Genomic DNA, 72,089 nt, shown 5'->3' on the forward strand with positions numbered 1-72,089 from the left:
GCGGCCAAAAGGGAGAGATGCATTTTGTACTATCGCAGTGAGGCCTGGTTACCAAGATGGAGTCGAAAGGGGGTACAAAAAATTGATGCCCTGTGTCCTGCTCGGTGGTCCCATCTACGCGAATGTAACCACTAGAGGCACTTGGTCCAAGTTTTGTACTGAGAAGTGATGGTAGAGAGGGGCCCATTGGCCCCGTGCGCCCACACAGGAGCCACAAGACAAGATCGGGGAAGAGAGGGAGGGACATGCGAACCAGAAAAGTAGAACAGCAAAAACAAAAACGGTTATATTGGCCTTGTGACAATCCTACCGTGCAAGTACATGATAAGGTGATAAGTTCAGTCGGAGGTGGTAGAGGGAGAAGTGCAGGAGTGGGGAACCCCCAAGGATGGGGGATGGTAAGTGCTGGGCAGGCCAAGGTAACAAGTGCTAGGGGAAGCGGGGGGATTGGGGATGAGTGTGGTGGACAGGGAGGACCAAGTTGGGCTGGTCAGGGGAAGGGAGTCTGATGACAGTTGCTGGCAAAGGATGCTCGGGGACTGGTAGAGTGTGGTCTGGTCCCTGTATGACGCTGAAAGGACCAGGCCCCAGTCGCAGCGGCAGATGGAGAGTTAGCAAGGGAGGCGGAGAGAGAAGAGGAGAAACGGGCCGTCTCGAGGAGTTTCCGGAACTTAAGAAGATCCGGCTCAAGTCTGAGGAGAGGGGGAGGCCGTTCCAGAGGGAGGACCCAACTGAGGAAAGGGATCTACCTCCCACTCTCTGCTCTTTGCTTTTGTGCAAATCGTTAGGCTTGGGGCCAATGAAGAGATAGGGTGTAGCATGACCTGGTCTGAGACCACGCCTGTTGGCCACACCTCTTGCACTGCTTTCCCTCCCCATAAGGAGGAAGGGGTTCCCACAGTAAATGTGTTCTATTTCCAGCACTGGGCACAACTGAAGTTAGGGGAGGTGTTGCAATACAAACCTAATCAAACCCCTACCACACACCTGACAAAGGATTCAAACATACTGAACACCCCTTACTGAAGCTCCCTCATCAGACACCCCTATACCAAGAATCTCTTTGTGTCCCATCTACATTCGCAAAGCCCCCAGATGATTTGGCTATTTTCTGAACGATTCCTTCGTGAAGCGTGTAATCTCCACCCATTTAGCCTGTAGACAGATATAAAATGTAATACAATAAATGGGGTTTGACTGACCTCTAGGTCTACACAGTTGTTCCTTAAATGCAGATCAACTGGGAGCTACTGAGAAGATAAATAGCACCTGGTGAAAGCATAAATAATAATAGGCTATTTATAATGCATTAAATACCCAGAGATTTCTAAGCGTGGGCCCAGGGATCGAACCTCTGTGGCTCCGCATCATCTTGCGTTCAAGACGAGCGCATTGCCCCTGAACTATCCTCCCATCCCATAAAATGCACCAAGTCTAGGCCACGAGCTTACGTCACTGAACGGGTGCTGGACGAAAGAGGCGTGTTACCAGGGTGGCCTTAAGAAGGAAAACAATTGCTCAGCCTGGGCATTGTGCCAGCAGTAATACACCAAATCACAAAGGCCTTTCTTTAAGCCCCACCTTCAAGCGGGGCTCATGCGTGCAGGCATTTCGTCCGGCCCACTGATAGAAGACGGTCAGCGCCCACCCACCCTCATGATGTTGGCTGGACATTCTGTAGTGGAGAAGGCGGTGTGCAAGTGTGAAAGGAGTCTAAAAACGGCCTATTCACTCAGAATTCCGGGCGCGCACGATGGTCCCAGCATGTCAGGACCCCGGCCGCCAGCCCCATGGAAACCAGCCAGAGGATCTAATGAATTGAGATTGTAAACGTCCCGAGCGTTTCCTTTCTCGAAAGCTGCAAAATGAGAAGCATCAAAACAATGGCGTTTGATAATCCCCTTCACTGCATAAGGTTTATATTCCACCAGCGAGGCCTGCGCTGGGCTGGCTCCTTTGTGTATCAATGCGTTTCCTACAAAGGCACCCCAGGCCAGGAAGACAGACAGGATATTCGCTTTGAAAGTTTCCTAGTCCAATCAAAAGTTTTATAGCTGAAGGCACGGGAGCTAGTTAAGTTTGAGAGCAATTTATAAGACGGCCTTACATAATTCGCTGTCTTTTCTCTCACCCTGACTAAAGGCTTTTGTATACTTCATCTGAAGCGATAAAGCATCTCTGAAAGAAAGAAAACCCGGCATTGGTTAACCCTGCAGTGACACCCTGGAGAATAACAAATAATAATGACGATAGAGAAGCCCTACTGAGGTTTTGGCCAATGCATTGCAATGGAAAAATACGGCATTTATCCTCATTTAAAAAGTCTGCATTAAAAACACTACATGTTGCAATATTGGCAGGCCCAAGTCAATGAGCTACAGGACGCGTCGTCGATTTTCATTTAATCAGCAGACATAGATACGATCAAATTGAATTGTCCAGTGACCGGGCGCCGACCCTTGGCTACTTCAGGTCACAGGGCATTCAACCTATTTGACCCCACGACTGCATATTCGAACTTAAGGCTCGTGCCCACTGCTCCTAGGTAGGCCGGCCACACATGACTAAAGTTAATGTTAATGTTAAAGGACATTTGTGCCGCGCACTATCACCACCGGAGTGGTCCCCTGGTGCTCTGGCGGCTCTGAAAGAGGAAGGGAGGGGGGTTAGTGGGAGGAAGCTCAAAAAGTGCAAGAGAGCAGTGATGTGCTGTTGGCGGCCTCCGCCGGTGGGTCCGTTGGCTGGGCCTGGGGTGTTTGCGGCCGCTAGTCGTCGTGTACTGTTGTGCGAGTCTATGTGTGTTTTTGTTTTGTTGTTGAAATGTAGTGAAGTTTGTGCAGTTTGTTGTCCGGTAGTTTTGTGGTTGTGTTTGGTTTGTAGTTTTAGAGATTTATGCGGAGAAGGAAATTGTTAGTGCAAATTGCTTAGTTGGCATCTCTATCCTGACTTGAGGTGGTGGGCTCCGGCTTCTGTAATCTCCCCAGGTGGGTTTCGGGAGCACCCCTGCGCCTCTGTCCTAATCGGGGTCTATCCGGCCTTCAAGGTCCCTTTCACATCTGGCCCCCTCCTCCCCCCGCCTCCCTCGCAGCCCTACCTGTCTTCCCTTCCCACTAGCGAGAATTGAAGACATGACCAAACTTTTCCGAACAGTCTTCCGAGTAGCCTGTTTGGCTGATGTGTTTAGAGTTGAGGCAAAGATGACATGTTAAGCATATTACAAGGATCTTAAATCAACAAATGCTTGAAAAGTAATAAGCAAACATCAAAATTAGGATTGGACATGTTCTTCCTTCTCATTTCAGATTCTGCAGATCAGGGGAATTTAAAAGTCATTGCCGCAGGCCTTCAAGGGACAAGCAGCTGGATCTGCATCTCCCATGGAGGCACCTGTGTCATTCACAGAGATGGTAACGACAAGGCCTGAATTAGCCTAATACAGCTGCCCCCTCTCACGACCGATGAAAGAATAAGCCTCCAAATGCATGTGCAGGCTCTCTCTGCAGCCAGGAGGCAGCATGGGGGCAAGACACGAATACTCTTGGAAGAAATATGCCATAAGTCACTAAGATCAGACACTTTTGCTTACATAAAATAAGATACAAAAACGAAGCTCTTATTATAGAGTAACAAAAATGATTGTGACTCATGTTTTCCAGCTTTCTTATTAATCAAGTGACACGGTTCTTTGATACATTATGGTTTTTTGATTATCTGCAAAGGGGGAATGTTCGAGTTCCGTAAAAAGAAATCGGGGCCCTGTTACGTTTCTGTTTCAATGTAGACAGGTCCCTGCTACCTTATTTTGGTCATTTGCACTGCAGAGTTCAACAGGGCAGGGCAAAAAGGCTGCCTGCATGCTTGTATGCCGCCATTTTGCACTCCACTGTGCAAATGAAGTAAACACGGCCTGCCATGTACGCATGGCAGGCATGGATTTCAATGGATTCCTAGGGAGTCCACCAGCTTTCTGGACTGGAGTTTGGACGACTCCATAGGAATCCCCAGTATTTGTGCTGGCAGGAAAGTCAACGCCTGCACAAATGATGGGGTATTGGTACGGCTGATACAATGGAGCGTGGGAAACTTAAGTTACGCCCCCCCCCACATCTCTACGCCATATAAATCTATGAAAATGGGCTATCTACTGTATAAAAGCCTTATGCAAGTCTTGAAACACTTGTGTATAGGCGCGTTATAAATGCATATCATATCATATCATATGCTGTAAATTCCCAACACAGCCCATTTAAATTGGACTCAAAATGAGCTCCCGTGTGTTTTATATTTTGAAATGTGTTTGTCTTTTCTGTTATTTTACAGCAATAAAGTCTTATTGATTGATTTATTGATTACATTAAGAAACTGTTTCTGGAAAGCAATGAGGCTGCGGGTGATGTTGGAGAGATTCAGAAAGATGGCGATAGAGCAGCCGAGGACAGTGTGAAAGGGCTTCCATCGCTTGAGACCAAACACCAACAGCATTCAATTAAGGAGAGCATAAAAAGGACCTACTGCCGTAGGTGTCTTTCAAATTGAATTTGCAGCGCCCTGGCCCGCATCCATGATAATCCTGCAGGCATGCTAGAAGCATCTTGTGTTTCGCATATCTCACTTGGACACTCTCAGCACTTCGAAAATTAATAGCCAGTGTTTCGTTTCCCAGCTTAGTGGAAGTCATACTCTCTATCAAAGCTCAGTTCAAAACCTTGGCTTGCTATTTACACACAGGTCTCTGAAGCAGGTGCATTTACCCATTATATTGATTTATCAGTTAATAAAAAATTGCTGAGTGCTGAATAAAGCGAGATACAGGATTACAACAATGGGCAAGTAGAGACAGGGGCTTATTTATTTGATTACTCTTTTTTTAAAGCTAGACATGTTGCCACAATCTATGATTGACAGCACCTGAAACAGATGGAGGAAACAATAATGGCGGCCGCAATGAAAAGGGGGTGGAATAGCTAATTTCTACTTGCTTTACATGACAGAGAACATCTACAGTTGAGCATAATGTGAATAATGTGGGCCAATTCAAGCATTTTCTTTTCTTAATTCTATTTAATTTTGATTATGTAAAGTTCCCTACTTCAGATCAGTTAATTTTGTACCTCCAGTTGATTTAAGTGTTTAATCAGTAAGGAATCATGCATAGCCAGTTTTGAAATTCAAATGAATATTATCTTTTACATCAACAGGCCAATTCATTTCATGTATTTCTGTTTTAGTTATTAAGACAAACCTGACATTAAACACACGATCGGCTATGGGGGTTGAGAAGAAAAATGTGAATACCATTTAACATGAATCGTGTAGCCAACCCTTCCAAACATACTCCACCATCATCAGTCAGAATTTGACCATTCTTTATTTTTTTCGCACTTTGGATCAGTGGAGGTCCTTTGGATCACAATGTCCACTCAGTGCCCATGGGGATACACAAGACTAGTTTCATCTCAGGCACACTCAGCACAAATGATTGAGATCTACTGGCACTGGTATTTCCCAAACTTCTCTGTGGGCAATCCAGTCCAACGAACAACTGGCCCAGATTTCAGGGGACAGTCGACATGTGGGGAGCCATATCTCTCGCACAGACCGATAGGTGTTGACTGAACTTCCTGCTTCCTTGATATTGCAGCAGCAAGTAGTGAATTTCCACATTCATATCCATGGTCACAGCAGTTTCTGGAGCTCCAGAATCTTTTGTCAGAGCCTCTGGCCAGGATTGGTGGCACATGTCATTGCATAAAGATGTCTGCTGGTTGTTCAGGTAGTCTTGCACTCAGGGCCGGTCTTACACCAGATTGCACCCCAGGGGGGAAGCATCGTTGGTGCCCCCCCACCCGACCCCTAAAAATGACAACCAGAAAAATATGTTACAAATGTTGTAAATAGGGCACTTCATTAAGACCACTTAGCAAGAGACTGCCACCAAACACCCTGCAACTCATATCAGTGGAAGAGAGTGGGGTGACATGCCCAGGTACCCTCCTCTTTACAAGGGCTGGGCACTCAATGATTTGTGAGGAAGTGCCCTCAAGTGGCCACTAGGTTCGATAATTGCACTGCCATCACTGCTTTGGGAGTCACAGCAAGATTCATTGGCTGATGACATTGATTTTAATACCGAATTTACGTGTTCATTGAATGTATTAAACACCCCGTTGTTATTTATGCTCCCTAGGTCAGCCCCCCAAATATATATTGTTGTATGACTAGTTAACTGCCCCCAGACCCTTACCTTTACATCCTGCTTAAACAGCGTGTATTTGGAATGGCCAATGGCAAAGTCAGCAGGCTCTGGCTCACTGGGTTTGGCTGCGGCTGGGCCTTCTGATTCTGATTCGTTCACGATTCCACTCAATTTCCGACCGACAAAAACTAGTCTTGGGACAGCAGGTCAAGGAAAGGCAGGCTGCACATGCCCAGCATCTCTCCTCCAGGCTGAGTGAATAAATCCTACTCAGCAGGGGTCCTAAAAATTAAAGTGAGGGGACTCACCAACAAATGCAATGGGTGTGATGTTGCCAGAAATTAGCATACCAAGGTGAAATAACACTACACCAGCTGCACACATATCCGGTGCACCCACGCACCGTACAACACTCTCTCTCTCTACTGACTTGAACTACGGTTCCAGAGGGCATTCAACCTACCAGCGCTTTGAGATCATACCAATGATACATAAGGTGCTATATAAATGCCAGGTAACATAACATAGCATAATATTTCATTAAATTGGCTTTGCATAACCACCCAAATTGCACAGGGCGAATGGCATTTGCCTTTTCATAAAATCAACACACACAAAACCAAGAGAGGATATTTTCTTCTAATAGTGCTTTTGAAAACATTAAAAGGTGTGCCTGTTTTAAACTCTAAGAACCAATACAAATGTTTTCCTGGGAACATGCAGTACCGAAATGGGACATTTCACCTTTAGCTGTGTTTAGTGTCCATGCGATGTGTGCGTGTTGAGGAAAGGACACGCGTCACAACATAAACATGTATCGATTTGTATATGAAGACATGAGCTCTACAAATGGTGCACACAAATACACATCTATAAACACAGTTGCAAAAATAGTTAAACACATGCCTTTGCACAAGACAAAAAAACGATGGTGAAAACACTTCGAGGGCACTATAAGGCACAAGCTGTTGGGGGTAAAGTAGAAGTCACATTCAGCACCCCATTAAAGGGAAGGGGTTGTGCAGGCCCAGTGGACAACCAACTGTCTCAACCGAAATGACATTTTCTCTAGTACAATCTACACCATCAGTGGTCATGAAAAGGCCTTGGGGCCCCAAATGCACTCTGGGACACTTCAAGCTGGAGCTGAGAAGGAGCAGGACTGAGCCTGGATGGGCAAGGTGGCAGGGACAATGCACGAGGGAGCCAGCTAACCACGATAACGGGGCCAGGCCACGGCGACGGGGCATACCGTACTGCCCACTGCCAGGCGGCGTTGCCAACCCCCCTCCCCCAATCTCAGGGACACCTCAGTCACTGCTACACCCATTATTTCCTTCTACATCATAAAAACAGCCCCCCATCCCCCAGCCACCCCCCCTCCCGCTTTACCCCCCTCCCTTTCAAGATATCTGTGCTTTTTCTCTGGTTCCAATGCGGTCATCAATGGCTGGGCTGCTTGCAGTACATGGGAGAAAGCAATATGCCAGGGGTAGAGGGGATGATGGAGAGGGCAGGGTACAGGAGGTTTGCAGAAACGACCCCTCACCCACCTGGAACCTTTTTAAGGAACGGCGCTTTCGATTTCTGGCTCTTTGCCTGCCGACGCCCTGAATAACAGGGGGAAGGAATCGTGCACCGGCACATTTTAAATTCAATTGTTCAATGCATGCAATAATGCTTTAATGAGGGAGAAAGAGGGAGAGCGTGTGGGTGAGAGGGGACACAGCTAGAACAAGAGAGATAGAAGGGGAGCGAGATACAGAGGGACACAGTGAGAAGGAGAGAGCGAAGGAAAAGGAAAATGGAGACGAGGTCCGCACAGCTTGACCCCCGACACGAGCAGGCAGCACACAAGCATACGCACGCACGACGTGAAGGCAAGAAACAAACACAGGAGCCACCGCTCATATAAGAGGAGCATGCGACTAGGATGCAGGACGACACCTGTGCTTGGAACCAATCGCACGTGCAGGGTGATCACTTTGGACCCATACTGCTAACATGAACAGTTCCTGTGATTAAGGACACCTGAATGCAGGGGTTTCGTACCTGTCTAAAAGCAGGCATTAATTACTTACCCCAGTAATTCCATTAAAGGATAACAGCTCGTGCACCTTTGCTGTGTGCCCACTTCATCGCAGGCACGATTTGACACTTCCCAGGTTAAACCCAAAGAAAAAACAACTCTCATAGATCGTTTTGATAAATTTTCAAGGTGGCGTCTGAATCAGCACGCACCTGCTTTATTTTTACAGTGTGCACCTAGAGTACCTGGGATTACCTTATGACCACTGCAGCCTTTGGCCCTTTGGAGATGTCTGTGACATGTGGGGCTGGGTGCCTGGCAGTGGCAGATCCCAGCCAGCCACACCTTCCTATTTGTGTTTCGCCAGTGACACGCCGCCCAGCGTTAACTACACACCACTTGTGGCTTCCTGCAAATCGCCCCAGGTGCACCTCCTCCCACTCGCCTACCCTTAAACGCATCCATCTCGACCCTTTTGTCACATGAGTGGACAAACTGAAATATGCTGGGGGTTGCCGCTGTGTGACCCTCTTGACATCGCAGGTGCAGATGTAAACAGGGGGTGGGGCGCAAACTTAACCAAGCGGCTGCTCCGTTGGGCCTTATCATGGCCCCAGACAATAGATGTAATCGGCAGCACCCCATGGAGGGACCATGCGGATTTCTTACGAGCTCACCCATCAGAGACCCACGGTGCACCGTGCACATGCTGTCATTGATACACATTCTGGGTGCATCGCTTCTCAGCCACACCAGGAGGGGCCCAAAGGGACCAGCTAATGATAGCAGGTTCACAATGCCACTGCACGATCAATGGGTGGAAGGGTGCCTGGCTGGCAGTCTGCGCGGCCCGGGGTCAGCGCCCAAGGAGCAGGCACTGGAGAGAGACATAGGGGGTGAGAGACGGGCATATTAGACCACTCTGACAGTCAGAACAGACAGCGAGAGAGCACCTGGCATTGGGAACCAGCTAATCTTCACGATAACGGGCCCAGGCCACGGCAACAGGCGTACTGGCCACTGCCAGGCCCAAGGGTGTTATCCAAAACGCTGGAGAGCTCGGCTTCGATGTAGCCAGATGCAATCACGCATATACATGATGATGAAACTGTCAACTTCAAGTGTGTGTGTCCACACCACCAACCACACGCCGGAACGAATGTGTATTTGCATATTTTGTCATGTTACGTATCTTGGTGGCCCACCAACAAGATACGTAACATGGACAAGATGCGTTTCATGTATGTGCGTGATTGCGTCTCAGGCATGTTGTTGCATGCATCGATCTATGTTGCATAGTCGCACGGCCCCTGGCCCCAAACTCTTACCTGATGGCTTGCATTCACTCCACGTGCGCGCCCCTCATGGGCCTGGCTGGCGCCAGTGCCACCGGGGTCCGGGGGGAAAGTGGAACAAATGTTTCTAATTGCTAATTTGTCAATTGCTGCTGCCCTGCCCTGCCTGAGGGCAAAGGCTGCAGCCTGAAGCAGTGCTCCGACATAATACATGGTCACAGATGTCAATATCAAGGCCTGGCTGGTGCCTGTGGCCTGGCCTGGCTTGGCACCGCCGCGCAGCACCCCCTAAAGGCTGATTGACATCAGGCAGTCGCCTGAGCTGCCTGACGCAAAGACCGGCCCTGCTTGCACTTCTTCAAATGAAGCATCCCAATTTGTGATGTTAGAAATAAGACTGATCAATACATTTTGCATTATATTGCTGAACTCTTTGATGACCTTCATCTCACTTAATCCTGTATCTACATCTGTGAGCAGTGATACAGTAATTAACCATAGTATGACAGTTAGAGCCCATAATTGTTCTTCATTCTTGGTCCCCTCCATACTGCCCATGATGAGGCTATAGTATTGGCTGGATCCCAAATCAATACAGGTCAATAAACCTCTATGATGCCATTTGTTCAACAAATTATTAATTGTTGCTCGTAGATTTTGGAGAGGTTAGTGGGTAATGCCTTATAGCAACCAGGGGTATTCAAGTGGTCAAGTCCCATTGTGATATAGTCTCCCTTGTTCATAATCACCACGTTTCCCCCTTGTCTGCCTCCTTAATTATTAGTTCCTGATTGGATGCCAAGCCTCTGTTCCAATTTATTCAAGTTGAGACAGTAATGGCAATTTGTTTTCTTAGTACTATCTGCACATTTATGGATGTCCTTGGTCACTGCTCGATACAAAGTGTCTATAATGTTGTCATTAGGAAACACAGGCAATAACTTAGATTTTTTAGTTAGTTCTTTGATTTTCAAATTTTGCTGTTGAATGTTCAAATCTTTAAGCAGATCCTTTATACTGATTCCCTGATCTTGTTCACAATCTTGTAGGGACATTATTACATGAGTGTTAAGCATGTTAAGCATGAGTTACTGCATTCATGCAGCATAGGTCTAATGGGGTCTATCTTCACACATTTGATGTGGATAATAATGGTATTAACCAATTTAGCTAAAAGAGCGCACATTTCTTTTACTTTTGTGTGCACGGGAATCATGGAATTGATGTTTACATGTGTGGATACGCATTTGGATGGATATTATTTACAAACACTGCACGAATGCAGTAATTTCCATTATCTATTGAATGGAATCACGCAACAGCGGTTTATATAGGTATGTGTAATTTAAATTGATCAATATGAGTTTGGTTGCATTTTTAAACAAATCCAAGGGTGTCTCATCTAATTAGTATCATTTGTTATTTTTTTAAATGACAGTTTGCACAATAAGTACGCCCACGGTCATTCGACAATTGGTAAGTGGCAAATTCTACATTTAGCCACTCTTTAGTTAGAGTTGTGCATAACCAGTGATGGCTTCAGGTTATTGACCGGTTAATTTTATTCTTCTGTGACATAGATTGACACCAAGACTACTCAAGGTATACTCCTTTTATTTTCATCACATGCATTGTGGCTCCTGCGAAGCTTGGATACAGCGCATACACTGAACCATGTATAATTTGTAAACAAACATTAATTTTAATTTTCTGTGTTTGTTTTTCCCTTCCCCATCTCTTTCATCTCTCCAACTTTATGTGCATATCTGCCGCTTGATATCCTTTTTGTATTATATCAAATATTCACATGGCTGGGTAAAATGTTATTTTCTTGTAAATGCATAATCCTGAACTCCTTATTGCCTTTTATTTGTGCCAACCGAAAAGAATAGTCATGCGGCCTATGGTTCTCTGCCCTGCTAAACTGTCCTTTGGTTTGTGTTACCTCAATGGATACATTATTTTGATGTGGTTTTAAAACCGTATTTGTATATGATGTGTTCCGCCTCGGACGAAGAGCACATAGCTCGAAACATGTGTCAGGCTGACCTACAATCAATTAAATGCATGCAACTTACGCATGGACTTTTGTGATTTGTGCCCAGTGTGAATGCAACCTCTGTTCTGTAATTAACAAATTGTGGCAAGCTTGGAAGGCGACCCACACCTTGAATTTATCCGCAGCCGAATCCACTTCTAACATAATAGTATGAGCGCTCAGGTTTTCAAACTTCTCCCTCTGCCAAACCATCTCAGTCCGGTTAAAGGTACTATCCAACACTTTCCTTGTATATTCTAGGACTGGAGTTTGATTATATAAATGCACCAGTCCTAAAATATGATGGGAGGGTGTTTAGAGCCTTCAAAAAAAATATCGAATTACTTTCAAAGGTGATTCAGTGTTTTGATTTTCATTATCACATGGATCCAGAGATCATGTGCATCTGAGAAGAGAGATCGGCAGGCACCCCTTTACCCGAACGCCCTGCCTGGCCCCCGTAGGCCGCCCCGCTGGGTGTGAAGGAGAGCAGGTAGCTAGGGAAGACTCAATGCCGAAGACCCTCAGAGGATCCGTGGATGTGAGCATGAATGGGGCATGTTAAAACAAGGGAGTTGAGGGTTTTGTGTGTTTTTGATTTATGAGAAGTAAAAATAGTAAAGGATTGAATACCTTCAACAAGGGTTGAAGAAGACCACATGGAAAGCCTCTTTAAGGGGCAGAGATAAAGAGAGGAATCCCCGGATTATTTGGGAAGACAATGAATTTTTATTTGTGTTAATGTTTGCCGGTGGGTGCTGGCCTTGTGTTGTGGGGTAACATAGAATTGTAGAGGTGTTCTTCGTTGTATTGGTAGTAGAAGTGAATTGGTGGTGTGGACCAGGAAAAGAGATCCAGAGCGTGAGCAGTGGTTCTGGTGCTGCTCAAAAAAAGGATTGCGTGTTATTGGCGATTCAGTCTCACGGAGAGATGTGGGAGTGGTAACATTGGGGGAACTATTTTGGGGAAAGGGTTGAAGAGGAGTGAACAAAGGTGAGCGAGGGTTGAAGCAGTGGTCATTGATCATTGATAAATTGCATTTTATATTGTTAGCATGGCGGATACTCCTATCGGTCATTTGTGCAAAACACTCCCAAGGTACAAAACCAAAATCCTTAAGTACCACTGTCGGTGTGTCAAGTAAATGGCTGGTAAAATGTGTATGCCCTGGCCTCAAGACGGTATTCATTCGAAAACGATGCTGCAACACATGTGCACATATTTACACGGCACACATAAGGGAAAACACCTACAGAATAGATTGAGTAGACTGAAGCTATGGAAAATGTTTGAAGAAGAAGAGGAAGAGCAAAGTAAAAAAGAATGGATGCTTAACCAGCACGATGGAAAGGGCACAGAGCCCACATCTCCTCTTCCCCCAAACTAGTTTTATTTTTTATTTGTTCATTGCATTTGTTGGTATCGCCCAGACCCAGAGGTATCACAGCGCCAAACAGGGACGTCATTTCACCAAAATGCCAGGGGTAGCAGAAGTGACATCACATGACCCTTGACCTCTGATGACATCGCAGTAAGTGATGTAATTTGACCCCACCCCAAAGTGATATAGCGGAAAGCGATGCAATGCAACCTTTCACCCTTTGACAAAACAGAAAGTGGCATCACATAGCATTGTTCCTAACTACACTACGAAAAATATGGTTATTTCACTATAATGCGGTATACATTTCATATAGAATGGATCGCCAAATGTATTGTTAGGATCAGTGTGTATAGGCCATATTACCAAATTGCTGTGAATGCAAGCAGATGTCCATGGCCAAATGATGTGTTATTATATAGCACTTACGCTTTATATAGAAAAATATACATACAATACCACCCACCCTGTGTTGCTACTCATTTATCGACCTCAGAAGGATGAAAGGCTGAGTTGAGGTGTTTCAGAACAGACTAATTCAGTGACTCACACCCTGAAGTGTACCTGAAATAAACCTTGAATGAGTCTAGCAATTATTGTATAGAATTTCACAAAGACACATTATTTGGAATTCCTATTCTGTCTTATTTTCGGTCACTGCTGAAAGTTTTAGACTTGTGGAACCCCTGTTCATTTTATTTTAAGAGGCCTGAACAGGAAAGCCAGCCACTCCAGAGGCAAAGAGCCACATGGTGCTGGCCACAGCCCAGAAGTTTGAATTAAAAAAAATAATAATAAAAATACTTTTTTTGAAACTTTTTTTTAGGGATAGCAAGGGACACCAAAGGGGTAGCAAGGGAGACCTCAGGGGTAGCAGTGCAACCCCTGGCAACCCCTAAATGACATCCCTGGTGCCAAAGTACATGGTTAGGAGAACATTGCTGTTACAGGTATCATAGCATTATAGTGGTTACATTGGGCCTCATTAGGAGTTTGGAGGTAGCCATGCCATTCTTTAGCGGCATAGCTACCCCCAAACCGGGTATCGGGTTCGGGTCCCAAAAATAGGGAATTACCATGCCATGCCAATTTTAGTGGGCCCGGTAATTCCCATTCTCGGTACCCGGACCCGCTACATCCCCATTCCCATTTGAGCCCCCATAGGGCTCAATGGGAATGGGGAGGATGCTAACAACGGGCCCGTCAATGACGGGCCCGTCGTTAGCATCCTGGTCTGCTAGCGGGTCCCGCTCTGCACGTCTGGTCTGGCCAGGCGTCCAGAGCGGGACCCGTTGCAGACCTCATAATGTGGCGACCCGGAATGAACGGTGCTGGTACCAGCACCGTTCATTCCGCGGCTGTCTTCCTCGTAATGAGGCCCATTGTGTCAAAGGTCAAGAGGGAGGTACATATCGGGTAGGGCAGTACATTACAGATATTTGTTGAAAAGTAAGGTTTTTTGCTTTCTCACGGACGAGAACGTATGCAGGTTCATCTTGGATGTGTCGAGGGAGAGCGTTCCAGAGTGTGGGAGCGATGGTAGTGAAACAGGAGCCCCCGGCTCTTTGTCTGGTGAATCTGGAAATGCTCAAGGTAGAAGTGGTGGAGGAGCGGAGATTGTGCATGTTGTGTTTCTTAGTGATACGATTTGTGAGATGGGGGGCAGTATTGTGTAAGCAGCGATGGGTAATGGTTAATAGTTTGAACTCAATGCAGGCTTTGATGGGAAGCCAGTGAGAATCCGTCTGATGTGGGCGATATGGTCGGAGTGCTTCAAGCCTCAGACTGCTCTGAGGTTGTTGTTTTGCAGCAATTGGAGTTTGTTGGGATTTCTGGTGGCAGCCCCTGCTAAAATGGCATTGCAATAGTTTAATTTGCTGCCTATGATGGCTCTGGCCAGGGAGAGACAGTTATTGGGGGTGAGGAATTTCCTGGAAAGGTTTATGAGTTTGGTAGAATAGGCTGTAGAAGAGGCAATAGCTTTGATGTGTTTTTGCATGTTTAATTCTGCATCCAGGTAAATGCCTAGCATTTTTACATGGTTGGAGATGGGATGGTTTTTCCATCTATGCAAAAAGAGGGGAAGGCACGGCTGAGAAGCTTGAGGCTATGTGGGGATCCTACGATAAGGAGTTCCGTTTTTCCATCATTTAGGCAAAGATGATGGGTGGCCATCCAGGCTTGTATGATGCTTAAGACATGGTTGATGAGTGTAGAGTCAGTGTTGTGATTTCCATAGAGTTTGGGGAGGACCTGTGTGTCATCGGCAAAGTTTGTATAAGGACTGTTGAGAATGTCGAGATGGTCAAAGAGAGGTTTGGTGGACATGTTGATGAGGGTGGGGAAGAGGCATGAGCCCTGTGGGACACTGTATGACACAGGTATGGGGTCAGCTGACTCGGGACCCACAAAGACCCTGGTAGTTCAGCCGGAAAGATAGGATTTGATCCAGAGGGTGGCTTCTGGGGTGAGATGGAAAGTGGTGGTGCAGTGTTTACAGAGGATCTAATGATCGACTGGGTCGAAGGCTGCAGAGAGGTCTAACAGTAGAAGGATAGCAAGCTCACTGTTGTCCCATATGTAATCAAGCTGGATCTTGAGGTCAAGGAGGGCAGTTCAGTGTTGTGTCTTGATCTAAAGCCAGATTGGTGGGTGCCTAGTAAATTGTGGCTTTCGAGATGTAATTGCAATTGCAAATATGTAGTGCAGTCCAGGATTTTGAGGAGGTACGAGACAGTGGTGATTGGCCAATAGTTAGTGGGGATGGTAGGGTCTAGAATGGGTTTTTCAACAGGGGAGTGACCCATGCTTCTTTGATGGTGGGAGGAATTGAATTGGCCTTGAAAGATGAGTTGATGAAGGTAGCTCTGAAGGGGCCCAGGGGATCAGCACACCTTTTGACAATGTGGGCTGGGCAGGTGTTGCCAGCACAGGTCGAGGCTTTCAGGTGCTGGATGGTAGTGCAGACTTCGGAAGGGGAGATGATGGCAGAGAAGTGGAATTGAGGGGTTGGAGTGGCAGTATTGAGGGTGCTGGCCAAGGGGTAGGGTGGTGGCGGTGGTAAGAGAGATTTCTTATGGATAGTTTTGTCCCTCAATGTCAATGTTTTTGTGTCAAAGGAGGATTGGATGAATGTGCACCATGCTTTGTTTTTGGGTAAGTTGTCAGAAGAGGGTGATGGGAATTTGAGCTCTCTAAGAATTCTGAAGAGTTCTTTGGCATTGGAGCTAGCATTGGAGATTCTGGTGTTAAAGATGATAGTTTTGGTATGAATGATAGCTGATTTGTATGAGTCGGCAGAGCATTGGAAGGCTGCTTTGTTTGTGGTGGAGGTGTTTTTCCTCCAGAGGTGTTCAATGGCTCGTTTCTTTTTCCAGAGGGAGGGTAGGTCATCGGAGAACCAATTTGGGGTATTTATTTTTTGCAGGAGGTGGTTTTAAAGGGAGCATGTTCATCCAGTGCTTTGAGCAGTGCATAGTTGTAGGTTGCAAGAATGGCTTCTGGAGCGGAGTTGTCAAGGAGTGGTTTGAGGGAAGCTAGGATGGAGGGGGCTAATAGCTCAACTGTGAGGTTGCGGGTGTGTCTGGCAGTGATGCAAAGGGGTTCGCTGAAAGTAGGGGTGTTTTTGGTGATGGTGGTGAAGGTGGAGGGGATCAGTGTGTGATCTGACCAGGGAAGGGGTAGAGGGGAGGATATTCAGAGTGGAATGTTACATGGGAGTATCCACTCCATTTTCATTGGTAGGAGAGAGGACTCGTTGGGAGAGGTTCATCTCTTCAAAGGAAGCTGTGATGGTGGATGCCTTATGGTCAGATGGGTCATTGAAGCCTAAGTTGAAGTCTCCTAGGCGAATCAGTTTGGTGTTGGGCTTATAGAGGGGAGTGATGAGGAGAGAGATGTCGAATTCATGGGTGACAGTGTAGGAGGGTTGGCAGGAGAGGAGAAGTAGGTTGATGGTGGTTTTGGGGGAGGATTCAAATTTGGCCAGAAGGGTTTTATAGCTGGTGGTTGCTGTAAAGGTGCGGCTCTGAAGGGGAGGGTGGATTTGTGTATGATGGCAACACCACCTCCTAGGCTATCTTGACGATCAACTCAAAGAATGGAGTAACCAGTAGGTACTGCAAGGGAGAGGAGGGGGCCGGCAGCATCGTGTAGCCAGGTTTCACTGACAGCTAATAGGTCACGGTTTTGTTCAATTAGGAGATCGTGGATGTCGGGGCATGGGCGCAGATGGAGCGTGCATTTATGAGGGCGCAGGTGAGGGTATTGGGAGGGGAGGGGGACTGTGGCGAGGGTATAATGGGAGGAGGACCAATTGGGGTGTGAGGGAGTGATGTGAGGGAGGCTTTTGGGGGCCGTAGTCCAATTAGGTAAATGTTTTATGATGGATGGGAGGTGGGTTCTGGAGCAGAGTCGGTAAGTATGGGAAGGGCCAATACATGATGTGGAGGCAGGAGGTGGGGTGGGGCTGGCTGAGAGTATGTCCTCAGAGTGGGAGGGAGTATCAGGCTTGTGGCTGGTGTTACTTGCAGGTTTGTGTGTGCAATCGGCAGGCATGATGAGTTTACAGGGATAGTTACGCTATCTCAGTCTTGTGTTTCTGACCTGGAGACTGGTGGGGGAGCTATGAAGTAGCCCGTCCCTGGCTGTACAGGGATTATATCCAATTAAAGGCTTCTGCAGGGTATTCCAACCCCAAATATGTGCCCCAGCATATAGTGGTGAAGACATTATGAGAGGCAAAAAGGTGAGCAGGCAAAGATCAGCGCGATTACAGGGAGAATCTGACACAAGGCGCAGGGTGCAAGCGAAGTTTGAAAAGCGGATGAGGAGTGTCATAGTATAAAAGGCATGCAGGGCGAGAAAGATGAGACTGCAATTGTATCTGACAAATGGAAAGGAGGGCACATATTATTAAAACTTGATGGAAAGAGTAACGATGAAGGTTAAGAGAAGGCGAGGTAATGATAGATAGGGAGCAGAAAAGGAGAAGAGGTTGGAGGAAGAGAGAAAATAGGAAAGATGAAGAAAGGAGAAGGTAAGAGAACAGATGTGAGGAAGATAGGAAAAGAAAAAAGAATTTAGAAGAGAGAGAAAGAGCAAGGAAAAGAGAAGAAGGAAAGGAAAGAGAAAAAATACAAAATGAAGAAAGGGAAAATGAGAGAAATTTAGAGAGATGCCGCAAGGAAGTTGATGACATCATGAGTAGACACACAGGGTTAGACACAAGACAGGAAAGCATGATGAGAAGAAACAGTGACAGTTTATAAAGCAAAAGAAGGGATAGCACCAGTATAAGAGGAAGTTGGGGAATGTATTGGAAGAGGTGATGAGTGGGACATATAGAATAGAGCCCCTCAGAAGACTAGCGTTTGAAGACAGAGAGAATGAAGAAGAAGAAACAACATCAGAAGAGGGAGATGATGAAGAGAGTCAGGTAGAGGAAGTTACGCAAGCCCCATCTACGAGCACATGTGTAGCGAGAGAGGTAGCTTGGTCCGATTAAGAGGTGCAATCGATAAGGCCGGAGCACATTACATATCTGTGGCTCCCAGAGATGAGCCCGAGGGGGGCTGAAAGGAACACTCCATATGTGATAGACTAAGGAATTTACCGGGTCAAAAGAAAGCAAGCATGATGGAAGTGCCGAAGAGGACAAAGGGTGCGACTGCACCCTCACGCAAAACTGGACAAACAAAATTTCCTCTATTACTGAAAGGTAGAGGATTAGCCCCGTATAAACCCTGGCTGCAGACAGATAAAAATAATTTAATTTACAAATGAACGTTGCTTACACCATGAGCAGGAAAGTGAATTTATGAGTTGGAACAAGAAACGGCTGGTATGACATTAGCTGTGGGAGACATGAAAAGCTTGTTGCTGCTATATTTGATGAACAATCAGATGACATTTGGAAAGGAGCAAGGTATCCTGGGGTGAGATCCCAAAACACAAGTCATGATGGGATACCTTTTAATAACTGTCGAGCAGACCTTTGGAAGGTGCTTAGAATGACATTTCCAGACACAACACACAGGAGTACGATATTGACACAAAAGATGTGGCCAGATAAGGACCCCACTGTCTATATACAAGACATTCAGGAGAAATGGCATCTAGAAATGAGAGATGCATGGGGCAAATACATAACCATTTTTATCACATTTTATGCCAGGGTCTTCCCAAAGGTGTACAGAGACCATTAAAGAAGATTGTGGGGATTGAGGCAAAACCATGGCCTGAGATACAATGGACTATTGTCCATCATTGTAGACTACAACAAGAGAAGGACAGAAAGAGGGTTGGGGAAAGAAAGATAGAAGAAGCAAAGTTGGTCCAAAAGAAACTGTCAAATCTGCCCAAAGAAGGAGCCATATTAATAAATAGTGGGAAGAACCACAACATGCATGAAACACAGCTGGTGCAGCCAGGGTTTAATGGACATTTTGCAGCAAGAGGGGAATATAATTATTACCCCCAGGGGAGAAGGTTTACACCCAGAGGCATAGGGTTTGGATTCTAAGCACCACAGACAGGAGGTTTTAATGGAGGGCAACCATGGTTTGGAGGACCTCCAGCACACTGGACATGTGGGAAACTGGGACACATTTCCCAGGTTTGCAAACATAGTGGAGGCATGCAACAAAACTGGCAACAATTTTCCCCAAGATTGGGGTCAGCGTATCCACCACAGTATAGTACTGCACCACCAGAATATAACGTCCACGTTTACATGCAGTATCGCCAAACACTGGCACCGCAAATGTAACAAGCACAGCAGGCAGGCAGTATTAGATGCAGCAAGCATACATACAGCCACAAGCACTGCAGAATACAATAGCACAATGGGATGCAAATGTATTGCCACAAGCATCAGCAACACGCACAGCAGGGGATATGACAGTAGTGGGAGGAAATCCCTTTATGGGAACAGGACTGAACATGTATTCACAATAGTACAGCCCGCAGGACAATTTGATTTGTCCGATTCTATCAATTACACCAGACCCCCAAGAGGAACCGAGGGATGGGGTGAATACAGGTGACAAGACCTTCTCCTTCTTGGTTGATACAGGCGACGCGATCCTGTGTTAGAGAGGGAAAGTGTCCAATGTCACGAAATATCTATGGACACAAAAGGATTCTCTGGGGCTTTGACAATGGTTAGTTTTACAGAGAAATTACCCCTAACCATAAGAAAGCATGAGATGGCCCTGCCATTGTTATACCCTCGAAAGATACCAGTAAACATATTGGAAGAGACCTGATTAGTAAATTAAACATGACAATTTATTTTACTGAGGAAGGGAACATTTGTTCTAGACCATGTGTTCATTATGTAAATCTTTGTGAGAGCATTTTATGATCAGAAAGCACAAAGAGGGGTGCCACTTAATAAAGGGGTATTCATTTACGGGTACATATATTATTTGCTTAGCTCCATGAATACAGGACAAATTGTTGAATTTACCCTCAGAGTTTTTGTTCAGATCAGAGATACCCACAGATCCTGTTCTGCTACATTTTGAATTTAGCTGTGCCAAGTGACTGCATTGTGTTTAATCCTGTTCTGCTTAATTTAAAACTTAGATGTGCCAAGTCACTGCATTGTGTTTAATCCTGTTCTGCTTAATTTAAAACTTAGATGTGCCAAGTCACTGCATTGTGTTTCATCCTGTTCTGCTAAATTTCGAATTTGCCTGTGCCCAGTGGCTACATTGTGTTTCATCCTGTTCTGCTAAATTTTAATCTTAGCTGTGCTAATTGACTGCATTGTGTTTCATCCTGTTCTGCTAAATTTCGAATTTAGCTGTGCCAAGTGACTGCATTGTGTCTCATTCTGTCCTGCTGTTCCTGTCTTGTTCCGTCTCTTCTGCTTGCACCCCCTTGTGTTCTTCCCCAGTGTCTGCACCCTTCTTCTGCTCCTCTCTCATTGCCCACCCACCTTCACTCTCCTCCTCCCCCTCCTACACATCACCCATGGTTCTCTCTGTTTCTCCGATCTTTGCCAACTGTTTCACCATCAACTGTCCTATCCTTCTCACTACGTCTGGTAGGAAGATGTTCAAAAAGGATATCCTGGGCTCTGGCCCAGGCCTCTCTATCGCTGATACCTACACCAGCCCTTCCTCCAGATAGACCCTCACTGACATCCTCTTTGTCGTTCCTTCGCCAGACCTATGGACTCTGTGCTCCCTCCTTTCTCCTCTTCTCCCATTAATGGTGGCACCCTTTGGGAGGCCCTCCTGGCTTCCTTCCACTCCTCTAAGGTCATCATCAATGTTTACCTTAATTGCACCGTCTTGGTCCAAGGCCCTCAGGCCAACCTCCCCTTCTTTAGCAGATGTTTCCTGCGACTTATCAATTTCCTTTCCTCTCCTGCTGGGCCCTCTCTTCCTTCTTTGGCTTCCTTGTCTCTACCCTCTGCCACCTCTCTGGCACCCTCTTCCTCCTCCTCGGCTACCTTGCCCTCTCCTCCTACTTCCTCCACCATCCCTCGGGCTTATTCTTTGCCTCTGCAGGGAGTACCTCTAATTTGTACCCCTCCCCCGGAAGTCTTTCAAGGATGGCAACCATCCCCACCTCGCCACTCTTAACTCTCGCTCAGCTGTCAAACACTCCTCTGACATCTGCCATCTCCTGGAAGAACTGGACCTTGATGTCCTTGGTCTCATGAAACATGGTTCATGGTGTCATGGGTACTAGGTTAGGTCAAACAGGCCAGTCGATTTCATATCTAGCTCATGGTAACACAAGGAGAAATCAGGCGGGAGCAGTATGGGTAAGAGCTTGGAGGGCAAGGTCAGGTTAATATCCATGATTCCTTCCATTTAGAAACCGCTTACCCCCATAGAATAGTGAGGGACTTCCTGTTCATTTTACATGACTTCCTTTGTGCCAACCTGGACTGGATGCAACGCTCTAGTCTTTGGGCGAGGCTTCCTATAAAAGGCCACGCCCAAAGAGCAGGACTTGCTTCGTGTGTTTTCTCTGTAGCAGTGAGCACGCGCTTACCTGGTCCAGTCTCCGGAGCTATTCTACGGCTTCCTATAGTCCCGATCCTAGGCCAGACAACATCCTCGCGTCCTCGAGCTCCGCACCTGCAAGAAAGAAAACAACAGAAAGCATTAGTAAGCTTTGTTTTTCTACTCACCTGTTCTTCGGCGGGTCCGATCGTCCTCCCAGTTCGATCTTCATCATGCGGACCATCTGGCTTCAGCAGTTCATCCAGATTTCCTTTCTGCAGAGGTACTTCTTGACAAACCTGTTGGGAAAAGACAAACGAAAGGCGGATTAGTCACTATAGACAATTCTGGTAAACGAACCCCAAAGGACATACCTCTTTTCACCTTACCTACGCCTAGTGAAGTAACTGGGCCTCATCCTTACCTGCGCCTAGTGAAGTAACTGGGTCTCATCTTTACCTGCGCCTAGTGAAGTAACTAGGCCTCGGTGGACACTTGGACATTGGACTCTCACATCAGCCATTTAAGGGACAGTGAATAAACTGCCCTTGGATTTATTCCCGGATCCCCGGAAAAACCAAAGACTCAAAGAGGCGGTCTTCCGCGCAACACTCACAAACGGGGACAGCATCCCATACAGCACAACAGCCATCCGGCCCCGCACCATAGTGCCCCTGCTGAGCCAGGACAGAGAGCCCGCCTTACCACATTAGGAGGTGAGCCCCAAAACACTGCACTCACTCAGGGAGCTGGGAGGAGGTTGTTATCAGGGCCTGGTATAGTATTTAACGCGTTCTTTAACTACCTTACAGAAAGAACCCCAGGCAAGAGAGATAGAACAGAATTCAGACAGGAGAGCAGAGGCTGAGAGAATCCATCACTCCTGCAGAGTTTTCAGGTGAGCGTGACACACGGCCAGTTCTGTCACAAGCTTTGACAGTCTCCATCCTGATGGCTACAAGATCCTCTCCGTACCCAGATCCATCCGTCCCAGTGGGGGTGTAGCCATGATCTTTCTGGAGTGGATCATTGCCTCTAACATTCCTATGCAATCCTACTCCTCCTTTGGATGCCTGGTCTGTAGGCTTTCTCTCTCTCCTGACCACTCTCTCAAAATTGGTACTATCTACCGCTCACCTGGTCAGATGACCTCCTTCCTCTCTGAGTGGGTGGACCTCTCTTCCTCCCACCTGGCCTCAACCACTCAACTCCTCCTCCTTGTAGACTTCAACATCCATCTTGATGTCTCCTGTCCCGCCATGGCACTCTTTTTCGCGACCTTTGCGACTCTCGCTCTCTATTCTTCCTACTGGGCCGACTCACTCTGCAGGGTACACTCTTGATGTTCTGATCTCCTCAGACTGCCCCCTATCTAACCCTTTCAGCACTCCTCTCTCCTGGAGTGACCACTTTCTCCTATCCTCTCATCTCTCTCTCACTACCCCCAGACCAATCCTACCCCCAAACTGCCACCCACCTTCTCAGTCATTCGACCTATGAAGCGTGTGTCAGTTGAGGCTTTCACTGCATCTTTCTCTCCCTCTCCTGCACCTCTGGCTGACTCACACCCTGACATAGCCCTGTCCATGCACCACTCTGCTATCTCTGATACTCTTTATGTACTTGCCCCTGTCATGAGGATCCGCATGAAGCCTAAAATCCAGTGCAACTCCAGGTACGACTCTGACCTTGTCACCCTTAAACGCAAGTGTAGGGTGGCAGAGAGGAAATGATGGGCATCTTGTACATTCTCTGACAAACTGGCCTACCACCAGCTCCAAAGGCAATACCGACTCTCTGTCCTTACCAAGAAGAGAGCTCACATCCAAGTCGGCATTTCGGCAGAATCTAACAACTCGGCCAAATTCTTTAAAATCTGCAAGGAAATGGCCAATCCTTCACAGTCTCTACCTCCTCTGTTCCTTCCCAGGCCCTCTGTACGGCCCTGGCTTCTCACTTCATCTCTAAAACCTAGGACATCCTATCCACCCTCTTTGCTTCTCCTGCTTCTCCCTCAACTCTCTCCTTCTCCTCTGGCCCCGTTGGGGCCGCACACCCCTTCCCTTCTCTGCCTTTCCTCTCTTCTGCCCTGATGAGGTTTCTAGGCAAGTCTGATCTATGAAACCCTTATCTAAGCAGGTTCTCCCCTGTTCCTCCAAAACCATCAGGGACAACAGTGACACCCTCGCTCCAGCCTTGGCTGACTTCTGCAACCACTGGTCTCTGGAACCTTCCCCTCCCCCTTAAGCACTCTCTTGTGTACCCTCTCCTCAAGAAACCCTCAGCCGACCCCTCCCTTCCGGCTATTTATCACCCAATCTCTATCACTCCTTTCCTGGGCAAACTCCTAGAAAGGCTGGCCATTTCCTAGCTTGATCTTCACACTGAATCTGTTGGCCCTCCCCATGATCATCGGTATGGCTTCAGAGCCGCCAGAAGCACGGAAACTGCTCACCTGAACATCCGTGAAGACCTGTTCTCCAACCTTGATTCTAACCTCCCCTCTATCCTCATCCTACTGGATCTCTCTTCTGCCTTTGACATGGTCAGCCATGCCATCCTGCTCAACCGGCTCTGTGATAATCTGGATATCACTGATCAGGCTCTGGCCTGGCTGACTTCTTTCCTCTCTGACTGACTCTCCCAGGTACAACTTGGGTCCTTCCTCTCCTCTACCTCTCTCTCCACCTGTGGTGTTCCCCATGGGTCTAATCTTTCTCCTGGTTGTTCAACCAATACTTGGCACCTCTCGCTTTCTGCTCCAATTTCCAGTGCTATGCGGATGACACCCAGCTCGCCTTCAGGCTCCCCTCCACCACCTCTTCTCCTTCTCACTTCCCTGACGGTCTGCATTCCAGGAGTGGTGTGCCGCCAATGATCTCTGCCTGAATGCCAGTAAGACAGAGATCCTCCTCATCAGCACACATGCACCCCCATTTCCTGCCACTCTCTGGCTGGCCTCCCTTGGCCCTCTTCCCACTTCCACCTGTGAGGCTAAGAACCTCTGGGTTATCTTCGACTCCACACTCTTCTTCTCCCCTCACATTTCTGACATCTCTAAGAAGTCAAACTACCAACTGCACCTCCTCAGAGGTATTCTTCTTTCCTCTCCTTCTCCTGAAGCTCACGGTCTCCAGAGCTCTGGTTCTCTCTAGGCTTGACTACTGTAACAGCCTATTTTTAAATCTACCCTTCTCTACTCTCTGTCCCCTGCAACTTATCCAGAACAGGACTGCAAGACTTGTCCTTGTCCTCAAGCCCAGGGATCTTATCTCTCCAGCACTGAAATCTCTCCATTGGCTCCCAGTGGCTGCAAGGATCAAATTCAAGACCCTTTGCATTGTCCACAAGGCCTTCTGGGGCCTGGGACCAAAATACCTCCTGCTTTTTCTTCAGACGTATCTTCCTTCTCAAGCTTTTCACTCTTCCACCTCCAACTCCTTGAGGGTGAGTCGCTTTTCTAAGCAACTATTTGGGGGCAGATCTCTCTCTTCGCCCAACACCTCCCTCTATAACAGCCTCCCTGCCTCTCTTTTTTCTATGCCTTGATTCTATGTCTTGCACTTCTCCTCCTCCCCCTCCCCTCGTACTTTTCCCCCTTCCCTCTCCCCAGCACATGCACAATCACAATGTCACTTGGCGTAGTAAGATCATTGTCTTGTCCTCCCCTTGCCTTGTCGCACCTTGAAACACTTGTGTATAGGCGCGCCATAAATAAAAAATCTCATTATCTGGAAGAAGGACAAATAATTACAATTGAATTGGAAGCAGCAATAGTTAGCGAGGACAGAGTGTTATTACATGGAGTTGATGGTGATGGAGTAACTTGGCACACTGTGGTAGGGCTTGACTCAACACATAGACTAACTGACTTGATTGATGAAAATCTTTTTGAAGATGATGATTCAGATGACAAGGTGACTTTAAATATTTGTTTTACATATCACCTGCAAAAAGAATACAGGGTGGTTCCCTAAGTAATATTATTGGTGAGGGAAGTACCATTCTTTATGCAGGAAGATTTGGCAAAGGTACCATGTCATTGTGGACCGACAGTCCATATGAGGTTGGTCTATTAAAAGGAGTAGGAGCAGTAAAAATAAAACTGAAGAAAAATGCCATTTTGCCACGAGTAAAAGAGTATCCGATGCCCAAGGAACCTGATGAAGTTATTTATGAAACCATTGCTGCCTTGATGCAGCAGGGTATATTAGTGCCTTCAGAATCACCACCCAACACGGTGTACCCCATAAAAAAGACACAAGGGTGTCTTGGAGATTTATACAGGATTTACGCCCTCTGAACAACATTGTTGAAGGTGGATTTCCATTGGTACCAAATCCAGCCACCATATTGTGTAATATACCCTCTACAGCCCAATGCTTTACAGTGATTGCTTTGTAGTATGCTTTTTTTATCCATTCTCTTGCATGAAGATACACAGTATCTGACTGTGTTTACTTATCATAGAATCAGATTATAACACAGTCGCCTCCCATAGGGGTACTGTGAGTCACACAGTGTTTTTAATCAAGTGCTGAAAATGGACTTGGGGAATGTCCAAACTAACAGCACGGTCATACTATATGTGGATGGCTTAATAGTTTGCAGTAAAACACAGGAAGAGTGCAGGAACGACTCAGTGAAACTATTCACAGTTTGGGCTGAAAAAGGATACAAGGTGGACAAGCAGAAAGGGCAATATTGTCAGGAGGAGGTATTGTATATAGACCATAAGGCCAGATAATATCAAAAGAAGGAAGGAAATTGACAACTGAAAGAGCCAAGGTGATAGGCAGAATAGCCACTCCGAATATTGTAAAGGAGCTGGAGCAGTTTTTGGGACTCTGCAATTACTGCAGTGTGTGGGTCTTTCACTACAGCACATATGTGAGGCCGCTTTTAGAAGAACTGAAAGAAGCACAGAAAGGCAGGAGGGGTTTGGCATGTACAAGTGAGATGGTAAATGCATTTAATGAGTTGAAAAGAGCAATCAGCACAGCTCCCATATTAAGGATCCTATATTATTATGCAGAATTGTTCATGTTCTCCCATTGAAATGGAGTTGTGATGACTGATGTCCTCACACAGAAAATGTCACCAGAACACAAACCACTGGCATATTCCAGTGGGATCTTAGATCCAGGAACGAGAGGTAATTATCCATTTGAACAAGCACTGGCTGCAGCGGCCTTTGCAATTGAGAAATCAGCGACTATTACGATGGGCTGTTCTGTTATATTATGTGTGCAACATGCTCTTTTTGTCATACTAGAGAAACCCAAAAGCACATTGACAACCCAGAGAGCATCAGGTTACGAGGTCATGATCTTGAAGCCATCACGTACTCAGATTCCTATGACGATGTGCCTTATGTTAAGGCAATAGACAATGGAAAGTTTGAAGTTGAGAAGAATTCAAGATTTCCAGCACATTTTTTTGCACAAGCAGCAGAGTTAGTAGCTATGATTTCAGCGCTTGAGGAGCATGAAGATGTGGCGCTGACAGTGTACTCTGACTCTGCCTATGTGAGGACAACAGTACATTTAGTGTTGTCATGTTGGAAAAGGAGAGGCTTCCAGCGTGCAGACGGCACACTAGTACGGCATGCGCCATTGTTAGAGAGACTATTTGTGTGCCATTGTTAGAGAGACTAATTGTACGCCGTTGGCACAAACCTAGATTTGAGATGGTAGTAGAGCAGGAACCTCTTCTGCTGTAAAAGTAGAAGGAAAGAAAGCCTAGCTCTACTTAAGTGATGTCAAGAAGTATTTTTGTGATGCCCCCACTCCAACCACCTCTCCAAAGATCCGGAGGTCAAAGATAAAGAAGAAGTCTGAAGACCCCAGACAAGGGTGATGACCAGAGCCAATCATCAGCAGGATCAGCGGCAGCAAGAATAAAAATTATACATAATAATACAAGAACATGTTTCCAACATTACTCGAAGATGCTTTCCTAACACAGAGAGTGGCTTTTCCCAGTTCAAGATAAACATCAAATGTTCCCAATAGCCATGCGGTTTTTCATGGTCTTCTCATTTTTTCTGAACTCTAAACTCTTTTTACGAGCTTGGAACATGTGTCTGCTCTATTTTTTAATTTAAAACATATATTTTCCTAGAAAGAAATGTTCTCTACTTTGAATGATGTTCTTCCTTTTAATGCTTATCCCTTTAAGAACGACTGTATTAAATGATATCAGATATTCTCTTTTAGCACCTAGAAGAGTGTATACACATCGATATCTGGAAGACACACAAGCTATTCTGATCATAGCAACCTTTGTCTCATTTTGCTGTCTTTATTTTATTATTTGCATTTCAATAAAGGAGCTTATTACTAACATTATGACCCGGGCAGCATCCAGTGAGAATCACACAGGTATAACCCCTGAAAAATGAAAGGTATAATGTTGCATGAAGCATTCCTTGAAGCAAGCCCACTAATTAAAATATTTAAAAGTGTGTCACATGACACCAGCAATTTGAGCTGGTATTTTGATCATTCCCTCCACGTTACCAATAACATGTGATACAAACATATGAGCAAAGAGGGGACGCAGACATCTGAAGAGAGCTGCTTTGTCTGCTCACTCATCCTATATACTATGAGTGCCTTTAGAGTATTCATAGCAACAGAAGTACCTACAAACACAGAACATTGACTGACACATTGTGTACTATGCATGAAATTAGGACATTTACAGGGTCAAACTGCCTACATAGAGTGGGTAGCACAGGCAGACTCTCCACGTACAGATCATTATATAAAACAAATGCCCCTGATCAGTGCAAAAACACAACACAAGATAAGGAGATACATAATACATACTGTCAGGTCCAAATAGGAGAGAGATTAGAATAGAAGATCACAAACTGTTGCAGGGTAATGATGCACCAGGAAAGGAAATAGCTGGATGCTGGAATAGAGACCAATTACAAAACAAAAGATGTGTATTTACCACCGAAGGGTGGATCGATGAACTGATAGGATGCAAAGCACTGGCAGTGCTAGAGCAGACAGAGGAGATTGTGAAAATGCAAATAAAGAGTGCCTTAAAGAATGGCCTAAATATACAAAACTGCTCACCTGGGTAGAAGATAGAGGGAAACCAGTATCTATAATACCAGTGAAAAATGCTACCCTGTACTTCAGAAATAATGGCACAGTGAAAGTTGGAATGAACACAGGTTGTGGACGTGTCAGGCATGAAGGTAGGAACAGCTGTATAATGGACCACTGTTGGGCTTGTGGTTCAAGTGCCTACATGCAGCTTCCCCCAAATAGGGGATGTTGCTGCTCCATAATAATAATATAATAATAAGTGCACCAGCACGGAAGGTGCCTCAAAGTGAGATGCAGATTGGAGATTTCCCTGATGAGTAAAAATATCCAAAAAAAAGATGGTCTCTTACCCTAAAATGCACCAAACGGGAAAATTACTTCTCTGTGCAATCAGTAGAAGCATATGATGACATACGAGATGAACACTCATTGTTTGGTAAAACAGCAATGTTCTTTACATCCTACCTCGCTCCCAGTTTGCAACCAATGATGAATGCAAAATGGTTACAGATAACCAGATGGGAGTTGTTGCAAACAATAAATGCAACTATAAAAGGGTTTAATGCGATCAAGGAAGAGTTGAGGGCATTGAGACTAATGAGGCTTCAAAATAGGTATGTCCTTGGTCTGATGACGGCCATGGAGGGAGGTGTTTGCACTACTATAGGGCCATCTTGCTGTACGTACGCACCAGCAAACGATGAGGAGAATGGGACCCTTACTGCAGCTATAATAGCTCTGCAGGAACTGCACACCAAGATGGTGTCAGAGGTGGAAGACATTGAAGATGATAACTGGTTTGAATGCCTGTTCTCATGCGTACCCACCTGGTTGGCAAAGAAAATATTATTGGCCATACTGGTACTGGTCTTGATGGCTATTTGTATCCTAAAAATGGCACTGAACCAATGTAAACAGGTGGTCAAAAAGACACTGGAGAGGACCATAATAATAAATATAGATACCCAAATGCATTAATATACACAAACAGATTAACTGCCCAGGTTGTACTCCCTAGACTGTCTTATTGGCCTCCTGGGACATTATCTGAATGACCCGGTGACCCCCACAATTGCACTGAACACTAGGTGGATTGTGAAGCTGTTTGGGGATTGCTGCCAGCACAAGGAGGCAGCTTGAGGTGTTTGAGCAAAATATAGATACCCAAAGATGAGTATGACAGAATGGTAGAAATATAGACGTGGTCGAAAATTTGACCAGAGGGGGGAATGTGATGATGCAGATGAATATAACACTAATCCTTTTACCCCAGCCCCACCATATCACTGCATGGGTAGAAACTTTCTAAGTTGAGACAGCCTTACCACCCCGTGGCCCTAGGTGGATTGACAATGTGAGTTAAACTAAGATCAATGAAACAATATGTTTATCAAAAGTGAATATATATATGATATATATATATATATGATATATATATATATATATATATATATAGATATGTATATGTATATATATAATCTGACATAAAGGATTAATTAGGTGGCGCAATACAAGTAAGGGCTAAAAGTAGTTTGTAGGGTGCAAAATAGTGTGCGGTATGAATAGTACAACACAAACAACACAATATGAAAGGACGAGATGCTCCTATGTACCAAGAAAGGGACTCACTACACCGATAAGGCAGATGAATTATAGGAAGATAAGATGCTGAAACACGAGCAGGGATATTATCATATGGCAGACATACAAGATGGATAGATGTGGCTATAGGTTGCTAATATGGAGAAAGGAAAACAGAAGTACAGCAATTTTCCTAATGCAGCATGCCTAAAAGCCAGCAGGGCCTCAGGCCAGATGCTGAATCTATAAAAATGTGTTGATTTAGAATCTCTGAGCTGCTCAGAGAGTAATTTGCAGCATGCGCCAAGGTCAGAAACGAAAAGAGAGTAATGGATGAACGGGATGCAGGCACCAGATAACAGTTTTCAAGACGAGAAGCGGTAGACTCATCAGTTAATCAATTTTAATAAGAGCACAAACAACCATTGATGTCCACGTGCATGAAATCAGCAAGCCAAAATATTTTGTAGAAAATAACTGACCAGCACCATGAGTGGCCACATAGAACACAACATGCACGTTAGAATTAACAAAACCCTTAATAAATAGAAGAAAAAGCACTCTCAGACACTATACCCTTACACGTGATCTACGTACAAGAGACACTGGCTGTTCAGTTCAATATGAGCCAAACACAGGTAGGACACCTGCAGAACTCTCTCAGTAGGCACACATACACCAGACAGCACACAAGGCCAAGTGCAAAAGACAGGGAAGGCCTCATCGCCTCAGGATGATTAGGAGTATTCTTTAATTGAAAGTGTGTCAGACCATGGAAGTCTCTTGCCCCACTTATGTGTCGCTCATATCTTGAAGCATTGTCAGAGTGCCGAAGGTTGGTAAGCTAGATGCCAACCAATGAAAAGTACGCTTGCCACACCGCCTATGATGAATAGTGCCAACCAATCAATTGTCCCTATAATGATGTAGTAGAAGTATTATCAATAGTAGAATGGGTCCAGGAGAAGACATCAGATAAGTATTTACCAATAGAGTACTTGACCCATATACATCCTATATGTAGCTCAAGACATTATACAAACTCACTTACCCGTAGGTTTTGTAAACTGATAGTGTATTGTGACATGATTTGTGATATCATTTTGTAACAAAACTAGCTTACAATCATTTGAAATGTGAGAGCTATGAGATGAAATGCGTGTATGCTGTCCCGGCTTGGATTTTCTGTTCGCCTTAAGCCGGGTTTTGACATGTACCGGAGTCCTTCATCATTAAGTATTATTGTGACTAATTGTGTAATTCTGGGCACATGTTTACAAAAGTATCACAGGTATCATCACCATTTGGTTTGATGCTTGGTGGTCTTGGTGCCTTTCAGTTTAAGAGGCGGGTCCAGTTACATCACTACTTACAATAGTCAAGTACAGTCTCATCCAACAACTATACCATGCCTCAGCTGAAGGGTCGTAGTGTGTTTCCAGTAAATGCATTCACCTGCCAGTGAGTATTTCTATTAGTTCAATCCCATCACTGGTTTGCAGAACCTTGCATTTCATTAGAGCCAATGGTATGGTATCTGAGCCACATTAAGCCTGTTTTGATACTGATTTTGCCAGTTTTATTATTTAGGATCCCATATGAATTCCAAACTCAACACTGTCAGCTTCTAGATACAACTGCATTGAAGCCGAGCGGAGAACTCCCATGGAGCTTGGTGTGCCCCCTGCTCCTCCTTTTTGGCTGGGTGATGTGCATACATTTAACCCATCCCTGTGATTGCATACAGATATGTACCATCTGTTTCTGTGCTAATTCATAAATGATTGTCCAAATTGCTTAGGAGATATGAGTTATGTTTGTAATTATTTCGCAATAATGTGTTTAACTGGTGTACAATCTATGTTTGTATTTTTCGTCTTTTTCAACTAAATGACAATGTTTTTATGCTTTGCATTAATAAATAATGTATATTAGACACCTGTTCCAGGACATTTCTATTCAACACGTAGGCTTGCTTGTTTCCATGCTTTCATTAATAATAAATGTTGCTTTAACTTGGTTATTACTTGAGTGCAATACAAAGTATTTTACACTAATTCTTCTGATATATGTGAAAAGCCTGGTGCATACCACCTTACCCCCAGACCCGCTTCGCGAGATGCATTGTACTGTGCAGCTATTGCATCAAAATCAAATTGAAGTGATTTTGCGCTAAACATCCTTCACGTGATTGCTATGGATAATTGATGTAAAGGTAACATCCTGCTTCTAAACTTAGTGCTTGCTCTTGTAACTGAGAGAGCTGTTTCAATGTTTCAAATGGTGGTATATTTAACTTTGCTTGCCCCTGGGGCATATTTTCTTCAACCTGGGTGTAAAAGGAAAGGGAAGCCTCTCTCATCATTTGCTCTGTAAGAACATTCCCTCCACTGACATATTTTAACGGGACCTGGTGAGCGGCAAACTTTAAGACCGATATTTCTTTTGGCAGCATTATGAATTGTAAGAGTTCACACACACTGAGGATTTCTGATAGGAGTCCCTGTCACTGCTTAATAGCTTCTCCCTTTCTATGAGTTGCTGAAGTAATTAACTGCCTCACGCATAGCAAGAATCTATATAAACATTATTAACACGCTTATCATTTGCTATGTTACAGGCATATGTGAGAGACACTTATTCGTCTACCTGTGCAGAAGATAAACCTGGAAAATTCATTCTGTCTAGTACTGTGAAAGCAGTGCCTACTGTATATAAAGACTCCAAATCCCCTTTTTCATTTCTGGCACAAGAACCCTCCATAAAGGTTCCTTAATATGTATTGTGTAATGGCATATCCTGCAAACAGTTTCTGGTTTTAGACAGCACGTTTGGGATCAGGATGCAATCGTATGGCTCCTCCTCTATTGGGCATGGCAATTGAGATGCCCGGTTTAGCACTGAGCAACATCTAATGGTTATTTTAGATGTATTTTGAAGTAGTATCTAATATTTTGTAAGTTGGGTTTTGGAGCGATGCTGTATTTCTGTTTTAATCAAGAGTGCAGTGACTGCATGTGGTACTGCTTCAATAAGGGAAGATCCTAAAGTTATATTTTTTAAACTTTGCACTTCCAGTATGGCTGAAGCCCCCAATTGCAAACAAGATGGTAACTCCACTGTCATTTGGTCTAGTGCCGTACTTTAATAGGCTATTGGGCAATGTTTATCAATGTCTATTGTATAACCCTCTTTCTCAAAACAATATAGAATAAAAGGCCTTTTGTAATCCGGTAACCCGAGAGCAGAAGAGATTGCCAATGCTTGCTTTAATTTGGTGAAGGCATTTTCTGCCTTACCCTATTCTTGCAATGACTTTACTATATGACTGTGGCAGCATAGACCAGGACCCACTTCACACAGGCCCTCCCTTCCAAATGGAAAGGACAAGAAAAACCACTGAGAAGAAAGCCCAGAAGGAACTTTAGAAGAGCTAGTTCCAATTCAATTAGCAGTGCTTTTCTTGATGTATGGACATTCTTTGGATGCTGTGCTTCAGAATTCTTTGTTGACTTTTACTATCCGCAGAGCCTGTCAAATGAACTATGTCTGACATTCTGTGCAATGGCTTAATTTCTCCAAAATAGGGATAACATAAATACATTTCATGATGTTGAATGCCTCCTTCCATGACATCACAGGAAGTGACAACAAATGATCTGTGTCTCTGACAACTGCCCATTGCTTGGTTTCAAAATGCTCTTTATTCAAGGCTTGGTTATAAACAATCATTGAGCACAGACATAAACTAGCTACACAAACTAAAATAATATGAAGGCAAAAAAATATGTTCTAATGGGATTCACTACTTTATGCACTTTATGGTCCTCATGAAAATGGTTTTCCCTGTACCTTTGAAATGTAAAAATGTTTACTGCACAGTGTGTCTTAATGATTTAACTGAATGTTATTATCTGATTACATATGACAGCATGCCCCTAAACACTCACACCAGAAAAAATACAACCCACTAAGGAAAAAAGGCCAAGAGATTCTTGCAAACATAACAAGTTTTAATTATACAAAAAAAAAGGTGTGCCAGCAAAGAAGGATGCTGCTCAAGAACAGTCTGAGCACAAACAGTGCAAGTAAGAGCTTAAAAGGGGGCACAGCGTCCTTGACATGCAGTAAAACCCTGCACGGCTGGTGGGTGCAACCCTGTGAATGGTAAGCCTAGTCCATAGGGGATGTCAGGCCATAGGGCCCAGCCCTGTTCATCCATCTTCCATCACGTGGGGTCAACTGGGCTCGTCTCCAGGGAACCAGGGTCAAAAAGACAATTAAATATATTATTCTAAGAGTGCTACTCTATTACTACACAGGGCACCTGGCATGATCATTATTGGTACAGGGGGAGGCTCGAGGGCACTGTGGCCCGCACACATTTCACTCATCCCAGTTGTGTCGTCTGGCATGCAAGGATTCCGCCCTCGCTTTTGAACAATAATGTATCCCTCCCTGCACCTTGCATTACAAATCATGCCAAGTACAGATAAGGTGACCATTCCTTAGATCTTTTATGGTTGTCTGGTTTATGGTTGGTGGCCTGGGGTCTGCTGGTATCTTGGAATTCAGGGGTCTTGGGACTCGGACAGTTGTAGGGGCTATAACTTGTAGCTGCGTGGTTGTGGGTCATAGGCTTGCTCTGGCCTGGTTATCATAACGCATACAGTGAGGTTCCCAGCACCATCTCATGGTCTTGCAGGATACATTCTTTCTCGGGATAAATGTATTGGCAACAGTTGTAGAAGAAATTAGTGTTACTATGGAAATTAACAGCTCATGACTCTCTCTCAGCAGCACTTGGGCCTATTCAGGTTTCTTCACCAAGTTTGCGGCCTGTGTCTAATGCGCTTCAATGCAGGCCTATGTGTCTGCCATGGCTACAAAATGGTGCCTGTTTATATGAGTGCACTAAGTCTAAACAGCTAAAATTCACATAATATAATGTTGCAGGGTCTCTTGGTACGCGCCCTCCCCCTGTCACATCACAGGTTTCCTCATGGGTTTCACCTCACTCTAAGCACCTAGTTGGGTGGGATAGGTTCATTTCCTTCTCATCATTCTCCCCTTTCGTTACTTCTACAGTAACAAACTCCCCCATATGCATGCATTCATTCTCCCTTCTCACTGCGGCCTCATACGGTGGAATTCCCTTTATTGGCATCTAGGCCCTACATACTGACCACAAACTTTCTCCTGCTTGCGCATATTCTTCGGGTGTGCATGTCATATAAATTCATCCCCCATCTCCTGCTAGATCAACCCATACCTCCTCATCATTTTCAGGATCTGGAGGTGGGACAATGATGTTGTGGTATAAGCGGTCAACTTTGTCTCCATAGGGAATGGGGAGCATTCGAGGAATGTCATGGTCAGTTTGTATTTGAGTATCCTTTGTATTGTGAGGTGCTTTTGAAACCCCAATTGATACCATTATCATTGCAGTACTAGGGACCGCTTTGGCCCAACAGCGAAGTCCCATTTGTCAGGTGCAGAAAATGGCCAAGATGATAGGTACCAGCATCTTCACAATGTCTCCTAGCCAGGATGGAGCCCAATCAAAGGTGATGTCAAACCAATCCTCCACTTTGATACCAGCTTCTTTTTTTATGCGCACACCAAGACCGTGTTCTGCCACGATTATGTGAGACAATTATCCATTCCCTACATCTTCGGGAGGCACAAATGTGCAACACAAATCCCTGATCTTTCGGCACACACCTCCTTCCATTGCCGTTAGCATTTCGAGGATGCAGTGGTTCTGCATCGTCATCAACCCATGCTTGATGTCGTTTGCCAACTGGACCAGTTCCCAGTGCACTATCTGCAGCCATTTTGCATTGGCTGCTGCCTGTATGCCTAGTAGCAAGAGTGAGAAACAAAAAATGTTTCAGCTGAGCTGAACAATCGGTATTCTTCAGGGATTTCCCCAAGCAATGCGGCTGAGTCTTTTGATAGATAGTTTGATGATCTCTTCTTCCTTCGCAGTTTCTCATACTAGCTTTTTCCTGGGAGTATGTGAAATTCTGGTGGCAGCACTGGCTTCTGTTCCTTGAACATAGGAGAAACTGTTGGGCTGTGTCAGGTATTGGCCCCCTTTCAAGTGTTCTTCTGGGATTACTAGTAGCGCTAAGTGCAGAGAGGCCAGCAAACAATAGCCTATCCATGACGGTATGAGGTGCAAGTACGCTTGTTGGCCACAGATCCGGAAGTAATCCATTACTGCTGCCGTGCCACTCTTCAGGTCTTGGATGAGGGGGCTCCTGTTGCACTTCTCATTCCAACCGATAAAAGTTGTTCCTTCACTGTGAAAGCAAAGCTCATATGTTTCTTCTCAATGCACTGTCACTGGTTTCCCTATCGCTGCAATTCATGTCAATTCTGCAATGTGCTCTGTACAAATATGTGCACAGGTTTCATAGGCTTGGGCTAGGAGTTTGTCCTTGTATCCTAATAGTGCTACAGCCAGACAGTTAAGTGTGGTTTCTTGCCACTTGCTGTTTGTATTAAGTCCTTCAATGACCAAAGTACGGCTGCTGCAGGCATTTAATGTCTCTACATTGCAGAGGATCTGGATCAATGAGCTCTAGTCGTACTCTGTGTGCCTGGAAGGTCCCTTTAATCCTACATAGCGCAATATGAACCAGGCACTATGCCTCTATAAATGGTACTTCCTGTGGTACTAATACCTTGGGTGCCCCTGACCTGACGCATATGGAATTAGTGAACAGACGTAGCAGTTGCCATTTGCTGTTTGCCTCCCTACCACACTCATGTCTGTGTACCAGCTATATGACATTTCTGGATGTCGTACATCCTAAATGGCATCGAGGCCAAGCCCGTGGTAGGCATTGTATTTTGCCCTTCGTGTTTGCCATTTCCTTCTTTTACTAAATATTTTTTAACACTAATGTCATCATAAATGCTTGTTATGCAAAACATTTTTAAAAATAAATGGAAAAGGGTGTTTTAATATCATGGTCCTTTTCTAACTGATATATGCAGGTGCATTTAATGATTTGTTATAGTTGTTACTATGCTTGTCATTGGTTCTTTACATATTTACAGTTCTGGTGGCGATGTTTGTAACTGTGCTTGTTGCTCCCCCTTTTTTTATATATGCTCCCCATAAAAAAGAAGCTCCCTAGTACATTAGTAGTGTAAACATCAAAACATCAAATAGTGCTGCACTAAAAGGCAATCCACATGTATATGAATAGGAGCATCTAGGGAGTTTGATTTCTAACATTTTTTCTAGTGTAAATAGATAGTATCGGATGGTGCTGTTTCCATTGTTTCCTTCCTGAAAGGAAAACGTTATGCACACAAAAAGACAGAAAAGAAGGGAGGGAAGGGGAAAGTGCAGGGGGAGGGGGGATGAGTGAGATAGAGAGAGATGGAAAGAGAGAGAGAGAAAGAAAGAGAAATAATGTTATGTACATTTTATTTAACAACTGGCTTGTGTTATTCTATATTTATTATATAATTTATAATATTTTGTAGTTGTTTACTTTACTATAGGAGCTGGCTGAACTGATGATTGGACCGGAGGAGGGAGAGCGGGGATGTGGGGACGGACTCTGGTTGCTTGTTTGCTGGTCCCTACATAAATCTGAAAGATGTATCCAATAGCAGAGCCCCTTTGTTTTTACAGCAAGAGTGGTTGAGAAAATGACCTTGTGTGGGCTAAGCAACCTGGGGTTGTTCCATTTTCAGACAAAACTACGCACGTAGATCATTTCTCCAGGCAGGAGTAGTTGGGTAGGCTTGGTGCTTGCCACTGCAGTATGTGTGGTACCTGTTGTGTCCTCTATCCAGGGCAGTGCAATTTATCATGAGATGCAATTAATTGCATGTTTTAGGGTTTTCAAATACTCTTTAAATTCCTCACCTAGGACCACTGCTGCCTTGTGGGCATCTGATGCTCTCCTGACAGGGGATATGGGTGTGTTTATACGCTGACCAGTTCCCACCTCATGGGGTGATAGATGGCTGTCCTTGCTAGGTTGTGTGCATAAACTGAAGAGGGGCAATGGCAAGCAGTGCACCCAGTTCTTTTTTAATGTGGTGCAGAGCTTAGAAAGTTTGCTCTTGAGCAGGCCGTTGAACCTCTCCACAATGCTGTTGGCTTGGGGGTGATAAATTGAATAGATCCGGTGCTTAATGGTGAGTAACGCTGTGATCTCTTTAAAGAGTTCATTGGAAAAATGTGTGTCGTTATCGGACCTTAACACATCGCACACATCCAATCGGGGAAAACTTAATGTTCAAGGAATTTAGCAGCACATATGGCATCTGGGTGTGCACAAGGACCTGCCTCGACCCACCATGAGAAGGGGCAGACCACAACGATCAAGTACCGTGACCCATTGCATCTTTGTCCCATGTTGGCATAATCTATGTGTAGCTTGCGGAATGGCCCAATACGGCGGGGCAAGGTGCCTCGTAAGGTCTGGAGCATCATGCCTGTGCTAAAACCTTGACACGTGGTGCAATGTACAATCAGGTTTATGAGGAGCTTCTGAAGATTGGGGGCAAACCAATCTTCCTGTATGTTTGCTGCAGTGTGTTGTTTAGAGCTGTGGGCGGGGTGATGAAGTTGGTCAAAAGCTATTGCTGGTAACTCATATGGCATTACTGCTTTAGCGGAGCATTCTTGGTGCCATAACAAATCTGTTGGGAACTGCTTTCACCCTCTTTTGGACCAGATTTATTTTTCTTCACTTGGCACTTTGCTTTGCAGCTCGATGAGCTGCGCAACAGCAATGCTGTGTACAGTGTATCTTGATGGTCGTGTGCTGGTGTCGTCAGGACATACTCGGAAATTACTGGGACAGGAAGATAATCCGCCAGTTTGGCCACAGCTGCATTTCCCAGTGAAATCTGGTATGTGTTATTGGTGTGGGCGGTTTGATTAACACCACCACAGAGGGGTGTGACAACGTGGAAAACAAAGTATCTAGTGGTGCGGCATGTTGTACTGGGGAACCGTCTGCTCTCCAGAAACATCTTTTTTTCCATCGTGACAACCCAGCATGCACAGTGGTAACGTATGGCGAGTCCGAATAGATTGTCACGTGGCAACCTTGTGATGCATGTAGCGCTTCGAAGAGCACCACAAGCTCTGTTGCTTGTGCCGAGTAATGCATGGGTATTCCTTTCATCGCTAGTGTTTCATATTCACCTCCTTTGAGGCCCACTACTGCTGCACCCTTTTGCCTTTGTCCTGTCTCTTGATCAATTGTCATAGACCCATGAACACAGAGCACCTTCCTCTCCTCCAATGGTCTATCCCTTGCTTTAGGAATGTTGAACTCCTCCCCTTTATATGTTGCACAGTCATGTATTTTCAAATCTTCGTTGGTACATACTTCTGTCAGAAAGGTGGCATGGTTCACTGTTTTGCATCGCACAACATGAATGTCTGAGCTCAAGAGGATAATCTCATATGTCAACGCTCTCTGTGATGTCAGGGTAGATTTCAATCTTTCTCAAATGGTGAATATTGAATGCTCCACGTTAAAAGTAACTGAGCATCCCATTGCGATTGTGGAACTTTTCTTGATTTTGAACACAGGCGCAGCAAGTGCTTGTTTGCATGCAAACTGACCTTGCATAACTGAGTCGAGTTTACCACTGTAATAGGCCAGTGGTTTGTGGTCCATTGTAATTTTCTGGGTTAGCACGGCAGTCATCATAGGTTTCCCGTTTGAATGTGAGAATTTGTGCAAATCTTGAGTGTACTCTGGGGTGGCAAGAACTGGGGGTGTGGATATTACTTCCTTTAAATCCTTGACATTTTGTATCATGTCTGCTGTCCATTCAAGTTTGTTATTGCCCTTCTGTGCTTGTTTGAGGCCCTACAGGAGTGCCCTTGTGTACACTGCATAGTCTAGAATACATGTTCTGCAGTAATTTCACAGCCCTAGGAATTTGTGCATGTTTTACACTGTCACAGGTCTGGCCGTGGCATTCACGGATGCTGCTCTGTCTGGTATTATTCACTTTGCATTTGCTGATATTAATTGACCCAAGTACAGCACTTCCTGCTGGCAATAATGGTGTCTGGCCCTGTCAACTTTGTACCCGTAGAGGCCAAAAGTTGTAGAGGAGTGATAGAGTCGCTTCGGCAGTTATGCTCACTTTCGCTACACACAAGCAAGTAGTCCATGTACTGGATGCCCGTGCTGGGCACTTGGATGTTATGTAAGTGAGCGTGTAGTATTCTGGTAAAGATTCTTGGGCTTTTGCAGTACCCTTGGGCAAACAAGTGTGGTTGTAGTCCTTCCCACCATGGGTAAAGGAGGTGAGGTACTGTGAGTCAGGATGCAAGGGTATCAAAAATAAGACATTCTTTAGATCTTCCACCGTAAAGTGGGTTGCTTCTTTGGGAATACTAAACAAAATGGTGGCCGGGTTTGGAACATTGGACATTCTTTCTGTACCACATCATTTAGGGGGCATAAATCCTGGATCATTCTCCAACTGCCCCTGTTGTCTTTTTGACAGGGTAGATCTCTGTGTTGCACGGTGAGGTGGATGGCACTATTATCCTTTGATTGAGCAGGGCCTGTATAGTTTCCTTTATTCCCTCCTCTGCCTCTCTTGATAGTGGGCACTGTTTCACTCAGGGTAATACTGCTCCAGCCTTCCGTGTAATATGTACAGGGGTCACTTCTTTTAAAAGCCCAACGTCATGTGGTTTGGTGGTCCACAAATGTGTGGGCACATACTCCAAGTCTGCCTCAATGAAGGGAGACGATGCTACAACAGCCATCAAGGGGCACTGAACCCTTCTGTACTGCACCATGATCTCACAGGGTATACAAATCTTTAAAATGTTCTCTCCATCACTGTAATTGTTTTCAAAAAGCTTTGAATCTGTTACCTCCTTGAGGGGTACAGTGGGATCAATACAAAGCATTGTATGCCACTCACACCCTTGCCTGTCTGTCCCTAGTACAACCACTCATTTTGCAGATACCACCAACCCTTGTTGGTCTAGGCACAAGATTGTACCTGCCACCAATTCTGGGAACACTACAGGGTGAAGAATGAAATCCGTTGGCACTCTCCAACAGCCCTTGGCAATTTGTTACACTGCCTCCACAGGTACTGTTATGCCATAAATAAACATGTCTGGGTCTACAGGTATTCCTCAGACTACCACCTCTCCTACCACCGGGTGTATTATCACCATCGCTCTGATTGTGCACATCCATGGCGTGGCACAGACAAAGCCCTGATCAGTAAATGAGATTGTCATGTTCAACTTACTGAGCAGATCTCTGCTGAGCAGGTTGACAGGAGAACCCTTGGAGTACAATAGGGGAGCGTGCACCGCACTCCCCTACCTTTACATCCAAATCTTTAGTATACGGAACCACAGAAATAGCCACAGAGAATCCCTGAATGTCGAGAGTTTTACCAGATAATGGGAAGCCCCCTTCACTGATGCATGATTTCTCAGCACCCAAATCAACCTTAAACATGCATTATTTATTTCCTATCTCTGCCCCCACCAAGTGTTCCTCATCAGGGTTAAGGGTCACTGACAGGACTAGACACGCAAGAGTTCTCTGTGGGCTGTCATAGTCAGGATATGTATTTGTCCCGGGAAATGAGAAGGGGTGTCCCCCCACCACAGCTGGACCTTGAAACTGAGCTATAATACCATTTGGCATTCCATTAAACGGGTTTGTGCCACCTGCTTGTTGAAAAGTGTTCTGGGGCACATATTGTTGCATCGCTTGCTGTTTTTGCTGCTGCAAGGGTGGGCCTGGGATCTGCGGGGGAAACTGTGTGTATGCCTGGTGTATTTCGTTGGGTATGGAGGTCATTCTGTTTGTTGGCCCTTGGAGGGCCCCTGAGGTGGTGGATCATAATTCTGTAGACTGTAACTGTACCCCATCCCCTGTCTGGTCCTAAATTCCCTTGAAAGATTGCCCCATTTTCCACAGGTCCAACATTGTGAAGGCCCAATTCCTCTCCCTATGGGTCCCATTCGTCCAAATCCCCCTCCCCTCAACCCTCAGAACCCACCTCGTCCTCGCTGCTGTCCTCCTTTCCACTGTGTGATGGGGTAATGTGTATTCCTGCTCCACTGTCCTTGTCCTCCTACCAACCACAAAACAGCTCTTCTAGCGTTTGGGAAATTCGGGGTGTATCCTGCCACTTCTATCTGTGTTGGCGTCGATATTGACGCCTCCACAGCGACCTTAGCTAATTTGTTATGTCTTATTTTGCTTCCTCTGCCTGACGCCTCTGAGCCGTTTCCTTATCACGCTCCTTGATTCTTCTGCAATGGTGTACTTTTATGCTCTGTATTTCAGGCCACCCCTTTGCTTCAACACCCAATATTATGTCTAGTGCCCTTTGCACTTATTTGGGTATGCCCTTTTCAACAATGAAGTAGAAAAAGGATATTGATTGATCCAATGAAATACCCATCTCTGCTCTCCACATCTCCTGAAATTTAAGACTGAATTGGACGGGATCTTCATCATCACCCATAGTATATTGCATGATAGACTATAAGCGGATGTGTCAGGGAATGCCCGCTGTAGCGCATCTCATAGCTTTGCTCGAATCTTAGTAAATGATGCTCCATCATGTGCATCGTTCCCTAGAGTCACTCCTGGGTACCTCACTTTCACCCAGACCTCCCCAACTCATCTCTAATCGTTGATGCCAATAAACTCTTTATGTCGCTGACTGCCAGGAATACCCTGGGGGTCTGCTTTTCAAATGCGTAAAGCCACTTGTATAAGTGGTGCGAGCGGCTTTATCAAATCATTTTTACCCATTTGTGCCCATGGTACATAGTGCGGTCTGCTGGTACCCTTATGTATAAGGGGCATCTGCATCCTTGGCCTACCCCCATTGGTCCTTTTCTCTCTTCCTCTCTTCCTTGACACTGCCATCTGGCCAAACCTACTCCTTAATCTGCCCTCCCACAGACTCTCCAGCTGAGGTGTTTGCTCACGTGCTTGTTCTGTTTCCACATCCTCATCATCTTCGTACTCATCAAATGTACTCCACTCATCCTCCTATCCTCAACAGGACGCAAAATTCTCATACCCTAGACTGTCTGCCCTCTCGTCTCCTTCCACTTCCTTCTCTATGTGCACACTTTTTATAGCTGTGTTATCTACCCTGAACAAAATATCTCCTGCCTTCCACCAATCGGACCCTTGCTCTGCTGGCTTATCAATGTTTACTTCAACCTGTGTTGCTCGCAATCTATTCAATTCTGTTTGTGCCGCTGCCAGTACCACTTCTAGGTCTCTTTAATTGATATCGGCATGCGCTGGTACTTCCAGAGGGGACGCATACGGGGGTGGTGGGGCTGTCACTGCAGTGGACATATAGGTCGGATTGGTGTAACCTGCTGTGGGGTGAGCTGTCAATGGATATATTCCCCCGTGCTCTCTGGCGCCCTGCCCTCCTTTCCTGTACAGTCATCAGTGCTTTCACATTGTGCTTTTCCTCACCAAGATCGTCTGTATCTTCAAACATTTTCCACAGATCTAATATCTCTTTCATTTTCTGTAACTGCCTCCCCTTATACTTGGCTGTTAAAAATGTAGACATGTGTTTGAAGATTCCCTTGTTATGGGATCCCTGCTCTGGCCATGAGTGGGGCATCCCCAGTCCTCTAGTCTCTGTCTGCCACTGTTTGTCATATTTATCAATTCTTGTGCAATATAATGGCAGGGCCTTATACATATACTCTATGGTGTCCGTCCACCCATTCTAATATTCTGTGTGCCCCACTGTCTCTACGCCTATGCCAACGCACCGTGCATGCTGCTGTTATTCTAGAAGAAGGTCAGTCTGTCAGCTCCTCCCACCCCACAAAAAGTCAAAATACTATTTCTCCCACCTTCTCTCAGACTCCACACAGTGACTTCATGCCAATAATCCTGAAAAACGCCCTTCCGCAGGCCTCCTCCCTACACAATAAAACATAAACAAGACAAGCTAAAATAACAAGCTAAAATAAAAACTACTACTATTCCTGAGCCCATTAATTATGCGGGGCTCCTATGTGTTTCCTTTTTTCCTCTGTTATATGATGCATGTGGTAGCACTTTCTCCCCTCTCTCGGGAGGCTGCATACCATTCCATTTTCCTTTCCTTAATATTCTCATTAAAAAATTAAGAATGCCAAAAAATAAAACAATCCACACCCACAACACACCAACAATTTCACTCTCTGCGCAATCACGTTCTTCACACTCTCCCATACATCTGTCCCCTATTGCAAGGCTATACTCATGTGCATGCTCACCCAAACACCTCTGCCACAGGGTTCCAACAACACCGGCCTGCACTCTTCTCGTAGCCGTGGCCCGCTCCAAAGAGCAGGCAGGAATTCTGCAAAGATGGCTCCTACACAGCCACTGGCAAATACGCATTTTTTGGGACTGTCCGCTGTGGGTGGACACGGCCCCTTCGGAGAAGCTGCCTGGACACCTCTGCAGATACGGGGGCACTGGGAGCAAATCGGGGTCACCAATTGAAGACATGTCCCTAAACACTCACACCAGAAATAATTCAACCCAGTAGGGAAAAATGGCCAAAAGATTCTTGCAAGGATAACACGTTTTAATTATGCAAAAAATAGGTGTGCCAGCAAAGAACTCTGCTGCTCAGGAACATTCTGAGGAAAAACAGTGAAAGCAAGAGCTTACAAGGGGGCATAGCATCATTGACATACAGTAAAAACCTGCGCGGCTGGTTGGTGCGACCCCATGCATGGTCAGCCTACTCCATAGGGATGCCGAGCCATTGGTCCCTGCCCCGTCTGTCTGTCTACCATCACGTGGGGTCAGCTGGGCTCATTGTCTCCAGGGAACTAAGGTCGAAAAGAAAATTAAATATATTATTCTAACAGTGCTACTCTATTACTACACAGGGCATCTGGCATGATCATGGACTGCTACATTGGGAAGCTCGAGGGCACTGTGAACCGCACACATTTCACTCATCCCAGTTGTGTCGTCTGGCATGCAAGTATTCCGCCCTCGCTTTTGAATGATAATGTATCCCTCCCCGTTCTACGCATTACAAATCATCCCATTGTAAAGTACAGATAGGGTGACCATTCTATACATCTTTTATGGTTGTCTGGTTTATGGTTGGTAGCCTCGGGTTAGCTGGTATCTTGGAATTCAGGAATTCGGTCAGTTGTAGGGGCTATAACTTGTTGTTGGCTGGGTGGGGGTCAGAGCCTTGATCTGGCCTGGTTGTGATAACACGTACAGCGAGGCCCCTAGCACTGTCTCATGGCCTTCCAGGATACATTATATATGGGATAAATGTATTGGCAACAGTTTTAAAACAAAGGAGTGTTTCTGTGGAAATTAAAAGCGCGGGTCCCTTTCTCATCAGCGCTTGGGCCTATTCAGGTTTCTCCGCCAGGTTTGCGGCCTGTGTCTAACGCACTGCCATGCACGCCCTATGTTTCTGCTATAACCACAAAATGGCACCTGTTTATATTCAAGCACTAAGACTAAACACCTACAATCTGCATAATTGTATGTCCCTATTGGGTCTCTTGGTAGTCCCCCTGCCCCCTGGCGCATCAGAGGTATCCTCATGGGATTCGCCTCACTCTAAAGTGCCTAAGGGTTTGGGCTAGGTTAATTTCCTTCCCAACTGTCCATTAGAGAAGGAGAGTCAGGGGATTTATGGGTAGAACACAACCATAGGTGATCCATGGTGTCTGCCTTGGCCCTAAGGGCCAAGTATAGGCCGTGTCTTCAAAATACCCCTTACTGTCCTCCTGACTCCAAATCCATAACAATACAAAACTTATACCTGGCTCTCAGCCTCCCTGATCCCACAAAACATAACTCATATCTGGTGTCCTGTTTCCCCCAAAACCTGCAACACAAGACACATAGGTGGCATCCCTCCACCCACTCAAAACTCATACTTGGCTCATGCCTCCCAAGCCCCCAAAACACAAACCCCATAGCTCCTACCCCGTCTCGCTACCCCACACAACACAAACCCCATACTTAGGGCCTCATTACACGGACGGCGGTAAGGGTTAACGGTCACCGTTAATGGCAACGGTGACCGTTAACCCTTACCGCCGTACTACGAGGTCCCTTAGCGGGTTGGTGCTCTAACGCCTGCTTTTTGCAGGCGTTAAAAACCAACCCGCTAAGGGACCTCGGAGCTAATTACGGCACCGCAAAATTGCGGTGCCGTAATTAGCGCCTTCCCCATTCCCATAGAGCCCTATGGGGCAGAAATGGGAATGGGGAAGGGCAATGGCGGAAGGGGGATTTACCGCCCCACCGACCTTGGAATGGGGCGGTAAATCCCCTTACCGCCAAGGCGGTGCCGGTAATTTACCGGCATGGTCCAGGGTGCTAACAGCACCCTGGATCACCGCCTTCCGTGTAATGAGGCCCTTAGTGTCTGCAACCCGATAAAACAAGCAGTGTACCTGGCATTCCAATTTTGGCAGATATCAGATAGTGAGATAAAATGATTTCCAATTACCACCCACTTTACTTAAGTAGTGAAGTCAGCATGTGTTCAAAGTATTGACTTTAAATAGTGACCACATATCTTCTTAGATCAGAAACAAATATGTGGTAATGTCTGGTCTTAAAGAATTAACATTATAATGTGTTATAGAGAGATATTTTGAAAAGTACACATATCACATTATAAAGCAACCTGATAAATATATAAACCTTTACATTACGCAAATAGTTTGTGATTCTAGCTTTGTTTCCCCATCCTGAAAGTACCAAAATGCAAAGTAATGTCAGCATTAAACATCTCCTCTGGTTTTTGCAAATGTACTTCCAGAACTAAAAGGCTTTCAGTAAAAGTAAGAGGTTGAAAGGGAAGGGTGGTATTTTGTGACCTGGTTTTATTGTCTTGGAAGAGACTTTAAGATACATATGCACCCATCCTGTTCTTATTAGCTGACAAGGATTCTTTCGCCTCCCGTTACGTGCACTTGCAGAGCTCACACTTGACATGTGCTGCTGATAACAAGACATGAGGACAGGATTTCCAGGCCCTGTGCTACATGACACCATGAAAACTCCAGAGTTAGAGATGGAAAAGGAGCAAGGCTCTGCGCTGTGGACATTGTCAAAAGTCAGGCAGAAGCTAGCCATCGTGCGTCAGGCTAGATGTTTCCCTTTCATTGCATACAGGCGCAGCTCAGAGTGTGTTTTCGGCCCATTTGCTTGAACTCGGGTTAAGCTCAAGACAGCAACTTGGCCCAAACCCCACCTGCCTCCCCCACCCTTAGAGTTAACTTAGCAATGGGGCTCAGTACTCTATTCAAGCATTCCTCACACTCTTTAGGAAATATGATGACGGATTCCGGAATGTTGGCCAAGGTGACAGCAGCTTGAACCTGCAGCTCCTGATCCCCTCCCTGAAGCTATTTCATGATTGATAATGAATTCTAAAAAGAAAATTCATGAACCAGAAAACCCTACTTCCAAGAAACAGAAACAATTGATGGAGATGGAAGAGGATAATCCTAGCAGCCAGGACATCTATAAACTCCTGAAGCAGGTGTCCCTGGACATGGTTGAGGTTAAAACTACCTTGGCTGAATTAAACTCTAAGGTGTGTCATTTGGATGGCAGAGTGGAGGAGTTGGAAAGAAAATCACTCTCAATGACCTCGGAGATGACAGGGAGCTACAGGGCCTATAACAATTTGAAGAAGGACCTTCTTGTTGAAAAAGACCGAAGACTGGAAATGGACTTTAAACTGCGAGAGAGAAATGTCAGACTGGTTGGAGTGGAGGAAGACCCTGGAGCTGAGTCCCTGATTTCAGTAGTTACTGGGATCTTCAAGGATTGCTTTGGCCTGCTGTCAATTAAGGAAGAGGATATTGATCATATTTATAGTATTGGTAAACAGCCGGGGTCTAGGCCTAGACACATAATGGTGGTTTTTGTTTTGGCCAGAAAGAAGGAAGGTCTGCTGCTTGCTGCTAGATCAAAAGGACCTGCCTATTACAGAGAAAAACCTATATTTCTGTTTCCAGATTACCCCAAAGAAGTCATGGTGGTTAGAAAGAGCTTTAAGGGGGTGAAAGACTTGGCAAAATCCCTGAAGGTGAAGTCCTTTTTGAACAAATATAATGCATTGACTTTGATGTTGCCGGAGGGCGAGAAAATAACTTCTGACCCAAAAGAAGCTTTGTCTTGGCTGGAGGCTCTTAGGGATAAATCAGCCAGGATTGCTGATTGATTTGACATTGATACATGCTGGTGCCTCCCTCACTTTTTTTTTTTTTTTTTTTTTTTACATGTGTTTTTTAAGGTTTATTGCAATTTTTATTATTTTTTACAATGGCTTGCATGGAGAAAAAATGGCGGCGGAGGCTGATTACAGTTGCAAGGTTTGAATTTCTGCTACGTTCGAGGATGATGTCCATTCTATTGCTCCGTTTTACGGAAGGGAGAAGGAAGGTAAAGAAAAGGACCTGTAATAAAGCACGTTGATGCCGTGCGACGTGTAACGCTCCGCTCCATTGCGCGTCACGTGTCAAGGAAGGGTGTCAGAGGAGCCGCGTTTCGGATTCCGGCTCTCCTCCTCCCGCCTGCAGATGACTGCGCTGTGGATTGCTGTCCTCGGCAAGATGATTTGTTCGCCGAACGCAGGCGTAATTGGAGGTTTGTTTCCGGAGGAGTCCCGACCTCCAAGACTAGAGGCCGAGCTGGCCTAAGGGTAAGCAAATGCCTCCCTACAGCACAGTAGTACAGTGGTAGCCCTTGTAATACAGGGCTCTTTACATCAGATACTGCACAGATGGAATGACATGCCAGAACGGAGTCCGGATCATATAGACCTTGTGAATGCAGTGCAGACAATGAACCATACCCACCCTGTAAACGAGATGGAAGGGCACTTTTCTCTGTCTTTATAAACAAGGGCACAGAATATAGCGCTAATAAGAGTGATGGCGTTTTTGCTTTGCAGGGAGTTCGGGAACTTAGTTTAGGTATTTATTTGTGCAGAAACAGCCTGCCCTCTCGTCATAATGGCTGATGAGTATTATGGCCAATGAAACGGTCAGAGAGCCCAATGTCTCCGGAGATGGCGGTTGTGGTCTGCCTTGACTTTGGGATGTGTGCTGAAAAAGTTGTGGGCTTTTCTCCCATTATATGGTCAGCCTTTCAGACTTGCCAGACCTTACAGCCAGTCTCTGAATGGGGGATGGTAGGCTACTGGGTCTCTGTTGCCACTTCCCCTTCCAGACATTAGAGGCTTACACACAGGTGCTTGGAAGAGTGTGCTCATAATTCATACTACATGGATTAGAGGACAATTACACATTTCTGTGGGGAGATGAAAATGAGATTCACTATCTAATTTATGGCTAACTCAATCACTAAAGAACGTCTCTGTTTGCAAATACATATGTAACTTTTACAAAAGGTTCTTTAAGTGACTAATGTGTGTTCCTGATTCCGCAGTATGGGACTTTGGATGTATGCTGGTGAACTGTGCTATGGCCTAAAGTTGATACTGACAATCTCTGCGCACTGCCACCAGCATTCTTATGCATCCCGGACAATGTTTAGTCCATCCTAGTGGTTAGCAATTCATGCTGTTGTGACAGGATGGATTTCTAATATACTATTAAGCTGGACTTGGATCGGTATCTAGATTGTAAGATGATTTTAAGTTAAAAGTTTAGCTGCATTATACCTTGTTCTACTATTTTATTAGGTCACTGTTTTCATACATGTTTTCTTTTTCTTGATTTTTACTTTGAGGGGGCTGGTAATCCTTTTGACCTGTTGCTTTGATGTTTGGGATGCTGTTAATTGGGATTCAGGTTTTGTGTTGATGTTAGGTTCCTGATGTGACTCTTTTCAATTTTGGTGTTTTCTGGTTGGGGAAATCTATATATGATTGGGAGGGGTATTGGGGGTGGCTTGGGGTTTGTTAGTTCTTGTGGACGTTGGATCCATACTTCTGTAGGTGGGGGTGGGGGAGGGTATTTGATCTTTATAAGTACAGTTTCTTTTTTTATTTTGTCTTTTGTTGTCTTCTCCTTTTCATTGCAATGCCGTCTGAGAGGGGTGACCAGTTGTCTGTTTCCTCGTGGAATATCAATGGTCTAAATAATCCGCTCAAAAGGCAAACGATTTTTAATTGTTTGAAAGATATGCACAGTGATGTACATTTTCTCCAAGAGACCCATTTACTGCTGGAGGATGCGAATATGCTGCGCAAAGGTTGGATTGGGGATTTTTTTGTCTCTTGCTATTCATCCAGGAGTAGGGGGGTTGCTATTTTGATTCGGAAGAACTCCCCGATTAAGGTTTTGAAATCTCGCACTGACAAAGAGGGTAGGGTCATCGTGCTCTTGGTGGAAGTTCAGGGAGTACAGTATATTCTATGCAATGTTTATGCCCCTTCAGTAGATGATGGCACATTTTTTGGGACAGTGGCTCAAATGTTGCAGGATTTTGCTTGTCAGAACGTTATTATGGGAGGCGACTTTAATTTGGTTATTGATAACGTCAAAGATCGCAGTGGGCCGCATATTGCTATCAGAAGAGACCCGACTTTTTGTTCCTTTAACTCACTTATTTCTGAATTTGCATTAGAAGACTGTTGGAGACTGCTTCATGGGGATTTGAGAGAATATACATTTTATTCTAATTCTCATGGCTCACATTCTCGTATAGATATGTTTTTCTCGGCTGGTTCTGCAACCCTGAATTTGAAAAGCTGTGAGATTGGTTGTATTGCTGTCACTGACCATGCACCAGTGTTTATAAATGTAGATTTGCAGTTCAGTACTCCTAGATCGTTTTGTTGGAGAATGAACACTTCAATTCTTCGAGATGAAAAGATTGTGGAGAAAATCAGATCTGAGGCTGATCATTTTGTTGTGGAAAACAGGACAGATGGTATGGCTGCTGGGACAGTATGGGAGGCATTTAAATGTACAATGCGGGGCTTAATTCTAGGTTTGTCCAGTAGCAAGAAGAAATGTATGGTGGACATAAGTATGGATTTGGAACAAAGTATTAAGCAACTTTCACTGGAGATGATTAATGACTCTGGGAACATGGAAAAAAAGAGAAGATTGAGGGCACTACAGAGAGAATTGAATGAAACTTTGAAAATAAGGTCTGAGAAGGATTTGTTTAAATTGAAATGTTCGTACTTTGAATATGGTGAAAAGTGCGATCGCTGGCTTGCCTATAGATTAAGGCAACAGCAGTCAGAAAGATCTATCACTTCTATTAATAGAGAGAATGGTCAGGTGACTTGTGATCCAAAACTGATTAATGAGACATTTAAGGAATACTATACGAAGCTATATCAGAATGAGATGGGTGTCAATGGATTAAATGGTTCATTTCTGAAAGGATTGGAGATACCTGGAGTGAATGATTTGGAGAATGCGATGCTGAGTGAGGCTTTGACTGTGGATGAATTGAAAACTGCGATTGGGAAGTTGAACTCGGGCAAGTCTCTGGGTCCGGATGGTCTGCCTGCTGAATTTTATAAAATCTTACCTGATTCAGTGGTAGAACTTATGCGGGATATGTTCATAGAATCCAGGGTGGGAGGTTCGCTTCCTGCTTCTACTAGTCATGCCATTATATCGGTTTTTCTGAAAAAGGGTAAAGATAGTTGTTTGACTTCGAATTACCGTCCGATCAGTTTGATTAATACTGACAATAAGATCCTTGCGAAACTATTGGCCCTTCGTTTGCAGAATCTTCTTGTGAAGTTAGTGCACACTAATCAATCAGGCTTTGTTCATGGCCGGAGGACATCTAGCAATATTAGGAACTTTCTGTTGTTGATGATACATGCACAGGATATGGATGATGATGTTGCGGTGCTTTCCTTGGACGCGGAGAAAGCGTTTGATCGTGTTGATTGGAACTATCTTTTTTCAGTATTGCGTGCTATGAATTTGGGAGAGGAGTTTATTTCATGGATCGTCTTGCTATATGCTTGTCCGACTGCCGCTGTCAGAACTAATGGGCAATTGTCAGACTCCTTTGTGCTACGGAGGGGTACGAGACAGGGATGTCCTTTATCCCCCCTGATATTTGTTTTGGCCATGGAACCATTGGCGATTGCCTTAAGGAGTGATGTGGAGATACAGGGTCTGGCTTTTCATGGTGCTGATCAAAAGTTATGGTTTTATGCGGATGACCTACTTTTGTTGTTACGGAATTTAGCAGTGTCCCTTCCGGCCTTGCTGAATGTTTTGGAAAGATTTCATGCGGTGGCTGGATTTAAGGTTAACTGGTCTAAATCAGAGGTGTTACCAATTTCAGGATATTGTGACAAGAACTTGATTACTGGGATTGGGTTTCAATGGTGTGAAAGGAAACTGAAATACTTGGGTATATGGCTAACCCCACTGGTGGATGAGATGGTTGTGGTAAACATGAACGAGGTATGTACTGATTTGAAAATGAGCATCCTGAGGTGGTCTTTGCTTCATTTGTCCCTATGGGGCAAGGTGAACGCTATCAAAATGAATGCAGCTCCAAGGATTAATTTTGTTCTAGGTATGCTTCCGATGAAAATTGGTCAACATTACTGGAAAAAAATTGATGGTTTGCTGCAGTCATTCCTGTGGGATAATAAGCCGCCTAGGCTTAAATTGTGGAAACTTCAGTTGCCAGTAGATAAAGGTGGTCTGGGTGTACCGAACTTCAGGGCATATCATTTAGCCTTTTCAAGTCATTTTATTGTGCCTTTTTTGAGGGATTTGCCTGATAAATGGGTAATTGCGGAGGCGAGTATGTTGGGTCCGCTCCCTCCAAGGGCTATTCTCACGGCGACAAATAAGTCATGTAATAAATCGCCTTTGACGGTTTTCCTGAGAGAGACGTGGAGACAGGTTCATGAATTGTTGGGCTCGGTTGCTTCAAAGACCATTCACTCATCCATTTGGTTGAACCCATTGATTGCAATCGGGGGAAGGTCTTTATTCTGGCCGGATTGGTTTCTAGGCGGGGTGCTTTGGATTAACGATGTTCTGGTGGATGGAGGGTGGATTGGGGAACGTGAGTTACGAGCAAAGTTTCATATTGATAATTTCAGGACTGAAGACTTCAGGAGATTGAAAAGATGTATCGGTGATGTGGCGGAGCTAGGAAGTTCAATGGTGAATCTCTATCTTATGGAGAGGGAGTCAGGTAGTTGTTCCATTGCTAGCAGGATTTATAATTGTATTGTGTCTGAGTATAAGGAAAATTCAAACTTGAGAGATGAATGGGGAAGGAGGTTAGGGTGTGAGATTTCGCCTGAGATGTGGTTGAATATGTGTGCGAATGTTAAACTCTGTGCAATTGATATGGTGGAACGGTCAAGACAGATAAAGATCCTCAACAGAGTGTTTTGGAGCCCGGAACTAATGTTTAAGAGGGGACTGATGGACTCGGATGAATGCTGGTGTTGTGGGAATGAACAGGGAAGTCTGGAACATTTGTTGTGGGAATGTGTGCGTGTGCGGGGATTTTGGCACGATGTCTGTGGTGCCTGTCTGCGTGTTTTGAATTTGGATGTTGAATTGGATTTTATGACAATGATTTTGGGGGGTGGAGATTTATTGGATGATCTCTCTGTGTCACGGAAAAAGTTTTTACTCCGTGGAGCTTGTCTGGGTAAAAAATTGGTCCTCAGGGGCTGGAAATCACGGAATGCGCCTTCTCTTGATGATTGGGTGGAGGGCATGTCTGCCCTTGCGTCCATGGAAAGGTTGGTTTACAAGAGGCAAGGGAAGTTGAGATTGTACGGAAAGGTGTGGGATGACTTTCTAGATATTTACTGATTTATTGCAAGTTATGTACTTATATTATTCTGTTACTCTGTGTATTTTTGCTGAGTATTTACTGTTCTGATTGCTTGATTGTTTATTTATGTGTAAATTTTATAAATAAACAAATAAAAAAAAAAGGAAATATGATGACATATTTGCTTACTTAAACATTTTAAATCTGTGAATTATATAATTTGTGTATTACCAATTCCTGTATATTTGTGTCTAGGAATCTATGTGTTTATGTAGTATGATTCCTGAGGGTGTGTGCAATGTTGGCATGTGTGATTTTAGCAGTGAGTGAGATTTCCAGAGAAGGCAAAGGGAATCGGACTAGGACGCTGGGTGACACACGATGTCTCTTACCTTATCTGGATGCTGCACACGTGTAATGACCTATGCAGTATCAATCATCTTTCAATTAATATATGGAGTAGATCCTGCTTCCAGTACTAACCTGTTATGCAGATGCGTCACTATGGCAACTGTGACGTTTCACACTAAATATCAAAAAACTGGAAAAGAACAAGACAAACGTGCTCGGTCAATAATATCAGGATTTTATTTAGCTCTTCTATTTGTAGTCCTCCATCTTCTAAGCACTGCAATACTATTATTACCCACTTTCATGCTGTTACAGGGGATTTGAATGTATTTGCAAACTGCAGGCTTGAGATGCAGAGTCGAGCTCTTAACCCGCAATGAACAGTGGTTACAAGTAGCAATAAAGGGGTGTGACTGCTTATCCAAGCTACTCCCAAATATCTCCCGCAGTACTCTGTCACACTACTGGACTCCCAACTGGAAAGCTCACCCCCTGGCCATCCACGATGCCCACCACCCCTTCAGCAACTGGCGGGGTGTCACTAGAGAATGATTGTAACTTTAGAGAAGCACCCTGCCTGGCGGCTTCATGTTCTCTCTGCATTGCTGGGGTCTGGGCAAAGCATTTCCGGTAGAAACATCAGCCAAACTACAAAATCAATAGAAAACACACAGTTCCGGAAGTAGCGACAGCCAACTATTCCTATGACATGAGAAAGAGCACCAGATCAGAGCAACGTTGCTGCACAGGCACAAGTGCTATTGTATTGAACACTACGGCAAAAATCAGCCTTTCCAAAAAAACATATGCTTTTAGTTGTGTGAATGTTTGCAACAGGCCAAAGTTTGCCCTATGCTAATACCGTCCGTATTACCACTAGGGGAAACTTTGTCCTAAGGCAAACATGCATTGAAAGAATCCATGTTTGCCCTAGTGCTAAAACCATGTAAAATTGAATGTGCACTGGGGGAAAAAAATCTGTAGTCTGACCCCAGGTTAGTTCTAGGAATGTGCGTCCTACATATGTCGACTTTTACACTGCATGCACACATTTAAGGAAGCCCTCACATCAGGAACAAAGTTAGGTTCAAAACACATTTACCAATCACCGAAAAGGAAGCGTGATGAAAGAATGCCAGATGAAAGCACCGGAAGCCCTGCAAACCCTGGGAACCTGGTCCTAAAGCAACCCTATTCCTCTTTTGGAGACGCACGCGCAGGCGCAAACAGAAACCTGACTGGTGTCCATGCTTCCTCTGGGAGGAGCGCACCTTGCAGCCTTCTCCTGTGAGTAGTCCACGAGCCTACAGACTCATCTTCCTGTAAGAGCAAGGCTGCAGGAAGGGGATGTTCGCAATGTGGGGATCAGAGCCTGCATCCGCCAGAGCAATGGCTCCGAAGGATGCCAAGTGACCAGCAGCGGCACGAGCGACTTCCACACACCCCATCTGATTCACGTCATAACAATGTGGGAGACAAGGGTCCATGTCACCTGACCAGACCAGAATAATGCTCAATGATTTATAATCCCCCCCTGACCAACCAGTTCAAAAAACATTGCTGTATCCAAAAAATCCTAATCCTACACGATCAAATTTGACTGAGAACCATTATTTTTGTGCATCTTTTTATTGTTTTATTTTTCAGAGACAAGCATTCCCACCATATGTCTTCTTTTTAACATCATACTTCATAAGCACCCTCTGTTCCTGGATTTGTAGTTTCTATTAACAGTGAGACTGGAGTAGGGGGTAAGCGTGTACGCTAACTGGGTGTTACTGATATTCAGACCAACTCGCCCTGTTTATGCCCTCATTTCAAACGTTGGGGTATGCATAATTTATTATATTTTTCACACATCGTTTACTTAGTGTAGGTGGGAAAATATGAGGTTTTTCAGTTACCCGGTGGCTATTCACCTGATTACAAGGGCAAGGGCATTTGATCACTCACATCCTCTTTGCTCTTCACCTGCTTCTTCTGCCATTCCCGCTAACCAGGGATTTAAGTGTGCCGTGGCTAGCCTGGACCAAACCCTTGCAGTCTCCAGAAAGGGATCCTGAGCCGGGGCCTTGCTGGGGCACACCCCAACTAGCCCCAGCCATGCCTACACCTCAGGCAGCTGTGTAGCCGAAGCGCTGCACAGTTACAGGACTGGCTGCAGGTGTCAGCACTTCGGAAGTACTGACATCTGCAGACAGCCAGTGTAGCCATGGCTTCCGCGCCACAGCTGTCTGATGACTGTGAATTCCGAAAAAGGGTCCAGTCTCTCCTTTTGGTTCTGAGTAAAGAGTCATCATGCAGCACGAGAGGCAATGATGCGTGATGACTCTTTACTTGGAAAAAAAAGGAGAGACTGGGCACTGCAGCCCTCTTCCTGTTTCGGAGTGCAGAGTAATCACGCAGCAAAAAGCCCGTTCATTCAAGGTGCCAGTGGTTTTTAACCACACAGCGCCTTGAATGAAAGAGTTGCCTGCTGCAAGTGAGAGCTGGGGCACAGCCAGCTCAGAGGGGCTGGGCGCACCAAAGGTAATAATACCAGTGCGGCCCAGCTCCCCTGCTTTCACCCTTACCCTCCATTGCCACGAGGGGCGCTCTCATTCGGGGCATGCTCCATTAGGCCACGCCCCCAAAATGTAGCATCCCACTTAACCCACGGCTGCTACTGAGTGTAGGAATTTGATAAGGTTGGCACTCCAGCAAAGTTTGTCTTGCCTGCACGCTGCTCTGTCCAGAATCCCAGGGGCTAGCCCAAGTAACAGCCTGATCTGTTGTGCTTCAGAAAACACAGCACGAAAGACTGAATGCAGAAACAGGCATAGCCTCACATACTGTTTAGCAGATGTCCGAATTCGGATCTATGTACTGTCATTTACAGACATGTTTTTGGAAGGATTAGTATTGTGACCAATGAAAACAGCAGAATCCAGCTTCCATTATTCACTCAAAAGGGTTTTTTACTGAATCACTATCAGACATGTTTCAAATTAAAAATTGTGGGCATTCGCATGTTTCCATACTTCTCTTTGCTTTTATGCAAATCACCAGGCTTGTGCTCTTTGAAGAGATACTGGGCCCAATTCATGGAATTCATTGGGCCTCATTACAAGCGAGGCGGAACGGGTTAACGGGACCTGCTAAAGGAGGCAGACCCGTTAAACCTGTTCCGCCTCCTTACAAGCTCCCCTCGCAGGACCCGGTAAGTAATGCCTGGTCAAACCAGGCATGCTTACCGGGTCCCGCGAGGGGAAGAGGGAACAAACAACGGGTCGCTCGTAATCGGCCCTTTGTGTGCTCCCTCCCCCATTCCCATTCAGCCCTATGGAGGCTGAAATGCGAATGGGGAAGGTCCGGGCCCGGGTTCCAGGCGGGAGGAATTACCGGGCCCTCCGAACTCGGAATGGTCCGGTAATTCCCCATTCTGGGAACCCGGACACGATTTTGGCAGCAGCCATGCCGCCAATAGCGCCATGGCTACCGCCAAAATCGTAATGAGGCCCATTGTGTGGTAAATAGGGACTTTGCACGCCAAATCGCACACAAAACCCTGTTTGTCGATTCATGGAATCAGGTGAGCTGGACTTTAAATTTTTTTTTTTGAAATGTGTTTATTTTAAGCCAAGGCAGGGTGACAACAGTACAGCAAGATAAAAAGCAAGACATGTAAAACAAAACCACAACTCCCCTCCACTCCTCCCGCTGTCCCCCCATGCCCGTCAGTCTGGGGGCGCTACTCCCCAGTATGTTTCCCCCTTTCAGGAGGTGTTTTGATTTTCCAAGGCCTGCCGGTTGTTGCTGGGCCTGGGCTTGTAGGTCAGTGCGGGTAATCATTGATCATACTCCAGCACAGGAGCCCAAGTTTTCTGGAAGCGGTGGAGGGCTCCGGCCCTTGCCTCTGTGATATTATCTGCGATTAGTATGCCCCATATCTTCCCCCACCATTGAGTTATAGCGGGGCCGTCCACAGCTTTCCAGAAGCGGGCGACCACTATTTTTCCCGCCAACAGGCATTGGGGTCAGCAGTTCAGCTCTGTTTCCGGAGCGTGGATATATCCCTGGAACCGGAGCCCCCAAGAGGATGGGTTTAGGCTCCAAGGGGAGGGTCGTCTGGGTAATTTGCTCGATAGTAGCTAGGCATAGTTTCCAAAATTGTTGAACCTTTGGGCATGCCCACCACATGTGGAAAAAGGAGCCCGGCTGGCCGGAGCCCCTCCAGCAAGCATAATCGAGTGAATGATTCATGTGGCAGAGCCTGAGAGGAGAGTAGTACCACCGCAGCAGGATTTTATACACGCATTCTCTGTTAGTGATGCAGAGGGATGACTTGTGTGTTCGGGACCTGATGTCCACCCAAGTCTGGTCCTCAATCGGGTGTCCCAAGTCTGACTCCCACTGAGCCATGCAGCAAGTCTTTGAAACCAGGAAGTCCCCCAGGAATTTCCTGTATAGGGTAGAGATCCGTCCTCGGGCTAGGAGGTCCTTAAGGGTGAGTTTGAGCGCTGTGAGGGGGCGCGTAGTTGCTTGCAGATTTTGGGGTGGGAGCACCAATGGCGTAGATGGATATATGTTAATCTATCTCTTGGAGTCAAAACCTTTCCTTACATTGTTCAAAGGTGCAGGGTCGATCCCTCTCATAAAGTTGGTCCAGAGTTTCGAGGCCTCCCGCGATCCAGTTTTGAAAGTTCTGGGGTTTTGCTCCAGGCAAGAAGGCCGGGTTGTGGAAGATCGGCAATAGGGGGCTCAGTCCTCTTGGGATTCCCTTATTTCTCAGCGCCCAGTACCAGGAGCTCCTTGTGTACTTAGTCGCCAGAAGGAGTCCCTGCCCCCGTTCTCTGAGGGAGGGCCGGATGTGTGGGAGAAACCGCAAGGGAAGAGGGGTCCAGGATTGTTCTAATTCCACCCATCTAGGGCCGTCAGAGGTTATTTGACATGCACAGAGGTGCGCCAGTTGTGCTGCCACTCTATATGCTTGCAAGTCAGGGACCCCCAGTCCACCCAGTCTAGCATCGCCTAGAATTTACTTCTGGGGAATCCTCGCCTTCTTACCCCTCCAGATGAACTTTAGCATTCTCCTCTGTAGGTCGCGAAGGGTGGAAGTTGGGATGGCCACTGGGAGGGATGAGCAAGCGTAGAGGAACCTAGGGAGCAAGTTCATCTTGCAGGCTGTTGTTCGTCCCATCAGTGAGATCTCTTGGGTTGCCCAGCGTTTCAGATCGCCCTCTAGTTCCTTAAAAAGCCGGGGGAAGTTGACCTGATATGTGTCCTTCGGGTTTGTGGGGACTTGGACCCCCAGATAGGGGATGGCCTTCTTCTTCCATTTGATTGGACACAACAGGATCAGTGCTTCTCGCTCCTCTGGGGAGAGACCCACTCCGAGGGCCACCGATTTGCTGAAGCTGATGGAAAAGCCAGTGACCTCCACATAGCTGGTTATTTCCGATAGGGCATGCTGTAATGAGTAGCGGGGCTCCGAGATTGTGAGCAAAATGTCATCCGCGTACAGGGCAATTTTGTGCTGGGATGCACCAACCTGGGGGCCCTTGATGCCGCAATTCAATGTGATCTTTTGGGCGAAAGGTTCCATGATCAATGCGAATAACCGTGGGGATAGCAGGCAGTCCTGTCTGGTTCCACAGGTTAGGGGGATCGGGGCCGAGAGTGAGCCATTGATTGTGAGGAGGGTCTTTGGAGCTTTATAGTTGGCCAGAACCATTGCCCGGAATGCTGGGCCAAATCCAAAAGCCTCCAGGGTCAGGCTCATAAAGGACCAGCCCACCTTATCAAATGCCTTGGTGGCATCCAAGGCCATCAAGACTAACCCCTGAGGGCCTTGGGAAGCCAGGTCGACCAGGTTCAGGGCCCTGCAGATGTTATCGTCTGCTGCTCTATTCAGGATAAAGCCTGCCTGGTCTGAGTGGATTATATTGGGTAGGATGCGTGCCAGGCGGGTTGCGAGAATCTTGGAGTATAGGTTGGCGTCGATGTTGAGCAGGGCTATCGGCATATAAGAGGCCGTGTCTTTCGGGTCCTTCCCTGGTTTAGGCCGTAAGATGGTGGTGGATTCCTCCATTGAGGGGGTTACCGACCCTGATTCTCGATAGGAGCTGAAGAGCACCACCAAGGGGGGGACCAGCTGAGGTTTAAACATTTTGTATAACCTGGAGGAAAATCTGTCGGGATTTGAGGGATTTAATGGCCTCCTCGACCTGCTCCCCTGAGATTGGGGCTTCTAGACTCTCCCTGGTTGCGTTGTGTAGTCGGGGGAGGGCTGCTTCCCGTAGGTATTCTTTTTGTTTACTCTGATCTTGGGGGGGCGCCGTCATTATCTGGGCCAAGTGATCAGCCGCCAGCTGTTGTATTTCCTGCTCTTCATATTGGATCACCCCCTGTGGGTCGCGAAGGCCAATGATGGTATTACTACGTCTCGCTTTAGCCAGTTTAGCTACAAGCAACTTATTTGCCTTATTGTTCTTCACATAGTAGAACTGTTTGGCTTTAACCAAGAGCTGTGTGTTGTGTTCGGCATAGTGAGCCTCTAGCTTTTTACTGGTGGTTCAGATCGCTCGTTGAGTTCTGGGAGACCAGCCTTTTCTCTTATGGGTTTCTTCTGCTGCTTTGAGTTCTTCCTCAAGGACCTGGCCAGCCAATCGTCTGTTACGGTGGAATGCCACCCCCTGTGCGATTAGTTCTCCCCTGATCACTGCTTTCAGGGCATCCCACCTGTTTGCTGGGGAGGTGTCTTCGACTGGGTTTTCTCTGAGAAAGTTGTGAATTGCTGTTGCGATCTTGTCTCTCGGAGGCATGTCGTTAAGGATAGGGTCATATGGTGTCCATCTGGGTGGCGCGGTAGGTTTAGGTATATGAGCTCGGATCTCTATGACAACTGGGGAGTGGTCAGACAGGATTCGCGGGCCAATGGATACCTCGTTAGTATAGGTAAACAGCTGGGAGGATGTCAGGAGGAGGTTGATCCTTGAGAAGGTTCGGTGAACACAGGAATAGAAGGAATAGTCCTTCTCGGAAGGGTGGAGCACCCGCCATGAGTCCACCACTTCCAAAGCTCTGAACAGGCGTAGAAGGTGGAGCGTCTGAGTGAAGTCTCTGGAGGTGTGGGGGGGGGTGAGATTTGTCCAAAGTGGGATCTGGGACGCCATTGATATCTCCCCCAATTATGACTTGGCCTTCGATGAAGGGGGAGAGGGAGGAGCCCAATGAGTCATAGGACACTGCTTGCCCTGAATTAGGGGCTTATACTGAGGCAAAATTGTATAGGTCCCCCAGCAGTAGGCATTTGACTGCCACAAAATGGCCCTCCGGGCATATTTTTGTTTCCAGAACCTGGGGGTTTAGGCCATTCCTGAAGAGAATCGCTGTGCCGCCTTTTCTAGAGACCCCTGAGGCCAAGAACTGAAGGGGATAGAGCTTGGGGCGAAGGCGCCCAAAGTCTGCTGGTATTAGGTGGGTCTCCTGAATAAGAGCCACCGCTGCCTACTCATCCTGAAGCTTTTGTAGAATCGATTTTCGCTTAGCAGGGGAGTTCAGTCCATTGATGTTGAGGATGAGGAATTTCAAGGTCTGGTGCTCCTGAGCCAGATCTCTCTCTGCCACCACATCTGGGGAGGTAGGGTCAGGGGGGCGTGGATTACCCATCATCTCGGGGATATGCTAGGAATGTGCCCCCCTGCTCTTGGGATTTTAACATGCGCCCCCAACGGAGGGGTGTAACTTTAACTGGTAGGGGTGCCGACATTGTGGGTTCGGCAGTTCCCCTGGCCAACGGGGCCAAGCGTATAGGTAAGGTGTGTGCGATTCCAAGGACTCGTAGGTGGAATGTGCCTTGGAAATGGGCATGGGCCGTGGGTGGGGCCTGCAGCATCGGTTAACTTTGTTCATAAACTCAGTCTAGGTCGGTAGGGTTCCCTTAAGATGGTGCCTGAAAGTTAGTGAGTGCGTCAGTCCGGGTTCCGCTGGTTATGGTCCTGCCCCCAGCTATCGTCTTCTACTGCTCCACGGCACTTTCGACCAGGAGGCCCGCCTAGTCTTCGGGGGGGGGGGCACCAGGTCCCAGGTCCACAGTGTCTTCTGATCTTGGTGATGTAGCCTCTTCAAGCGAGGGATGGTGCAAGATTTTATTGGCATCTTCAAGGTGGCTAATCCTGCATAGGGTGCCCTTATATGAAAACTGTAGAGCAGTTGGAAATAGCCAACGGTAGCGACTTTGATGCTCCTGGAGAAAGAGTGTTAGAGGTTGGAGAGCTTTCCTTTTCTGGAGGGTGAGAAGGGAGAGGTCCTGGTAGATCTGGAGGGGTGATCCCTGGAAGGAGAGTTTGTCCCGAGATTGGCTGATTGCTGAAATTGCCTCCTTTGTTGTAAAAAAGTGCGCTCTAGTTATGACATCAGGAGGAAGGTCAGACTCCACTCCTCAGCGTGGGCGCAGCCTGTGGGTGCGATCCAGAAGTAGTTGGGGTTTGTCCGGTTGCGGGAGCAGGGATTGAAAAAAGTCCCCCACGTATTCTGCTGGGTTCTTGTCTTGAACAGAGGCTGGGATCCCTCGAATGCAGAGGTTGTTGCGCAGAGCCTGTTTTCAAGATCTTCTTGCTTGAATTCGAGGATTTCACATTTATGCTGTAAAGTCCTGATTGAGAGTTGAAACTCCCCCAGGGTGGTTGTATGGTCCTGGGAGCGGTTGTCTATCTCCCCCAGCCTTTGTTCCAAGTCGGTTACTCTTTGATTGGTGTGCTCTAGTTTGGTGGTAAGCTCTGTCATGCAGGATCTGAATTCTGACTTGAAATCGGCCATAAAGGCCTGTATGTCCTCTTTGGTAGCAAGAGATCCTTATCCTCTTGGGTTTTCTGTGGAGTAAGCTTGGCGGGGGGGTCAAGTTTCTTTCTTTTATCAGTTGATGTGAACATAGTGGCCATGTCCGAATTTTTGCCCACTTTTGATTGCTTGGCCATAGTCCCAAATTGAGGGTGTGGTAGGCAGACCAGGGCTCTCTCAGAGGTGTGGATTGGAGGAGGCTGTAGTCTGAGGTCCAGAGAGGCCTGATGTTGAAGCGTAAGACCTGAATCCTTGGTTAGAACTTGTGAGGGCAGGTGCTCCCATGGATTGAGGGCCCCTAAGGCAGTGGGGTCATAAAGCTGTCCCTAGCTTTTATTTTAAAATGTATTTATTGGCATTTTGTTGCATACACAACCATGTTTTTACTGTTTAACGTACTGTTGTTTGCAATTTAGTCAGCAACCTGCAACAGAACAACAATTTACAAAAGTAGAGAACAAAAAATAAAACAAAGAAAAACAACTGTATTAACTCTCTCCGTATGTTGACCTCGCAATTTAGCGTGAACAATGTTCGATGTGGGGGGGGATCTTGGGCATTAGGGGGGGAAGGGTCGGCGGGTGGTCCCCGCTTGAGCCTTATGTTCATCTCACCACAGATGTCATCATGAAGTTCCAGGTTCTGGTGTAATACGGGTGGACCTGTTCACAGGGGCTTATCATTGGAACGGTGGAACAAGCTCCATGTATGTTCCTTACAGACATCTAGCGCCACGCTTGAATCTTCAGTGGATGTGGCGACAGTGTCTTCCCAGGATTTAGTCTCAGCGCTCACCCATCTTTCCAGTTCTCTGTACCATACATTATATATTTTTTCTAGGCCATTGCAATGGTCCTCTTGGCCAGCACACATGCTATGTCCATGAGTTTCGTCACATATTTGAGTTTGGCTAGCCTGGGGTAAGTTCCTAGGAGGCATTCGCTGGGGGACCATTCATGTCGAGACATGCCCGCCTCTTCGCAGGTCTGTTTTACTTTAGCCCATAAGCATTGCACTTTTGTGCAGTCCCACATCATGTGAAAGAGGTCTGCCCTGTCTGTAGTGCACCAAACACAGTTGGGTTGCGTTTGTCCTTTACATTTCGCTATCCTATGTGGCGTTAAATATGTGCGGTACAGTATGTTCAGTTGGATCAGTCGGAACCTGGGGTTCCTAGACACTTCCTTACGGAAGGCCAAGGCCCTGTCCCACTCCTTATCAGTCAGCTGTAGCCTGAGGTCCTCCTCCCACCTGGATTTCAACATGGCGCTACGGGGGGACACCGGTTTCCAGCCTTCACCAAGGTTATGTAGCAGGGTCGTGAAGGAGTCTGTTTCGGGCTCTTCAGGCCAAGTTTCCCATTTGGTGCGTATTGTTCTATAGATTTTTTGATACATAAAAATTGGCCAATGTGTATGCTATCCTCTACCTGCAGTGAGGCAAACTCCCAGAAAACACCCTCAGCGTACATGTCCCCCCAGGTGTAAACTCCTTTTGCTTCCCAGAGTCTAATGTTCCGTAGATCAGCTCTTGTTTTGCATAGGTCAGAGATCATTGGGATTTCCCGAGAGTATGGATGCCTTAGGCGAAGGAGCATCTTGGATCTATGCCATATCTTTCTGCCCAGGGTGACCAAGAAGGGCATTTCGTTTTGGAGGTGTTGGGGTGCCCAGCTGAGTTCCTTCAGATGTATCGGGGCGACCATGTGTTGTAATAGGGTTGTTTCAGATGTGGTGTCATCTGCTAGCCACTTAGCCACGAAGCTGAGTTGGGCAGCCAAATAATATTTCTCCAGGTTTGGGAGTTGAATTCCACCTTGTCTAATCAATGTGGACAGTGCCACCCTATGTCTGCCCTTCCCACATAGAAACTCTCGAAATATTGACTCAAGTAGGCAAAAGAAGGGGGCATTGATGAAATTTTGGAACCCATACAGGATTCTGGGGAGTACAATCATTTTAATGATTGAGGCTCTGCCCATCATTGACAGGGGGAGTTTGGGCCAAAAGCCTATTGATTTATGCAGTGTGGTAATCGCTGCCCTAGTGTTGTGTTCATGCATTAATTGAGGTGTGTGCATAATGTTGACCCCCAAGTATCGAAATGAGATTGTTTGCCATTGTTTTCCCACCAAAAGGATGTCCTCTTTGTTTTACCCCTCAGGCCTGCCAGGGGGAATAAGCTGGATTTTATCTTACAGAATTGTATCCCTGAAACCTTGGCATAGTTACCCAGGACTTCTAGGATAGTTTGTACATTAAGGTGTTGGTCCCTGACATACAGGAGGACATCGTCTGCATAAAGGGAGATAATGTGGTTTACCCCGCCAAGCCTAATACCTGCATCAAAGAATTGTTTCCTAAAATAGATAGCAAAGAGTTCTAACCCTAATATCCTAATATGTAGAGCATAGGGGATAATGGGCATCCCTGCCTGGTGCCCCTGCATATGTCCCATGCTGGTGAGATGTACTTCCCAGATTTCACCCATGCTCTTGGTTTGGTTTAGAGCACCTTGATCCATCTAACGAACCTCTTCCCAAAGCCAAAACACTCCAGGACAGCCATCAACCACTCCCAATATATGGAATCAAATGCCTTAATGGCGTCTAAAGATAGTAGTGCATATGAGCCTCTCTCTGAGTTAGTCTGAGCTATTATGTGTTGGAGTCTTCTTAGGTTCATAGTGGTGTTGTGACCTGGCACAAATCCGCTTTGGTCAGTGTGTACTATTTCACCTATAAGTCCGGAGAGCCACTTAGCTAGGATTGTGGTTAATATTTTTACATCGTAATTGAGCATTGCGAGTGGACGGTAGGAGTCACATTTGTCTGGGGGTTTATTGGGTTTGAGCATCGGAACCACCAGGGTCTCTCTCATGCTGTCAGGCAGAACCCCTTGCTCATAAGCCTCCTGGAAGACTTTATGCAGTAGGGGTGTCAGGGAAGGCTCATATGCTTTATAGAATTCAGAGGGTAGCCCATCACTGCCGGGAACCTTGTATGTGGATAGGGAATTAATCGCCTCAGCGATATCTTCTGCTGTGATGTCTGCGTCTAGAGATCCAGATTGTGCAGTGGATAGCCTGGGCAGTCCTATCTCCTCTAATGTGTCCGCAATCTCATTTAGGGGGACCCGGTCATTGTTGGAGTATAACTGTGTGTAGAAGAGTTTAAAGGTATCATTGATTTCTTGTTGGGTTCCATGTATGGTGCCGTCTTGGTCTTTCAGTGCAGTGGTTGGGTGTCTAGGGTGCTCTTTTTTGCAGAGCCAGGCCAACAGGCGGCTGGGTCTATCCGCTTCTGCATGTGCTCTAGTGGTTTTGGTGGTGTAATCAAATTTGGCAAGCCTGCCCCAAGCTTCTGCACATTCGTCTCTGAGTTTTTTTAGTTTATCTTCCCCCTGGTGGTTGTCTGGGGAGGTAGATTCAAATCTCTCAATTTCCTTCTCCCGCTGTTCTAGCTCCGTTAGTAATAGCTTCCTAATGCCTCCCGCTTTTGTTATAATTTCTCCATGTATCACGACCTTTAGGGCATCCAACATTGTGCTCATATGTTGCACACTTCCCATATTTACCTCAATATAGTTATCAATAGAGTCTTGGAGGTCGTCCCTGAATGCCCGGTCTTTCAGAGCCTCTACAGGCATCCTCCACATTGGGATAGGTGGTCTGGGGCCAGTGATGTCCCTAGCTTTTTAGTGCGAGGTGTGGGGGAGGTGGAGGAGTAGGGGGGTGGGCAGGGGCGCCCCAGGAGGGATGTCCACCCAAAGTGGGGGAGTGGGTCAGATGCAAGACAGCCCCCACTGCTGAAGCGTTTGAGGAGGAGCGGTCAGGGCCTCCTACTTACTGCTAGTAACTGAGCATTTAGGCTTCCAAATGCGCAATCTGGGCGATGGGGAATGCATGCCGCCTCCCTATGATCCAGGTAGTTCTATCTCCCCAAACGGTGAAGAGGGAGAGCAAGGAAAGTTCCAAGCAGAATGGCGGCGATTCCTCACAGGGGGCAGACGTGGGCCGGGGCGCCCCAGGATGTGGAGGCGGCCTCATTGAGCTTCGTGCCCAGGCCACTGCAACAAACGCGGTCCTTCTCTAGTGGGCCACCATGGGACCAGTGCACGGGCGTGGCTTCCAGGGCCTCCAAGCAGATACAGGAAGGGAGGGTCCGTGGGTCCCAGACTGTTGTGGAGGGGGGGATGCAGCCAGAAAAGTATCCTGTACTCCCCCTCCGTCCCGGTGTGGTGGGGCGAATCCTCCTGGGCCCCGGGCCGGAATTCTAGTGTGGTCCGGATGATGCTGGGGGGCCCCAGACTGTTGTAGAGGCGCAGGGGCGGGGGTGGGGGGTGCTGCCAGAAGTGTGTTCAGCTCTCCTCCACCATTCCGCTGTAGTGGGACGTGTTCTCCCGGGCCCTGGGCCAGAACAGTGGTGCGGTCTGGAGGGTGCTGAAGGCCGCCGAGTTGAACACTTCGGCCTGCTGTGGAGGGCTGATGGAGCAGTGCCCAGCTGACAGCGGGTCAGTGGGGGCATCCCCCCGCACCCTGGGATGATGTGAAAATGTGGGGGGGGATCCGTGGGCCCCAGGCTGTTAGAGAGGTGGGGCATATCTTCTTGGGCTCTGGGCCAGAGCACTGGATGATGTAGAGGCGCGGGGGGTGCCGCCAGAGATGTGTCTTGCACTCCCCCTCTGACCCGCTGTTGAGAAAAGAGTTCTCCTGGGCCGGGACAATGGTGCAATCCGGATGGCGCTGGGCCCGCCGAGTTAAGCACTTCGGCCCACCGTGTCCTTTGCCGCTCCCCGGGCTGGTGTAGAGATGCGAGAGGGGGCACCGCCGGCCACACTCCCCCTAGGTCCGGGTGCAGCAGGGGGCTGCCAAGTCTGGCGCTGCAATGAGCCTGCTCTCAGGGGCACACTGTGCTTAGCCGCGCCCTGGGCTGACGTGATGCTGGGGGGGGGCCATTGAGTGCCCCACAGCTGCCGGAGTCCTCCGTGAGGAGGGTGGCAATGCTGGAAACACCCTGCCGACCGCGGCGCCCCGCATAGGCGTCTCTATGCTCAGGCTATGTCCCGGCCCCTCCGGGTGGTGATGTGGCAGCGCCTCCTCACTCTATGTGCCATCTCGGATTTTTCCGGCATGAGTGCTGCAGACTCTCACCCGCTTCGTTCCGGGGTCTGGCACTGCATTATGGGGTCAAACTCATGCCCCAGGTCGCTGAGATGTTCAACTTGCAGGAACTATTGCTCATTGTGTTCAGGGCGGCGGGAACCCTATGTTTTCAATGCATGCTGCGGGCTTCCCCACGGAGGCCATCAAGGGAGCAGCGACATCGCTGGCGCTCCAGGCCAGGCCCCCTGCGCTGGACTTTTTCATACACTGTGGGGACTTCACGCAGTCTCGGCACATCCATGCGAGTGGCTGAGTGCCTTGCGCGAGACACCTCACAGATCATGGGCATGAACTGCATATAGACCGGAGTAGGGGGCGGAACTCAAAAAATGGGGAAGATCAAGTGGAAATGTGGGCATTATGAGGGACAGCCCACGGAAGGCGATTGCACGCCCTCAACTGTGCAGGTAAAATCTCATTCATGGATCTGACTGTGCAACATCACGTCGGGGAAATGACCACACAAAGCTCTAGATCTAACAGCCACCCAAAGGCAGGCGTACAGACACTTGTTCATAGGAATCACCCTGCAGAGGTAAGATCACATGGTGGATTTAGGGGTGCATGCACGCTCTGGGTTGCAATTGAAGTTAGGGGTGCATGTAAGCAGTGTAGCGGGGTGCAGGACCAGTTTATGGGGGATTGCACTCAAAGTTTCTGGATTTTTACCAGAGTTATAGAAATTTTTATGCATGTTGTCGGGCTCGTTACGGTGGACCCTGCGCAGAGTCCCCAATGTGCAGGCCTGGTTGCGGGGTACCCCACGCACATTTTCAAGGGTGCATGTGTTTGTGCCCGAGGAGAATGCAAAGCTAGCTGTATCTGGCTCATTTTGCTTTACGTGGGAGAGTGTCGGGGTATTTCGACAGCGACTTGCACGTATGGTCACTTTGCATGAACAATTCAATGAATACGCGCAGCGCTCAGAATAACTTCTGCATGCGGTCTCACAAAAAGGCATCCTCGGAGCGCGGGCTATGCGGGATCGCTGCACACTTTTCCATGAAACGGGCCCACTGTGTTTCATGACCTGGCCTGGGGCCAGGCACATTGGTCCCACCCCATCCTCCCCACAGCCCCTCCACTCAAAGAGGAAAGGGCTCCCAAAGTAAATATTTTCCATTTTGAACATTGTCGCTAACTCAAGCTTTCTTGTATCACGTTTGGAGCCCCAACCTTGGCCTAATCAGTGTATCTCACAAGGAAACTTCAGGTTTCTAGAAAAGCACACAGCAAGGAGATACCACAGATTGGACATTACCAAATACAGACTTTCGTCTTTGTTTAACTGGGCTTTCTCTGGAGTAGAACCCAATCTGTGGATCTCCCTCCATCCCAATATGGCTTACAGACATGACTAGTATGTAAAAAAGTATATCCGCTTAGACTAGCTCCCTAGTACGTGCTAATTCCATTCCCGCTTCTTCCCTGGTGTGTGCTAATTCCAGTCCCTTGACTGTCTAAACCGGGGTCTGCAACTTTTGTCTCTCCAGATATTTTGGACTGCAGCTTCCATCATCGCCAGCACGCATAGTCAATACGGAGCCACAGGTTGCAGTTCCGTGGTCTAAACTAATTATTTTCATTGATGTCCGCAATGGGCCTGTATATATTTGTGTTGTATTTGTCCCTTAGCCACCCCCTGCATATTGTATTGCATGCTGATGTTAGCTGATGTCATTTTGCATTTCCAAGTTGATTTATTTGTATTTGTACAATGTCCTGTTACCCCAATGGAGTTAAGGAGCACTTTAAAAATAATATAGACAAAAATAAGTAAATGCATTTGTCAGTTACTGTAAAACCCATTATGAAGGGCTTAGGAGAGGAACTCCCATTTCTATCTGCAAATATTGATATTTTCCAAGTACTGTTACTTTCTCCTAAAGAATTCCTAAACCAAAAATATGATGATGAGGAAATGCAGTTCTCAGGAGGATAGCTCAGGGACAACGTGCTTGCCATGGGAAGCAAGACGACACGGAGCAACACAGGTACGATCCCTGGTCCGTGCTTAGATACCTCTCGCTATTAAGCGCGTTATAAATAACCTATCATATCATATCCACTTACAAAAACATCTTCCTTTTCGCTGTTCACAAGTGGAGACATGTGTTTGTGCGTGTGTGTGTGTGTAATGTTGGCCTATGAGTATGCTCTCCCCCTTACTTCCCCAACCTTCTCCTTCACTATCAGCTACACCACCACTACCAGAGCTGGCATATTTAAGGGGTTTATATGATAATATTGGTGTATTGAATTGTGCACTTTTAAAACATTTATTTTTAATTAATGGCGTTTATAGAGCGCCCAACACCCCTCAGGCATTGAGGCGCTGTACAAGAAGGCTTTGTTAGTTGCATGAGTGCTTACAAAGACATCCATACATACATGTTACATGTACACATGTAGCAGGGTGCGGCTTACTTAGTTACATAAGTGCTTTCAAATACATACAGTTTGCCTAACCCATCTTGCAGGTGAGCAGCAGCATACAGATGCAAAGTCAAAATTGTGGCACAGACATATTGCCCAACCCCATGTTGCAGGGCGGCAGCAGCATACAAATGCAAAGTCAGAATAGGTGGCACAGACATGTTGCCCAGCCCCATGTTGCAGTGCGGCAGCAGCTTACAGGTGCAAAGTCAAAAAAGGTGGCATAGACATGTTGCAGGGCGGTAGCAGCATGCAAGTACAGTCAAGATAGGTGGCACAGACATGTTGCCCTGCCTTGTGTTGCAAGGTGGCAGCATTGTCCAACTGCAAAGTCAAGATAGGTTGCACAGGCATGTTGCTCAGCCCATGCTGAAGGGTGGCAGCAGCATACAAGTGCATTAGGAAGGTCTAGACGGGTGTGGATAGGAAGGGATGGGATAGGGAGGGGTGAGTGGCGAGGTGGAGGTGGCAATCTGATGCAGCACATGGGCGACTAATGGGGTGGGGGGAGGCACTCACTGCATACAGATGACCTGAGGATGGGGGGAGACCAACAATGATGGGGGGAGGAGGGAAACCGACACTGCATACAGGCGACAAATCGACCAAGGGGGGGTGGGAGGAGACAGACACTGGTCACCCTTTGAGTACCTGTAGCGGACAGGTAGCTGACAGGGGCCTTGGGATCGGGCCTTTGGTGGGAGGGCCAGTCAAGCCTGCTGGCTTTCCCATAGGCCGCTATCACTAGATGAGCAGCCAATCAAGGAAAGAATCAGGAGCTGAGACCAGGCTCTCAGGAGTACACTTTGCAGGCGGCCATGATAGAATGGCCATGTTGCACAAGCAGTTACGTTTCAAACACAGCTGACTCGGATGATACAAAGTAAAATAAATGATAGTGATAGGCAGCAGAGCAATGCAGCATTAAGTGGAAGTCCGTGTGGCAAAAGTTTTGAAGCTCGCGCTCGATCGCGAAA

This window comes from Ambystoma mexicanum, chromosome 9 (genome assembly GCF_040938575.1).
Source record: "Ambystoma mexicanum isolate Mex_15411 chromosome 9, UKY_AmexF1_1, whole genome shotgun sequence".
Classification (NCBI taxonomy): Eukaryota; Metazoa; Chordata; class Amphibia; order Caudata; family Ambystomatidae; genus Ambystoma; species Ambystoma mexicanum.